This window comes from Hemicordylus capensis, chromosome 1 (assembly GCF_027244095.1).
Source record: "Hemicordylus capensis ecotype Gifberg chromosome 1, rHemCap1.1.pri, whole genome shotgun sequence".
Taxonomy (NCBI): domain Eukaryota; kingdom Metazoa; phylum Chordata; class Lepidosauria; order Squamata; family Cordylidae; genus Hemicordylus; species Hemicordylus capensis.
Genome location: NC_069657.1, coordinates 93,086,627 through 93,158,715, shown reverse-complemented (window position 1 = coordinate 93,158,715; position 72,089 = coordinate 93,086,627). Strand labels below are relative to the sequence as shown.

General features: G+C 44.2%; 1 long non-coding RNA gene across 1 annotated transcript; it reads right to left on the bottom strand.

Annotated features, from left to right (window-relative positions):
• Positions 1 to 50,421: 50,421 nt before the first annotated feature.
• On the bottom strand, positions 50,422 to 71,877 carry LOC128345234 (uncharacterized). Its single transcript, XR_008316324.1, has 3 exons — positions 71,817 to 71,877; positions 58,281 to 58,390; positions 50,422 to 50,469 (listed from the first exon to the last, which is right to left on the bottom strand). It is a non-coding gene; the product is annotated as an uncharacterized LOC128345234 (long non-coding RNA).
• Positions 71,878 to 72,089: the final 212 nt, after the last annotated feature.

Sequence of the window (72,089 nt, the reverse complement as noted above, 5' to 3'; positions counted from 1 at the left end):
GGCCCCTTGTTAATCTCTCGTTTGAAGGTTAGAAACTGCATCTGAAAAGCATTGTATCCATACTTAGCTCAGTGAATACTTGGGAAGGTGTATCACATACAGTCATCTCTCGCCAACCAGGAGGGTTCCTTTCTGCGAAAACCTTGTGATTGGCAAATCCACGGTTGTTGAGGCATTATAGTCAATGGGAAAGGAAGGTTAGGGGAACCGTGACTGAAATCACACACAAAAGAGGGAAAATGCAAATAAAAGCCCCCTAAAATCATCAAAACTCCACAGGAATGAGCAGACTGAACCCCTTGGAAATCCCTGAAACCTCTCCCCCCAATATCTCCAATGCATTATAAAACCACCAGTCAGCAAGGGTCCTCTTGAGTCAGCAAAGGTTGCCAGGAGTCACCAAGTGGAATGAGCAGATTGAGCCCCTTGGAAATCCTTGGGAAACCCACCACCACCACCAAACCTCTCCTATGCACTTTAAAATCACCAGGAGTCAGCAGAACACAAGAAATCTTATTGAAAAATGTTTCATGACAGCCATGCAGATGGTCAGGATGCTAAGGAGGAGGGATGGGGTGGGTGGGGTCTGGAGTTTTTTAAGAGGAAGATTGGGTAGCCGCCGCCGCCTCCTCCTCCCTGTGATGATGACGATGTGCCCTTTGTTGCAGGCTCTTCACAGGTGCTCCCCAAAGTGCCAGGCTGCTCTGAACTACCAGACTCTGCTTTCTTGAAGAAGTTCAGGAGGGTAATCTGTGCCATCTTCTTCTGGGGGTCCTTTTGGACCTCTGTGTAGGGTCGGACCAGGTCATCCAGTCCCTGTCTGAATGCCAGGCTGCTCTGCATGAAGGGGTCCATGGCCACTGCTTCATCTTCCAGCTCTTTGGCAAGCTTCAGGAACCGGTTGATCTTCTCCAGTGTCAACCTGCTGTCTTCTGCCTCTTCAGAACACAAGGAGATGGCTCATGTTCTTGCACTACAGTGCCCGTGGATTCTTGGACCGGTTCACCAGCAGGGGCGTGACCATGAGGCCACCTGAGGCGTTGGCACAGAAGAGAAGGGTCAGCCTTCATGGCCTTAAAACCTGGAGCTCTTCTCTGCTCCTTGGCGAGGAAGGTGTGGTTAGGCATCCTCTTCCAGAAGAGTCCAGACTTGTTTGCATTGAAGACCTGGTCTGGCACCTGGTCTCTCCTCTATCAGCCTCTTCAGCTCAGCAGGAAAAGTGGCTGCAGCCTCATGGTCCGCAGAGGCAATCTCCCCAACAAGCTTCATGTTATGCAGGCTGAGGTGCTTCTTGAAGTTTTCAAACCAGCCCTTGCTGGCTGGAAACTTCTCAGGGTCTCCCTCTCCAGAACTCTCCACCAGGTGCCAGTAGATCCACGGTGCCTTGGTCATGATCATGTGGGTGCTGAGAGGGACCTTCTTCTGTGCTTGGTCCTCCAACCATATGTTCAGGACCTTCTCTATTTTCTTGATGTTGGAGTCCCACAGGATGTAGGAGACTTTCAAGGGGAACATAGGAAGCTGCCATATCCTGAGTCAGACCATTGGTCAATCTAGGTCAGTATTGTCTTCACAGACTGGCAGTGGCTTCTCCAAGGTTGCAGGCAGGAGTCTCTCTCAGCCCTAACTTGGAGAAGCCAGGGAGGGAACTTAGAACCTTCTGCTCTTCCCAGAGTGGCTCCATCACCTGAGGGAAATATCTTACAGTACTCACATCAAGACTCCCATTCATATGCAAGCAGGGCAGACCCTGCTTAGCTAAGGGGACAAGTAATGCTTGCTACCACCAGACCAGCTCTCCTCTCCACAATGTAGGGGGACTGAGTCCCACTGGCAACACTGCCTCTGATTGCATCCTCATTTTTCTTTATGCTGTGGATGGTCAGTTAGGTGACCCTGAACAATCTCCCAACTGTGCTGTTGCTCTGGCCCTCCCTCAGGCAGTCCAAAACCTTGATCTTGTCCTCCAGGGACATCACATTCCTTGCCCGCTTGGCCAAAGCCTCCTCCTTTTATGCTTTGGACACATTTTTCAACACTGCACCTCTCTCTCACCTCCATTTATCTCCCTCTCCCTAAAAAGCAGTGCAAAAGCAGCAGTGAAGATACAGCAGCCATACAGCCCCCCACAGTTTCAGCACTCAGTTTCTACAGCTCTCACCTCCACCACTCCCAATCTTTCTTTGCTTGACGGCAACTCCAATGCCTCAAAAAAGCTGTAAAGACACAACAGCCATCAGCTCCCCCAACAGTTCAAAAGCAGTATTTAGAACACAGAAGCCAGACAGCCCCCCAACCCATGCAGCAAGCAGTTCAAAAGCAGCATTTGGGACACAGAACCCATTCACACCGCCCCAATCCATGTAACAAGTAGTTCAAAAGACACAGAAGCAGTAAGGACACAGTTAGACAAGCGGTTAGCACACAGAAGCTCCCCTTGCCCCCAACATCTACAGCTCCCAATTCCCACAGCAATCACCCCCACCGTTCCCACTCCAAAGCCTCCAAAAACCTAAAAAAAAACCTCCAAATAGCTCTGCAACACTCCTCCACACCTCTCCAATGCTCTCTCAGTCTCTCCACAAACTCTACACATTTTCCTGCCTCTCGCTCCAACGAAGACACACAAGATTCGCAGATTAAGGATGTGCATGAATCAATTTTGTTTTGATTTGTACCCAAATCGAATCACCCCCAATTTGTTTTGGGTCCAAATCTGCCCCCCCCAATTCAATTTGTACCCAAGTTTTCCAAATCAATTTGCAGCAAAAGAGTGGGGTGAGTGGTAGTGCCCAATGGGTGGTAGCTACCACCCAAATTTCAAAGAAAATGAGCAAAGGGGTGAATTTTAAAAGATTTTTTGAAGTTGGCTTGTCTTTGGGGCAGATTTCCCAAAGATTGGGAAAACTGCAGTGTACGAGTAACGGCTGTACTATGTATTTGGATCATATTTGTAAGAAGTGGTGAAAAATCTGGAACTGCCTTATAAAGAGCCAACACACATTTTGAGAGTGGCACTAAGAAAGGATACTTCTGTTGTTTCAGAAGTATTCTGAGTGTGGATTCTATGATAGCTAATGAGATTTTCAATGAAACACCATGAATCCACTCTAATTTGCTATCATAGAATCCACACTCAGAATACTTCTGAAACAACAGAACCCTGTACCCCATGGGTTAGAAACCCATGGGGGTGGTTGGCACCCTATGTGCACTACACTACCACTCACTCTGGGCCACCCCAGCACCCCCCAAGTGCAGTTATGGGGATGCTGAAAGCTCCATGTATACCCTATGAGGAAAAACCTTAAAGACGGGTAAACTTTAACAATTCCCCCCAAATCAGCCCTCTGCCCAAATCCTTTGAAAAAATTCAGGTAGCTTCCTTGACCCTACCTGGCACTACCACCAACCCCACACTGCTCTAGGCCTCCCCTTTGCCCCCCGCGTGAAGCTATACATTTGCTGACACCTCAATGCTTCTCTATGGGGAAAAACCTTAAAGACGCGTAAACTTCAACAATTCCCCAAAAATCAGCCCTCTGCCCAATCACTCTGAAATTGGGGTGGTAGCCTCCACCCATTAGGCACTACCACCCCACCCCACTCTTTTTGCCCAGATCCCACGCTATGCCCCTGATCTGCCCCAAAGATACTAAAACTTCAAAAATTCCCCAAAAATCAGCCCTTTGCCCAATTCCCCTGAAATTTGGGTGGTAGCCTCCAACCATTGGGAACTACCACCCCACCCCACTATTTTGCCCCTGGGACCCAAAATTCGAGCTGACGTCAAATCTCATCTTTTTGCATTGAAATCAATGGAGGCAAAAAGGCGGGAAATTCAAAGAGACATCCCAAATCACCCGAATTTTTCGGGCATGAATCAGGGGTGATTCGGCTTGGGCCCGAATCACCCGAAATTGCTCGTTTCGGGCACAGATCAATCTGTGCCTGAAATTTTTTGCACATCCCTACTTGACTGCACCCACCATGCAGGCAACTATTGCTGCTTGGGAGCAGGAGCAACTGCCTTGCCACTACTCAAGGATATACCAGGCCTATTGCTGCCAGCAGGAGTAGGGACCCCCAGATGATGCTGAGGGAGGAGCTTCAGTATCCCTGATGTCCGAAGACAGTTAAGGTCCTTCCCCCCTTCTGACTTGTGCTCTGCAGTGGGAGCAGACAGCATGGTTTGGGTTACAATGGCAGAACTCAAATTGCTCCCACACCATGCTGCTATCGGAGCCAGTCTGGCACCATTTTGGTGGTGGCAGTACTGGAGCTGCTAGTTCCTTCTGGGAACCACCACCACTGCCCTCGGTCTAGAGCTGAGAAGGTCCAGGGATCAGAACGAGTTTTTCCTGCTCTTCTCAGACTCAGACCAGGGGTGGGGGTCGCACTGCCAAGGGAGACTGGGGAGCGTAGTAAGACTGTGTCACCTGGGCTAGCATCGAACACAGTCTCCTCCACTACCACAGGAAGAGTTACTTCCCTGACAGGGAAAGGGTCAGGACCTCCCCACAAATTCTAGCTCAGCCGCCACTGGTGGCTGTGCTGCAGGATCACCCTCCTACCCAAAGGTGAGCCTGCATGCAGGCACAGCAGTGTGGATAACCAGGGAGTAGGCCACTCTTGCTGTCACCCACCATGACCAACATCATCCCTCCCTCTGACTGCCACTCTGCTCCTAGCTCTGCTTCGCGCCCTTCTTGGGTTTTTAAAAATTATTTAAGAGAGTGAGGCCCTTCACATGACACGTGTGAAGCGCCTGACAAGGTTCTGCGGGCTTAGCCTGCTCTCCCCGCAGACAAGCAGCTGCTTGTAGCTGCACTGCCAGATCGGCTGCCCACAAGGCTGCCGGCTCCATTATGGAGCCGGTGGGGGCTGCAGAGTTCGGGGGCTGCATGGCCCCCAGAAGCTCCAGGATGCCCTGTGTGAGCATGCGGGGCATCCTGGAGAGACCCCTGAACCCGGGAGGCTTGTTTCAGCCTCCTGGCGGGGGTCTCCTCATGTGTTGCCACAGCACGGAGCCGCACTGTGGCAATATACAATCAAATAGCCGGGGTGAGTGGAGTGCGCGGGGCATACTGGAGAGACCCTCAAGCCTGGGAGGCTGCTTGCAGCCTCCAGGTCGGGGGTCTACTCGTGTGTCATCACATGCCACTCTGTTAACCTCATTTCAGGGGAAGGGGATTTATCGAGGCTAGCTGCTGGGAGCTGCACAGCTCCTGTTGCAGCACACAATTGCCCTAAAGCGGGCTGTGCTCCCTTAGCCTGCTTTTGGGTGATCGTGGGAATAGCCTCAATGTTGTCTTTGTCATGACACCACCCAGAGACGAAAGTTTTGGGTGATATAAAAATACGTTAAGTAAGTAAATAAAAATAAATAAATAACTCTGATTGAACTGGGGGTGGCGGGGAGAAGAAGATCCTTTAAGGTGGGTACTTAAAAAGGGCATGTGGAGTCAGGGGTTGTCTATTTATGTTGTGTGTTCCACACATAGTGATTTTTATATCATTGTAGTGCACACACAGAAGCTAGAAAAATGAACCCCCCCCCCAGTAAAGAGGCAGGCTTTATTGTGGGGGGGGGTTAGAGGGGAATGAGCAAAAATGGAGTAAGTCTAGGGAAAGGGGATTACTGGGGCCTTTCCTAAGTTAACCCTCCCCTCCTGTCCTCCAGTCCTATGTACCCTTCCCCTAACTAGACCCTATTTAAAGAACTCTAACATGGCCAATGTTGGGGAGGTGCTTAACTTCACTCTCGTGTTTTCTGCTGGGGTCTGGTGAGGTACTGCTCTCAGAGGCACTCGGGCTGAGCAGATATTGAGACTTAACAGCTGGGGGTTGAGCAATTGGCACTGCCCAACCCTAGGAAATAGACATCTTCTAGATCCACATCAATGATCCAACTCTCTGCCCCACAAATAAATAGGATGGGAAGACAGTCTTGCCCCTGGCCCAGTAGGAGATGTGTTTAATGCCAGATTGGAAGATGGAGTGTAAAATTCAGTCATCTACCTTGTGCAAAGTGGCCAATGGATGTTCAGGATGCTGGATGCCTTTAATAGCCTGCCCTTGCCTTCAAACTGCAATTGTGGCTGAAATTGGTAGCCTTCTATGGAGCCTACAGGGGCCAAGTAGACATGTTCCTCCCATTTCCTATACTGGCTGAGGGAAAGAGGGGTTGCCTGTTATACAAATGGTGGAGCTTTCATTGCAGGGTTCAGATGCTTAACTAAGCTGGCTTTTTAAAATAACTCAGAACTGGCAAGGACAATGAGAATAAGAGGGTATAGGATCAGGAGATTTTGTGAGTCTGGGTGTTAACCCAAATACAAACCAAAAAGGCAACAAAGTTATTCTCATGAGCAAGCAAAATCGGGCTACGGGAGCCCAACCCAGTTTTGGTCGCTCGAGAGAACCCCGGTGGCTCCACAGTGGCAAGCCCGCCTAAATACCCTCCCCCTTAAACGAGGTTAATGGAGTGAGTGCTTTGTTAACCCCCCGTTTTAATGATCTTGTGCGCCACGGCAGGCACACTCAGGGGTGAGGGGGATCCCAGTAATGCACCGCATGCTTGCACAGTGCATTACTTGGGCTCCAGGGGTCGGGGTGCCACATGGCGGCTTTTCCCTTCACCCAACCCCCAGGGCTGCTGGGTGAGCCATGGCCAGGATCAGGAGCGCTGGAGCCATGCCTCTGCTTGTCCGGCCGGGTGTTCTGCCCACCTGAGGAGGGGTGTGTGATCATCGGTGGGGAGAGCGGGTCAATTCTGCTCTCCCTGCTGAACTCATTTCAGCTCTGCACACTGATCGTGTGTAGAGCCTTAAGATATTCATTCACAACATTTTGTATTTGATTGTGCTTCTTATAGCAAAGCTAGGATATTTGGGTTTTTCACTTCTGAAACTTGAGCAAGAATCCTGCTACTTTTTGTACACAGCACTTTCATTCTTTTTCTGCCACAAGGGGAAAATAGGTTTCTCCAACAAAATGAACCAACATCAAGAGGAGAACACCTGGGAATTTGTAAACTGATTGAAAATTTGTGAACTTTGGTGTAATTCAGCATTATTTTTTTGCTTGTGCTATGAATATGTCTCACTGAAAGCTTCAGACCATTTTGCTTTTTTATAGTCCCTTTGGGAAGGAGAGTGCTTGAATGATTGCTGTTGGGAGCTGGGGATAAGAACAGTGCAGATATTGCCATTGGCTCACTCTATTATCCTAGATTACTTCCCTATTGCAGAAATACTTAAGATGTCATTCCGATCTTCCTTCCATCCCAGATCCTGTCTCTTCCCAATAGTTTATAATACTTAACCATCTATGTTCCCTTAAATTGTTCTTCTTTTGCCTAAATTCACTTCTGGGGATGGGGAAATTCAGGAGCTTATATAAATTATATATTAAAAACCTCAGAAAATTATTAGAAAAATGTCTACGTTCAGATTTTTTAAAAAGCTTTTAACTAGTTTATGTTATACATTTAACATCATATAGGCTTACTCCTCTCTTGTATTCCACCACAATCTGTACAATGAGCTGAAACTGATCTCTTCATATCATAATTATCTTGCTGTGTCAGCCACCCATGGTGTTCGTCACTCAGGAACTCTTTTCCTTCAGAGGTTCACCAAAGTGCAAACCAAAACATCTGAATTCCTGTTTTTGTGTGCTGAAGACAAGTTTCAAAGGGGCAAAGGAACGTGAAGATAACTGAAGGATAGATATCATAAGCAAAGGGAACAAGGCTGGAAGTTGGCTCTCATCTAATATGTGATCAATGATCCACTAAATATTCTTTGAACACGAGATTACAAAATGGAAGGAACCCTCAGCACCCTTCCCAGAACTTTATGGGATGGCCTTTCTGAACTGACCCCACTTAGAGATGCCACCTTCCTGATCCCACAGAATAGTGGACTCAGAGAATCCTTCTTCAGATATTGTAGTAAAGGACAGTGTATTCAAGAATGGAAGTTTAAAGCAGCAAAGGCTGTAAGCATGAGTGGCATGGGAAGGGGAGTGAGGGGAAATATCAATGTACCAGGACGGTGGGGGCGGGGAGGGGGACACTTCCATTTCTGCTTTGAACAGTTACGCAGGTACACCATCCTGTACTATAGCATCTGAACAGTAAAGTGACAATGAGGAGCGATAAACTTCCAACACAGTCTAAATCCTTATTTAGTCAGTCTTTGACTATCAATCTTAAACTTTTGACCTCTAGTAATTGTCCAGTACTGAACATTTGGTACCTGACAGTATTTATGTTAAAAAGTGATTTGGTTATGATTAAACACCATTGCTGCTTCAGAGCTGCAGGAAGTATTAAACTTTTGTCAAGAAAAAACACCTAATTAGATCCCCCCCCCCCCACACACACTATTTTTAAATTAATTGTATCTTTTTCTGAAGGAGGTTATCAGTGCAGATTGCACCACAATATAAGCCTGCAGGAGTTATTAATGCAAATTAATTTTAAGTATTCACTTCAACTCTACTGGCTACTAGGAGCAGTGTGCCTGAAAGTGTATACATGCATATGAACATTCCTGGGCACGGAGTTAAGAGAAAGAGAGGCGGGCCTTACAATCAGTGAGACCCTCTTTAAAAGGGTTTGCGGGGAGAGCAGGCTAAGCCCACTCTCCCCACAGATGATCAGCATGCCCTGCCTGGGCAGCCGGATCGGCCATCCACACGACTGCCGGCTCTGTCAAGGAGCTGGTGGGGGGTTGGGAGTTCGGAGGCCGCGCGGCCCCTGGAAGTTCCAGCATGCCCTGTGTGAGAGCACAGAGCATGCTAGAGAAACCCCCGAGCCAGGAGGCTGCTTTTTAGCCTCGCAGTTGGGGACTCCTCATGAGTTGCCGTGGCGTGGAGCCGCGGCACAGCAGCACATGATCCGTTAACTCCGGTTAGCAGAGCGCTCGCTCTGCTAACCTGGGCTAAGGGGAGGGCTTCTCAAGTGGGTTAGCAACTTGTAAATCACCGGGCTCGCCTGCGAGCCCAGTAGTTTACACGAGCAGCAAAAATCAGGCTAGGAGAGCCTAGCCTGATCTTTGCTGGTCGTGAGAATAGCCTCAGAGAATCTCATAAGCACTGCTCCCCAACGTGGTCTCAGTTTTCTTTGGTGTTGATTAGAAACAGAAGTTTTTCAGAGGTGGCTGCTGTGTAACTCTTTCTCTCAGGAGATCCAACATCCCTCCCTGGCAGTTTTTAGGATGGCCATAAAAACAGTCCTGTTCTACAAAGCTTTTAACTGAAACATCTTTCAGTTTTAATTGATATAGTCATATTGTTTGATGTTTTACTGTGGTTTCATTTTTCAACACATTGAGGTGAGTCTCACGATCAGTGACACTCAATGGAATGGGGTTTGCGGGGAGAGCGGGCTTAGCCTGCTCTGCCCACAGATGATCCAAGCTGCAGCCCTGGGTGGCCGGATTGGCTGCCCACACGACTTCTGGCTCCATCACGGAGCCGGTGGGTGCTGTGGGGATCAGGGGCCACATGGCCCCCAGAAGTTCCAGGATGCCCCACATGAGCACACGGGGCATCCTGGAGAGACCCCCGAACCTGCGAGGCTTGTTTCAGCATCCCGGCGGGGGTCTCCTTGTGTGTTGCCACAGCACAGAGCCGCGCCACGGCAATAAACAATCAAATAGTCGGGGTTAGCGGAGCGCTCAGTCCACTAACGTCATCTATGGGGAGGGGGAAATAGGAGGGCTTGCTGCCAGGAGCCATGCGGCTCCTGTGGCAGCAGACGATCGGCCAAAAGCGGGCTAGGCCTCCTTAGCCCGCGTTTGCCTGATCTTAAGAATCTCCTCAATGAGTGGGTTCAGATGTAGCTGAGAATCTCAGTTGAAATTGAGCTCCCTATGACATCCCTCAGTTCCTCACTCTGATCCCCACGTGAACTGTTACTTCCTTTCTGGGTCAGGACAGGACAAAACTGATTGCAAAGCTGAGCCCAGTAATCTTGGCTTATTCTTCAATGCTTTATCCAGACAACCCAAGATCTTTCCTAGTTAGGATAAGATGAGACTAGTGGGTTTGGATGTCACAATCAATTTCAGCTTACTTAGAACGGAAGTAGATACTCATGTGGGGATGGGAGGGGAAATACATGCTCCTGGGCTGAAGGAAGGTCATGTGGTCACTATTTCTTCATCTGCCCATAGTACTTGTATATCCTACTTGTGCTGTAAGTCTCTTGGGAAGCCTTTATGCCAAGAAATAAAAGGTATTAAATCTATTTATCAATAACAATAATAATTTTTGAAATGTGGCCACTGAGGGACAAACACAACCCATTCATTCTAATTCTATTGTTTGAGGAAGCTGTCTAGTTACTTGGGGATCTCTCATCTTTTATACAAAACACATCTTTGGATGGTAACTATGGTGTTTTCACTTCAGTGTTATGATCCACCTGTTTCCCCAAAATTGAAGTACGAACACCTCAGACCAATATTTTTCCATATTAACTATTCAGAGAAAACACCTAATATAAATACTTCAAAATGTATTGATTATGAAAGGAGAATTATAATTAGTTACTAAATTGTGGAGACTGGTTAATAGCCCGTCTTGATCTATTACAATTGTAATCTATAATGCTTCTCATGGCATTATTGAAATGTCTTAGCTCTTATTAATCCAGAATGTAGAGAACTCTGTGCAAGGTTGCCATAGATCAGGATAGTGACATAGTTTAATTGCCCTTCTATCAACTTTTTCTATTTGGAAATATACAACTGAATCTGAATGTTGAACTGACATAATTTTGTATTTTATAGGAATGCATAACTATGCTGTGTGTGCATATCTAATTATGTTGGGTCTGTCAAATCTCAACAGTTCAGTCATATCCTCTATGTAATCACCACCCCCTGCTCCAATTACTCTTACCAGGGCCACAATTATAAAATCAGGATCTCTAAAGGCCATTTCAGACATGACTCGAAGGCAAACCTGGATTTCCCATCAAACACGCATTCAACAGGGAGCTGCAGGTAATTATGGCTCTTTAGCAAGTACATTTATAAGATACATTAGTTTGTTGCATTTTATATATCAGTGTACTGTACATTTAAAACAACTTAGATATTTTCATTAAAATGTTCTGTGTAATACATACTGCATACCTGCCAACGTTTCAGAATAAGAAATAGGAGCAAAATTTCACCTCCCTGCCGGTCAGGCATTCTGTGCATAGCTAATAGATGGCAACAAGCCAAAGCAACTATCTGAACTCAAAAGATCTCAGAAAAGCCAAGTAAGTGCTCTGTCAGACAATCTGACCATTTTATGCAGGGATATATTATATAGACTGAAGAAAATATTCTGAAAAGCAGTGTCTTATCAAATAATCTTACCCTTTTTCTCCCCCCACCCTTAAATTAATCAGATCCTGTTTTGCTGCAGGGAACTCAATGCACTCTGAGAGAGACACCTCATGGCCAGGATCCCTTCAGAGAATCGATGTGTCTATGGGATGGTCTCCTCCCTCAAAGCTACCTTTCAGATGCAGACAACTCTCTGAAAGGAGCGGGGAGTCGGTAGAATTCGGGATTTTCCATTGTGTGCTCATGAGCCGGAAAATGTGGGAATTTGTGGCTGTCCTGGGTAAATTGGGGTAGTTGGCAGGTATGCATATTGTATTGGGGCCTGTAATACAAGCCCCAAAAGTGACCAATGGCACCATTTTAATAGTAAAGTGGATTCCCTAGCCTAAGAAGGGGACGGCGGCGAAAGGGAAATCTTTTAGGGATGTGCGAAATGGTTTGACCTGAGCTGGTTTGACATGGAACTGGCCCAGCTCAAAGGTTCAACAACAAACTGGCCTTGAGCTGGATGGGTCCCAGTTCAGCTCGAGGTTGCTGACACCACCACCCCCAGCTGGCTCGGTGGTTCATATCTATCTATCTATCTATCTATCTATCTATCTATCTATCTATCTATCTATCTATCATATATGGACTCACCACCTCCAGGAGGTGTGGCTATAGTTGCGGGGATCTCTGGTGTTTCCCACCCCCTGGCTGGTCTTCCCCTAGTCCCAAAACAGCTCCATCCAGACCTCAATTTTCAGCCCATTCTGGGCCACTGTAGTATTATTTATTATTTATTTATTTGCAGCCATTTTGGAGGCCACCATGCACGCAGTTGTCCATTGCGCATGCACGGCAGCCTCCCAAATGGCCACCACCACTACACAGAGGCCCAGAATGGGCCGAAAACCACCCTAACTGGTCCATTTTGAGATCGGGGAGGCCAGCGGTGGGAAGGAGAATAGCTGGGGACCCCTCTCAGCAGCCATGGCAGAACCGCCCACAGGCTGTGAGTCCTTTAAAAAAATGTACATTCAAACTCCTGAACTGGCTCAAATTTGAGCTGAGCCAGGAGGGGTTCGGAGTGTGTGCAAAACTGAACATGCCCAGTTCAAGTCTGGTTTGGACTCAAACCAAACCATTTTTGTGCTCGCCCCTAGAATCCTTTACCTTTAGTTTCCTGCCAACAGGGATGGTGGTGTCAGCATCAGAGGCAGTGGCAGTGTTTCCCCAACCCCCCAACAACTTCCCAAATGACAAGCTGGGAAAGCTGCAGCCATTCAGGCTTCTGCACATGCACAGAGGTCACTATTTATTTATTATTTTTATTAAAAACTTTTATACCGCCCTTCCAAAAGGCTCAGGGCAGTTTACATTAAAACACCTAAGGTCCTCCACACATGCACAGATGCCAAAACTGGGCCTTAGCCAGCCTGTCCTGTCATGGGAGACTGGAGGGGAGTTGGAGGAGCCCCACCCACCTCCAATGTTGCCACCGTCCCTACTGGTGGGAAACTAAAGGTAAATGATTCCCCTTTCACCATCCCACCTTCTTAGGCTAAGGAATCCCCTTTACTAGCCAGATTCCCCTTTCCAAGTATACCCCCGAGCCGTCAGGAGGCCAGCGTGTTGCTTGGAGGAGCAACTACTTCTCCTTTCTCTCACTCTCCCCACAGCCTTACTATAGGGAATGCCTCTCTTTCCTTCTAAAGGGAAATTCTCACTGGATTCCGCTTTACAGGTGTATCCCCAAGCTGGTTTGGACCTATTCTTTTAGAACCAGGGCCAGTCCAGTTTGAACTGAGACAAGTTGGACCGGCCCAGTTTGGTTCGAATCACATTTCGAATTGAGCTGGCTCACACACCCCTTCTCATTGCTGCCTCTGCCTCCCACCTACCACTTTCATAGTGAGATGGAAGTGGCGAGGGTGAGTGAACAGATGAGTGTTCCCCATTGCCCAACCACCCTCCTTGCTGTTGCTTCTATCTCCACTCACTCCAAAAGCAGCACGTAGAGGAGGTGAGGAGGGCAGGCTCTTGCTCCCTGGCACCTCCCCTGGCACCCACCTCCTGCCTGCTGAGGCCAGGAGGCAGGGCTGTCCCTCAATGATCAGATCAGATCAATAATCAATAATCAGATCAGTAATTCCGAAACCACATTATGCCCCAAAGAAGCAGATCTTTCTGAGATTCACATTTAACATATATATTCAAATTTAACATAAATGTTTAACATCATTATACATTTAACATATGTAGTCATCATGTTTGGCCTAGTCTTTCAGGGTTTTTAATTAGTTTTAATTGTTTTAATGCTAACCTGGTTTTCAGGGTTTTAATTGTTCTGAGAGTTTAATTGTTTTTTAAGATGTTTTAATTGTTAATTGGTGTTCATATTTATATTTCTGTTTTAATTGTTATTGGTTTTAATGGTTTCTGTTTTAATTGTCAACCGCCTTGAGCCATTTCGGAAGGGCGGTATAAAAATCAAATAAATAAATAAATAAAATGATAAACATTTGAAGTTGTATCCTACAAATTTCAAACTGTTCTTTTACATTTTGTAAACCACATTGATTTTTTAAAAATCTATTCATTGATTAATTGAAGTGCCATCAAGTCAGTGTTGACTCTTAGCGACCACATAGATAGATTTTCTACAGGATGATCTGTCTTCAACTTGGCCTTTAAAGGTCTCTCAGTGGTGCATTCATTGCTGTTGTAATCAAGTCCATCCACCTTACCGCTGGTTGTCCTCTTCTTCTCTTTCTTTCAACTTTCCCCAGCATTATGGACTTCTCAAGGGAGCTGGGTTTTTGCACAATGTGTCCGGAGTATGATAGATTGAACCTGGTCGTTTGTGCCTCAAGTGAAAATTCTGGATTGATTTGTTCTATGATCTATTTGTTTGTCTTCCTGGCTGTCCATGGTATCCTGAAAAGTCTTCTCAAGCACCAGAGTTTAAAAGCGTCAATACATTCTCTTTCTTACTTCTTAGTCCAGCTTCCGCATCCATAGAGTATCACGAGGAAAACCATTGTCCAAACAATTCTAATCTTTGTGGGCACTGCATGGGTGTTGTAAGGTTGGAGTGGGCCCAGAGACAAGATTTTAAAATGGGCCCCTTGCTGATATATACACACAAACACACTTCACAATATATAGTGCACTCACACTCACATCCCCATTATGAATATTGTGAATATCTAGTTCACATTGAATATAGTTCACAGGGGCAGATCCAGCAGGAAATTACAGGGGGTGCAACAAGAATTCCTCCCCTCATAAAAGATCCCCCCATATAAATATTGGGGCTTGGATTTTCTCTCTTTTGCAAATGCACTATGCCAGGGAGTGTCAAACTAAAATGTGGTGGTTGGCCAGATTAGATTCTGATGCACCTCTGGTGAGCCACACATAACCTTGCACCCAGCTCACACCACCTATCTTCCTCTTCCTCTCTGCTCTTTCACTCATTCATTTTCTCCCCCCCCCCGTAAATTAGCTGAATTCACCACTTTTTACACTAAAATACACAGGGAAAGATTGATTCTTTTTATTTTTAGAAGAAATTTGGAACATACCAGCTTTTGCATGGAAAATCCTATCTCTCTTCCTCTCTCCCTTACAAAGGTGTTGCTAGATACAGTGGTCCCTCGACTTACGAAGATAATCTGATCCGAACGCACGTTCGTAGGTCGGAATTTTCGTAAGTCGAAAAGCGCATCCACGGAGGTCCGGAACACTCGTAAGTCGAGGAAACCGCATCTAAAAATTTGTAGGTCGAGGAAGCCACATCTAAACCGGCAACGACTTCCGGTATTTTTTGTCGTTCGTATGTCGAAATCTTCGGATGTCGAGTGCTTCGTAAGTCGAGGGACCACTGTACTTAAAAGCTCCATGGCTTGGGCCAACAGCCTCCCCACATTTTGATAATGAAACCTTTTCATGCTCTCTTCAAGGTATTCAACACTCTCCTTCCCACTAGCTTGCTTCACAGCTAAAAATTAATCTCCTTTTTCTCCTGCATCAGATTTCCCCTGTATCCTATGCAAACAGCTGAGAACCAGTGTGTTGTAGTGATTAGAGTGTCAAGACTAGGATTTGGGGACTTGCGTTCCCTATTCAGTCATGAAACTCACTGTGGGACTTCAGCTGAGACACGCTCTCTCTCTCCTCCATTCCTGCCTCACAGGATTGTTGTGAGGATAAAAGTGGGGAGGAAGAACATGTACACTACCCTGACCTCTTTGGAGGAAGAACAGGATGTGTGTCATTCATATATATATATATATATATATATATGAATGACTTTTAGCCACATGCACTCAAATCCTAAGCATGTACACAGAAGCACTTTCAAATAGTGTTTTTACACCAATCACAGCAGCATGCAATTCAGTTTGTTCTTTTATTTAGTACATTTCATTTAAGCAAAAAAATAATATGCAACTATAGTGTATGTCTATATACTACAGTATATATACAATGTATAGTATGTCTATACACTACAGAAAGAAAAGCCACCATTTTGATTTGTTCTTGGAGGGAGAACAACAAGCCAACAGCCAGCTTCCTTGGCTCTGCAGTTCCATACAAATTCCATGCAGAGGAGGAGCACAAGACGCCAGGGGAACCAACAGGGCTGGGACAAAAGTTAACCCTTTTTTTACTCTCTGCTACTGCCCATCTCCAAGAGACTCAATATTAATTCACAGGGAGTGCAAAATGGGCAATGTGATGTTCCTTTGGGTGGGGGCCCTTGAGGCAGTAGGGCCCCAAGACAAGGGGAGACAGTGTCTTCCCGTGTCTAATGGTAGTGACGCCCCTGCACATCATGGAATCTAAATATCCTTTCCAAGTCCTTCATTGCAACCTTACCAAGTGCTAGTCTGCGTCATATTTCTTGACTGCTGGATCCTTTACTGTTGATTGTTGATCCTAAAAGGCAGAAGCTATCCACCACTTCAGTGTCAATTCTGAGGCTGGTTGCTGTACCCTTTGTCATTAGTTTAGTATTCTTTACATTTAGGCGTAGTCCCATTTCTTCACTGGGCTCCTTGATTTTCATTACTAGAGCTTGCAGATCATCCACATTCTTAGCTATCAGAGTGGTGTCATCAGTGTAATGCAGGTTATTGATGTTTCTTCCTCCAACGTTAAAACCACGCTCATCTTCTTCCAATCCATCTTCTTTCAGTATATTTTCAGAATATCAGTTGACTAAATAAGGAGAAAGTATACAGCTTTGTCTTACTCCTTTGCCGATCTGGAGCCAGTCTGTTTCACCATGTTCTGTCTAGACTGTGGCTTATTGTCCTGTGCATAGGTTTCTCATGAGAACAAAGAGGTTCTGGGATGCCCATTTTCCTAAGGATATTCCACAACTTGATACCATGACATCCCATAGAACTAGCTGAAAGGGACCCAGAAGAATCAATAGTCAATAGTGATACATTTCCCCCTCCCAATCCAGTTTCTAGTGCAGACCATTAGTGAGGGCAGCCATGACGTTTCCCTGTCAAAGCCAGACCTGAAGCCATGTTGAAAAGGAACTAGATAACAGGAGAGCTACCTAATGGCACAGAGAGAAATGACTATCAAGCCAGAGGTTGCCGGTTCTAATCCCCGCTGATGTTTCCCAGACTATGAGAAACACCTACATGTATATCGGGCAGCAGCAATATAGGAAGATGCTGAAAGGAATAATCTCATACTGTGTGGGAGATGACAATGGTAAACCTCTCCTGTATTCTACCAAAGACAACCACAGGGCTCTGTGGGATCTTTCCTAGATTCTGGTAGCAGCTGTGACATAAACTCTACTGAAGTGTCAATTTTCTCATCCACTGCACCCCCCACCATGAATGAGGCATTTTTCAGTGAGTCTTTTGTGTTTCTCCCCCAAGACAACATCCCAATGGAAGGGTCCCATGCCATCCTGGGGTATCACTAATTGTGTATAAGAATGGTTGTGAGCTTAAGAATTCCTGGAAAGTCACCGCTATAAGGAGTGGCAGGAAAGAGTTAGCATATATTTTCCCTGCCAAGGGTGGGTGATTGATGCTGAGAAGACATGATTGCACAAAGCATGCCGCCTCACACATCAGAGCCAGTAGTTGCTGGGTAATTGATACATTGACGCAATTCCCACAGTCCGGGAATGCGAGCAGAATGGAGATTGCTTGGATGAGTCTTTGTGAACTAGGAAGAGGGAGTGGTTATTTTGGCCAGCGGACAGAAGGTAACAAAACTGGAGTTGATAGTTTGTGGCATGATTCTTGTGTTCAGAAATTAGCTATAGGTTTGTTTAACTGAGCCTTGCACTGGCCGCATTCTCACATAATGGGGGACCTGAGTTTCGTGTACCCACATTTTCTTACTGTTGCGTCCGAATGTGTGCAACTCTGGTCCCGTCCATAGCATGACTTGAGGTTGGGCTATGGAGACTCAATCTTGAACTCTTGGTTTGTAGTGAGATTTGCTGTTCCAAACTGAGTGTCCAGGAGAGCCTCCATTCTGTCCAGATACAGCACTGGAGACTGCATTTGGCCAGGTTGGAGTTGAGGGAGGAAGTGCCTCCCTCTCTCTCTCACTGATTGGCTTTGCACGCTGTCCTTCAGTCAAGAAGGAAGTCAAGAAGGAAGCCTGTACAGCCAGCTCCCCCCACCTCTCTGCAGTCTCACTGACTGCAGAGATGATGCTCTCCAGTATGTCTGAATTCAGATGGTAGAGTGGGGAGAGAAGTCCATTAGACCCATGGTTCTTTGCTACATGTGGATGAGGCCACTATGTCTGAATGGAGCCATGATCTCATGTTTCCGACTACATATGTTTTGTGTGTATGGGCATCAGAAGTCCATAGCGTTCATATGACTTAGAAGGCTGGGGAGGGTTGAGGCAGGAGCCTGCCTGCTACCCCCCACATGATTGGAGGTGCTCTTGGGCTCTAAATCACTATGCACCCACACGACTGGTGTGTGAGTGCCCTGGGACCAGTAAGGGTGAGGGGGGAAAGCACTCTGGATCCTCCTGCATCCCACAATGCACTGCACAAAGAGTGCAGTGCATTGGGGGATTTCCCCACTGTTGGGTTCTCCTTCTGGCTCTATGGACACTTTGGCTGCTGGCAGCCTGAGTGTACACACAACTGGATACTCAGTTCGGAGGTGAGTTAGGAGGGCGCATGCACAACCTCCTCCATCATGTTTAGCCCATGTCTCAAACCCAGGCTACCGGCTAAGGAGCACTGGGGTTGAGACCGATCCCGGTGCTTCTCATGACCAGTTCTATACAGGTAGTTTTGCAATAGTCCAGGTAGAGCTGGTTGTGAGAATGATCTCCATATCTATGGCTGTCAATGGCCCACTGCTGATCTCTAAAACTACCTCTGTGGCCATTGCCTTTGTTTGTGGTGGCAGAATGATTCTCTTGTAGTCTATACAGGTAGGAGGGTCCTGTGATAAAGTTGGGAACCAGACCTGTCCATGTATATGTTTTCCCATTCCACAATCCATAAGCTATACTAAATGGAGCTTTTGATTATATTCGGCTTCCTCATCTTCAGGATTTGCCTAGAGTCTCCAGGAACTGCCATCAATCTCCAGATGACTGTTGACAGCAATCCTGGAACCTTTAATGGCTCCATATTGTGAAAAATATGGAGAAAATTATAGTGGGACAAAACAGCAGAAATTACTTCAGTCAGAGGTGGCAGACCATAATAATGTTCAAATATGTAGCAGAATGTTCTGGTTCGTGTTTATCTCCTTGACAATGTACCTTTGGCTGGACTTGCCTGTCCAAGTCATCTCTTTTTTGCCCCAGGCCAATTTTAATTTATTTAATTCATAATATTGGCCAACATACAAGAAGACACTGAAAATAAGACATATAATTATATTATCTTTATATATATTTCTCCAAAGTGTACCCATCGCTAATTCCATGTGTAGCAGCTCTTGTGAGAGGATAGTGATGGGGATAGGGGAGAAAATGGTGCCGGCCCAAGCGGGCAGGTCGGGAAGGCTGACTGGGAGGTGGAGAACAGACGGGAGCTGAAGGGGGATAAAAATGGGGAGGAGAGACAAGGAGAACTAGGGGCACATTTGCTCTGTACCGTATCAGCTAGCTGTTATAGCTATCAGGAAAAGACAAATAAAGCTCAGATGGCATTAAATCTATCTTGTTGCTGTCTGACTTTCTATGCACAGATATTATTGACAGTCTGATAGACTGATTGATAATCTAGGCTGAATCTTCTTGTTTGCAATTTCAGCCTATTGGCCAACATTAACATTAATCAACACTGTGGGCACACAGCAAAAGGATGTATGCCAACAGTGGCTCTGCTCCCACTTCTGAAGCATGAGTGCTCATGTATGGATGGGTGTGATCTTCCCTTTCCCCCAGAAGCACTCTGTGCAATGCACAGTTCTGTCCCTGAGGATCATACAAATATGATGAATATTTCTATACTGCTATTCAACAAAAATTCCCAAAACGGTTTACATAGATATAAATAATATGACTCCCCGTCCCCAAAGGGCTCACAATCTATGATGAACAGTCCATCCCTCCCCCATGGGATAAAGGGAAACACCAGGAAGACACTGGGATTTTTGAAGAGGATTCCATGATGGGCGTGCAGTGTGCCCCCTTCTAGATTGCATCTGCCCGGGACTGTATCGCCTGAATCAGTCCAATAGTGTGCTAGGATTCTGTTGGCAGCAATGCATTCTAGTCCTTCCTTCATTAAAGACTGCCAAATTCATACCAAGAGCTATTACTGGCCATCTATTGTTGGGGGACACCCTGACCCAAACATCAAACCCAGAATTACCAACCCAGAATTGTGTAGAATTCAGGCCTGTGTCTGAATCCTATTTTATTAAGGAATCAATTAATGCCTGAACTGACACCCAGGTCTCATGACTGCCTCTGCTAACTGCTCTGCGAAGGAAGAGGCAATCCAGCATTGTATTCTCAGTGTTTGTGAAATGGGTACTCAAAAGAAACACAAAGGCCAGGCCTGGCCTATCCAAATGCTAAAATTTAACTTACTATCAGATAATGTCTGTGGCGAGGAGCTGAGCTCACATTTCCTCCTGCAAGAAGTCTGTGTTGATCCTTGTAAATGATTGCCCTGCTCTGCCCAGAGGGGATACCCAATTGCTGTCTATAGAAATTCCACTCTAGGTAGATGCACACAAAGAAAACATCTATAGATTTAATTCTTCTTTTATTAACACCTTTTAACACCTTCTGGGACCAGGCGTCAGAAATCTGGGGACAAGAAAAGACGCCCATTTGCAGCTCAGAGATGAAGATTTGCTTTGGGCAAAACAGAACAGTCTCCTCCCCAAAATAGCAGCTAACAGAAGATGGTACTGAGATCTCCCTGGACTGAGCTAATATCAATAATTAAAAGACAATATCCAGAAGGTAACAGCAAATTGTCACCTTCTTGGGATCCAGGAAGGATGAGGATATTTGGAAAATAGACTCTGCGGAGATTAAAGGAAGGAACAACTATAAAGAATGAGGCTTACTGAACAGAGAGCTAGCAATCTTTGCCTAACAAGCAATACTTGCTCAAGAGCCATCCCCGTGTTTGCTGCTAAAGCCGCGGGTCAACAAGCAGGAATTCTTTCCATGGACAGGAACTTTCTGTCTCTTCTGCTGCGCAGTGAGAAGTCAAGACTTCCTCAGCCATGGTGCTCTCACTATCCACCTCACTCTGTACAATCTACCACCAGCCTGCTTGACCGCCTGAAGATTTCATCACTTCCAAGCTCCTGAAATCCAGCAACAGCTTTCTTGCAGCTGAAGCCTGCATAGCTCTCAATGTACAGCAATGAACAAATCCTTTGAAGCCTTCTTCATGAACCTGGTGAGATGCCTATCCAACGCACAGCCCAGCCTGCTTCCCCCTTCCCTCCTCCTTACTAATCACTGCCATTCCCTTCTTGAGCCCTCTCTTCCTCCTTCTCTCTCTGTTTCTCTCTAAATGCTTTATTAGGATTTATTAGACAGCTGCAATTATTGATTGCACACACATATGATAGCTAGGTACACTGAATCAGAGACATGTTTAACTTAGATGACCTGTTTTGAATTTTATCCTGATGAGCAACTTTCTATAATAAAGCCCATTGAATCATTTAGGAGTGGTTTTGATCTTCTTTCTACCTTTGTGCCCAGACTATACATGGTCACTGTATAAAAGAACTGGTCACTTTGTGACTCTGGTGAAGCCAGCCTTATTTCATATGCTACCTTCTGGGCATATCTAGTATACAAATCAGGCATGGTTCACCACACTATGGACTTATGAAATGAATGCACTTCTGCACTGCCCAGATGAGCTACAAATGAAAGTACTAAATGAAGACTTTGAGCAAATATAGGAATGCAAGGCCTAGATCCTCAAAGGTAAGCAAGTGTTATGATATTTGTGTTCCTAAGGGAGGCGTGTATCCAGTGCCCTTTTTGCTCATAGATGATGTGCATATCATTTATTTTACCAGCAAATCTTATATTGACATGCTCTGATATTTTTAAGAGAGAGAGAAATCTCTGTGTGTCATCTGTGATTAGAATCTAAGCTGTCTCACTTCTCAACTAATTCCAGCAATATTAATTGCTTATCTTTCTTAGCTTCATTTATTAAAAACAAAGCACTGGTTATGTGACTTAGAAAAACGGCCTTTGACAGAGTATTGTAGCCTGGAGCTGCAGCTTATATTGCAAAGCATTAGTTAGCCAATATTCCATTAATTTGAAAACAAATAATTTTACATTATGTATGCTGACCTTTGCAGAACATCTTCTGTTTTATTTACCAATGAATTTTACACATTTTTATTATCAACTGTGATTTAATTTCCAAACCTCATATTAAACCCTGCTAGTTTTAATATTAAAAGGATAAACAGTATTGAAATGACTTCTAACTATGTTTAGTAGTCTCAAAATATATCGCACAAGGAAATAAATAAAAAGGCATTCAATTCACATTTTTAACTCATAGAAATGAGTGATTTAAAAGAGGAACAATATGGCTCTTAAGCTAAAATAATGCACTCGTAGATGTGAGGCATATCACAAGCTAAGGAGACATACCTGTCCATAGAAGAACACATGAATAATATAGCTTTATCACAGCTGAGTCTGATTCAAGCCTTTCTGCAATGGTTACAAGATAGCTGTGACCCTATACCTTTCCCAGCACAAGGAAAGGCTTCTTCCCCTATAGCTTTAATGTTTCATGAGGAACGAAGTACAGAACTAGAAGCAATAAAACACAGGCTGTGTGGAGAGAGAAACAGTGATTGAGAGGAAGGTGATGAACCCTTCCTCAATTTTAACCCCATGTTTACTTCCCCTTCCACACGACCCCTCAAAGCAATAGCAATAGCAATAGCAATAGCACTTACATTTATATACCGCTTTATAGCCAGAGCTCTCTAAGCGGTTTACAATGATTTAGCATATTGCCCCCAACATTCTGGGTACTCATTTTACCGACCTCGGAAGGATGGAAGGCTGAGTCAGCCTTGAGCCCCTGGTCAGGATCGAACCTGTAACCTTCTGGTTACAAGGCAGCAGTTTTACCACTGCGCCACCAGGGACTCTTAGGGTTTCACAGTCTCGATATAAGTCTGGCTTGGAAGAAAAGCTGCCTGCAGGGATGGTTGTGGGAAAAGTAAAGCAAGGATTCAGCCCCTCATCCCACCAATGTTTCTCTATTTTACAGTGGTTTGCACGTTTACCCTACCCCTGCTTTGCAGCTGTTCAGGGCTGATCCACACTTGAAACACGGGTCTGCTGCCATCAAGTCTTGATCTGTCTAGAGATGTCATTGAAGTTTATAGATTCCTGGATTGGAAAAATATGAGCCTCAACAACTTTTAATGTGCATATCCAATCTGAAGTGACAATTATAACTCTATAGTTATTCTCCATCTCTAGCCTCCTCTTTTCTCATCCCAGTTCATTCACCTACACCTCTCTTCGCCATCACCTTTGCTGGTTGTGGTGACTGTATTGCAGAGGTAAGTCCTCCAGATTGCAGATTAGAAAACCTAGGAAAACTACAATTGTCATCCATGCCAGTGACCTTGACACACCAAGGAAGGTAAGAAGGAAAGGCCTTCTTGAGGCCACTTCAGCTGTTGCAGTCATGTTAGAGAGGAGAGGATATAAACCTATGAAGTGCACTTTGCAGCTGCCACAGCTCCAATGAGATAAGCCTATTTTCAAGGTTGGTGAAGGTAAGAGAACTCATGGATGGGTCAAGGGAGAGATGGGGACTCATGGAACTGAGAGGGGAACTGGGATGATGTTCACTTGCTCATTACATTTTTATCCTTTCCTCCATCCACGGAGATTAGCTGAATTATTTCTAAGCCAAGAGCTGTTTTAGATCCTCTCCCACTCCCACTGAACAGAGGATCTTTTAAAAAGCCTTTTAATGGTACCCAGCTGTCACAAGTGTGCTGCAGTTCTAGCAGCAGAAGGCCTCCTTCAGGACTCCCCCCCCCCAAAAAAAATAAGATCCTTGCAGGGTGTTCCTATGCCATGGTGAGACCTCCACCTTGCCACATGGATGAGGCAACAGTTGGGTCTCAGCACCAATGCAATGGGACCCAGGGGATACTGGTTTGCGATCCCTCCGTACATTCCTATGTATTCACTCCCAGAACTGGTTGCACACATCTAGTTACTAGATTTAAGGTGGTGATATGAATGTGTGAGTGAGGCAGCACATATCAAACACAGAACTTGCATATTCCTCATGACCGATTTCCTCCCAACTCAACGTTTTCAGCTGGGTCGGTTATCAAACTTGTGAATAATCAAATCTATATGCTCATGCTTGAATGGGCCTTAGTCAGAAGGAAGGTAAAATGAAATCAGTGAAATCTAGGGCTGATTTTTATGGCCACTTCTGGCATGGCTCCTGTTCCACCTCCTCTTAAGCATGCACAGAACTGATTGCGTATGGCCCAACACATGCCAAACTGTTCACTCACTGATTTTTAGCATGCTGCCAAGAACCTGCAGGAACCCTTCTCAGAATGGCCTACACTGTTTATGATACTTCTGGCTAGAGAACAGTGTAGATGCATTGGTTAACATCATAATGAAGCTCTGGTGCAGCTGTGTTGCATTCCAGACTAAAGCTTTACCAGCACATACAAGGGGAGGAAGAAATGATCACCCCTTCCTGCCACAGCTGTCTGCATCACCTGGAATGTGTCCCTGAGTCTCAGGGCCATATTTTTAGGGGTGTGCAATTCAGGATTTCGGGTGATTCGGCTCGGACCCGAACCGAATCACCCCTGTTCTGTTTTGTGCCCGAATCTGGGTCACCCGAATCACCCTTGATTCGGTTCAGATTTGGATTTAATCCGAATCCAAATCCGAAATGATTTGGGGGGGTAAAAAGGGGCCCAGGGGCAAAATTTTGGGGTGGGGTGGTAGTGCCAAATGGGTAGAGTCTACCACCCCAATTTCAGGGGGATTGGGCAAAATCCTGATTTTTGGTGAATTTTTAAAGTTTTAGTGACTTTGGGGCAGTTCGGGGGCATAGCATGGGATATGGGCAAAAGGAGTGGGGTGGGGTGGTAGTGCCTAATGGGTGCAGGCTACCACCCCAATTTCAGGGGGATTGGGCAAAGGGCTGATTTTTGGTAAATTTCTGAAAATTTCATGTCTTTGGGGCAGATTGGGGCAGAAAGTGGGGCCTGGGGCAGAATAGTGGGGTGGGGTGGTAGTGCCTAATGGGTGGAGGCTACCACCCCAATTTCAGGGGGTTTGGACAAAGGGCTGATTTTTTGAGAATTTTTGAAGTTTTAGTGACTTTGGGGCAGTTTGGGGGCAGAAAGTGGATCTGCCCCAAAATAGTGGGGTGGGGTGGTAGTGCCTAATGGGTGGAGGCTACCACCCCCATTTCAGGGGGATTGGGCAGAGGGCTGATTTTTTGAGAATTTTTGAAGTTTGGGTGTCTTTGGGGCAGATTGGGGGCAGAAAGTGGATCTGCCCCAAAGGAGTGGGGTGGGCTGGTAGATAGTGCCTAATGGGTGGAGGCTACCACCCATCCCCAATTTAAGAGTGATTGGGCAGAGGGGTGAATTATGGTGAATTTATTTGTATGAGGTTTGTCTTCATAAGGTGAAGTGTGCTAAATTGATTACTTCCTCATATTATTCATAGTAAAGGAAAGTGTGAAAAAGTGAAAGTGGGGTCATGAGAGTTGTTTAATTGAAAAAAATCTCATTTGCTATGATAGAATGAGAATTCACACCTTTTTCTGAGGTGTGAATACTCATTCTATCATAGCAAATGAGAGGGGTGGGACTCAGCTGGTCATTGGAACAGTGCTTGCCTCCCAGGCTCAGTCTTCAGTGGTGGGCTTTCTGGGAAGGAGCATCTTTTGCAGCTCCATCCCAGGCTGCTGCTTAGGGCTTGGAGGAGCCCCCACCCCCCACTTCTCTGCCAGTTCTCCGCCACCTCCACCACTCCGCTAAAAGTACAGAGGCTGATGGAGGCAAATTTTGTAGCTACCCCCCCCCCATGCCACCTTTACTATTAGGATTAGGGGTGTCATTAGGGTTTGGGATCCTCAAGGATTTCCCTTTACAACTATACCAGAACTGGCCCATGAACTGGCTTGGCCTGGTTCTATGGACGAACTGAACTGGGCCCAGTTCAGTTGAGCCCAAAGCCAAGCCGGCCAGACAGCTGGCTTGCACATCCCTATGGTGGAGTGGACCAGCACAAGCTTGGGCTATGGCATGACCATGACATTCTGTGCTGATCTCAGCAGTGGAGCCCCAGTGTATGCAGGCACGGCAAGGCAGCGACCTTCTCAGCTGGAGAGCATCGCCCTCACGAGAAGCCCAGACGTTTAGGTACTAGGGGAGTAGTTAGAGCCTTCACTGTTTGTCCAATAAATATATTGTGTTGTCCAAAAGCGTTGGGAAGGACAGTTTGGTCTGACACACTCCCTCCCGCGGCCTAGATTAGGCCCGCACTGCATGGGGTTGGAGTTATTCAAAGCCAATTCACAATTATGTTTAGTAAAGTTGTGGCCCTTTCTCCAAACTCTGAGTTCCATGTATTATTTTGCATTATGCCTTCTGGTGTGAGTGCAAGGTACACACATCCCCCTTCCCCGCAGGCATTGGTGAAACCTTTGTCTGGAACATAACATTGCTACATTAACATTTTGTTAATCAGGATGTCCGCCACATATTTCACAGCAAGCAGTACTTACGGTCATGTTCATAAACTTTAGATCAGAATTAAAACACACAACTCTCATTGCTAGCTTGTACAAAAGAAAAGGCATTGATCAATTAGTAGGATCAACAGACTTTGAAAATCCATATGCCCAAGAACGGAAGTGTTCATCCGTTTCCATTACAGAAAATAAAATTACCACAAAATATTTTGCAGCTAAGAAGAATTCTGATACATTTGCCTCGTATCTCTAGTGTAACACATCATCTGCCAGCCATAGTATTCAAGGCACAAAAATGCTAATGGAATGCTTCACATGTTATGGTAAATTTGTGTTTCCTACAGAGTATTACAGAATTTTTAACTGTCTTCTAAATTCTAATAAAACTTTCCCAGCAGCTTTTCTCTTTCAGTTTATAATCTATAATGTCAAAGACAATTTAATATCTGATAAAAGAGTCTGTCAGACTACCATAGATATATTTTTGACTGATGCTTTTAGCTCTGTTAAGTAAACTTCAAAAGTTTCTCAATCCTTTTGATTTCCAGAATGAAAGTGTGTTCTTTCAGAATCATGATAATATCATTTATAATTCTGTTTTGCTTCCTTAGATAATTAAAATATATTAACAGCACCTGTAGTTTTGAAGTCAGATGAGCGTGTGCTTTTCTTTTGTTGTCCATAACAAGAACTGGTTAGTCACAAATGAGCACACATGCAAATCAAGTTTCATTATGTACCTGCTAAATTGTGTGTGTGCATGTGTGTGTGTGCATGCAATAGATACAACAGCTTAGAGTGGTTATATAGCGCAGCTCTGCACTGCAGCAACACATGAGGAGACCCCTCACCAGGAGGCTAAAACAAGCCTCCCGATCTTGGGGATCTCTCCGGAATGTCCAATGGGGCATCCTGGGATTTCAGGGGACTAGGTGGCCCCCGATCCCCGTAGCCCCTGCTGGCTCCATGACAGAGCCAGTAGTCATGTGGGTGGCTCATCTGGCTGCCCAGGGCTTGGAGGCTGCTCATGTGTGGAGAGAGGGGGCTAAGCCCGCTCTCCCTGCACAAACCAGGGAGCCAGCATGGTGTAGTGGTTAGAGTGCTGGACTAGGACCGGGGAGACCCGAGTTCAAATCCCCATTCAGCCATGCAACTAGCTGGGTGACTCTGGGCCAGTCACTTCTCTCTCTGCCTAACTTACTTCACAGGGTTATTGTGAAAGAGAAACTCAGGTATGTAGTACACTGCTCTGGGCTCCTTGGAGGAAGAGCGGGATATAAATGTAATAATAATAATAATAAACCCTCCTGGCACTTCACACAAGTCGTGTGAATTTCCTCATTGCCTTTTAAGGCTTTTCGTAGGATCAAATCCAAAACTCTATGATCACACCTTTTAAAGCTTAAAAGTTTTAATCAAAGACTTAAGGCTATGCATGATAAATGTGTGGCAGAAGATACATTAAAATAGTGCATATGGAATGGGAAATGTGTGGCAAAGTATTCATTAAAATATAAGCATGAGCAAACTATAACATTCTAAGAAGCTTGCAATGTGTGTGGCATGTGAAGCTTCTGTTAAGGGTGATGTGAATAATAAAGTCTACCCCACTGTCCCCTAACCCTTTTCTATACTAAATGAATCTAAAACCCATAAATTATACCCCTAAGAGAAATCATATTTATGCTTTTGGCAGCTTGAGGTGTTTTCAGGCTTCTCCAAAACAAAGAATCAGAACAAACTAAACAAAGAATTAGCTATTCAGTGGATAGGTGGTTATATTAGTGTTTAAGTTGCATAGATGAAGGATTGTAAACTAATAAATAAAGGGTTGTGAAGGGGAGAGAAAACAAATAGTTTCTGAGAGAGAAGGCATCTTGGACAGAAATAAACAAAAGGGGAAAGTAAAATATGAGGGAACAAAGGGAGACAATCCTCCTGTTTTTCCCCAACTTTACATTTTATACCCTTCAAAATCAAACTTCTCCCATTTGTCTTCTCAGACCCTTGATTGGTTTCCACCTGTTGCATCCAGGATTCTTATTGGCTCTTTGGGTTCTCCATTTCCATATTTATTAGAAATCTAATGTTCTGTGTTGACAATGGAAACCTGGATCCCATCAAAAATCCAATCCCCCAATTTTGACAGGACTTGTTAATGTTTACTCTCTGAATTAACTGCTATCATCAAGCCTTATAATTTTTCTTCTTCATCCCTCAATAAGATACCAGAAACCATATATCAACTTGACAAGATGCTGGTAGAATGGGTCTTCTCGTCTCCACTTCATTCATTCCAAAACTTATGACCCCATGATGTATTAGCTGCTTCATCTTCAAGTACTCTTTGGCTGAAAGGCACCAAGCTGTACTTCTTTCTTGCTTGAAGGCTCTTTCATCTTTCAAACAAAGTTAGCCTGAGTATGGCTTATCTGCTAGAGATTTGATAGTACATAGCAAAAGGTTAAATTTTCCCTTTATCTGTCTTCATTTGGTTAAAATTCTGGTCCATTGTTCCATTTCAGTATGAGCTTCCATAGTCCAGCATAGTCCTAAAACAGGCCCGCATCAGCACCACCCTGGGCAAGAATAGGCACTGCTGATTCTCTTATTGGGGGCTGCATAGGAATTTTTTGTTGTTGTTGTTTTGTTTTCCTCAGATTGGTCTGTGTTGAGATTGAGAAGCTTTTTTACTGATTTCATTCTGTTCCTTTTAGATAGGTTATTAGCAGGTCACACCAAGCAGTTTCTGTGTGGGCAGGGAATAAGCGTAGCACTGATTGATCAGTGAATACTATTTGGCATGCTTGAGCAAAGGAGGAGCCTTTGAACTTGGTGGCAAAAGGACTATAATTAGATCTCCACTCCAGGGACTCCACCAACCCCAAAGATTGAGTAGTTTTTAGGGTCGTGAGCCTCTGAAATGGCCCTGGGCCATTTGGCAAAGAGAAGCAGGAATCCCAATTGGCCTAATCTGATGCTCTGAACCAGGGTATGATTGCCCAGAGGAAAATACACTATTGTCTGAGCTTCTTCCTGAGTGTGGGCCAACACTGCTGGGCAGGGGAGCAAAGAATGTAACCTCTAGTTACATTGATGTATAATGTTCTATTATAGAAAGTTGTAGCCCTTTCTCCATATATAGTATAAGAATTTGCCTTGTGTCTTTGACACATGACATGAAGTGTAAGGTCAATGTACAGTACCAATTCATTTCAGCGGGCGTATACAGAACAATTTTTACAGGCCTTATGTAAGAAAAATACATGCCTTCCCTTTCCATCACATCCCACATCCTTGTGCCTGCACCATCCCCTACATTCTCAGATGTCTGCACAGAAGGAAAATGTTTGAATATGGCCTATGTATATAAAATCTAGTATGTATCACCTCTTTATACATGGTTGTTTTCTAGATAATTATCAGGGAATCATCCATATGATCTATGCTGTACTTGCTGGATATAGACCATATTTTTGTTATGTTCCCACATGGATGATGAGATAGACTAGAGGAGAGAGAAGTGTTCTCCCACTCTCTTAAGTACATATGAGCTGGTTCAGCATGAGAAATAATCCAATTTGGTTCCTACATATTATTTAAAACAGTTTTTGTCTCATTTAGTTTCTGTAAAAATACGACTATACAAAAGTTATTCTGAGAGCACTGTTTTTGTTATATTCTTGTTTCATATAGTGAGAACAAAGTAAAGTCATTGTTAGCAATCACTTCTGTTGTGCTGTTTTGCATTTGTGTTTATTTTAAAAAAATACAAAGTTCTTTCGGAAGCAAATGTATCTAGCAATGTATTCACAAAGTCATGAAATGCAGTCACCACTATGCAGTGTTCAACACAGCAGCTGTCCTAACAACACAAAATAGCATTACAACAGGAGGACATGAAAACCGTTGATCAAGTTGACACACAGCAGGGGAATTCAAGTAGGCAGAAGATAATGAACAAACCATGGTTTATACAGAGCCATGGGACCTTTAATGAGCATAAGTAATTGGTGGGAACTGTTGCTCATTTCTCTATCAATGCTCTTGAGAAACAGAAGCACCCTTCTTGCCTCCATGTCCATAGCCGAGGAAACCCTAGTTGTTTATGGCCCCTGCAATGGATCTTGGAAGAAATGTCTTCCCAGAGAAATACCTTCTTTGTTGTGGAGGTTTGGACAAATACTATCCTGGACATAAATGTGAGAGAAAAATAAGCAAACAAGGGATGAATTATACTTATGGCGTTCTTACCACAATGCTATCCAACTGTATGGAAATTTAATATGAATTGAACAATGGGACACTGTTATTCCTAGATACACATTCTATAGAAAGGATAGGGAGGGGCTGACTGGGGAAGAAGTAGAGAAGGGATAGAATCTAACAATCGAGAAAACCTAGAATGCAAAAAATGAGTTTGAGGAGTGTATAGCTAGAAGTGTCAAGGGGAATAACAAAAACGTCTTTAAATATATCAGGTGCAGAAAACCTGCTAGGGAGGTGGCTGGACCCTTAGATGATGAGGGCATGAAAGGCATTATTATGGTGGATCAGGAGATTGCAGAGAAGCTGAATGAATTCTTTGCATCTGTCTTCATGGTGGAGGATGCTGACCATATATCTACACCAGAATGGAGCTTCTCAGTCCAATTTGAGGAGAAGGGATGTTCTAAAGTGTCCTGAAATTAAAAAGAAAAAAAAGAATCATCAGGGCCAGGTGGCATCCATCCAAGAGTTCTGAAGGAACTCAATTGCTGCTATCCTAGCAAAAATATGTAACTTGTCCCTACTGATGGTCAGAAACTTTAAGACCTACAAAAGAAAGTACTTTTTCATGCAGCACATAATTAATCTATGGGATTCTCTACCATGGGATGTGGTGATGGCCACCAGCTTGGATGGCTTTAAATCGGGGTTAGACAAATTCCTGTAAGACAGGTCTATCAATGGCTACTATTCTGCTGGTATAGGCCAGAGGCAAGATGCCTCTAAATACCAGTTGGAAGGGAGCAAGAGCAGGAAAGAGAGCATGCCCTCATCTCTTGCCTGTGGGCTTCTCAGAGGCATCTAGTGGGCCACTGTGCTTAACATGATGCTAGACTAGAGGGGCCTAGGGCCTGATCCAGCAGGGCTTCTCTCTGTCAGGGATTCTCAATGTTGGGTCCCCAGATGTTATTGGATTCCCAGATGTTATTGGACTCCCAAGGGCCACTGCGGCTGGGGATTATGGGAGTTGAAGTACAGTAACACCTGGGGACCCAAAGTTGAGAATCCCTGGTCTATGTGATGACATAGCAACCATTTCTGTGATTGTGTCTACATGTTTTGCAACAGCTGCAGCCTCAGATATGCCTGGCAGCTCATAACATGTACAGCTCAATTTACACTTCAACATTTCTCCATCTAGTCATATACACAGTTTCATGGGCATGTTCAGTAATGTGTAGTCATCCTAAGTTGCAACCTCCCAAGTTGCAAGTCAAGGCCCAAATGGCTCGTTAGAAGAGTCATTGACTTGACTCTTGACTTGGCATGAGGTAATAGAGTTCTAGATTGAGGTTGGAGAAGAATGCTGAGGAATTCTAGACTGTACTGCTTCCAAATGTAGGAGGATGTTTTAATGCTTACCCATATTCAATAGCTCCATCAGAATAATAAACGATCAGGGATTCCTCCCCACCACATAGGAAGTATTCAATAATATGATTTCTTAAGTTCCACTATCTCAGTCTACCACCTCATGTTGTGTAATGCATAAAGCAGCTCAAACTCTGGCCTAGTCAGGTAAGTAAATGAGAAATGTACTAGATGATTGTATTTTAAAAATCATCTTATTTAGAAAAGGTGGGTCACAAAGGTGTGAAGTATGAATACACCCAGCGGCTGCTAGTCAAATTCTCTAGAAGCCTTTGATAAATTTATATTCAATTAATGTGGAAATAACCTTTGGTTTATAGATATTATTATGGTTGAGGCAGCTCCTACTAAGCTCCAAAAAAGGGTATGAGATCTGATGTCCAGTATGAGATATTGTACTGGCCTACAAAATCATAACCATGGAAACACAATTTGTCTAGGTCCTCTATGCTCCAATGCACTACCTGCATAGGCAGGTGTCAACAGCAAGAGCTGGGGATTAGTGTTACAGCAACGTTTAAGAATAATTTGGTAACATATGTCTCTGAAGTGCTCTGTGCTGTCTGGAGACTTTTCAGGCAGCAGGCTTTATCGTGCGGCTTAACGCACGGCTTTACTGCAAGTTTGGGGCATAATGAATACTCCAAAGCAAAAAGGATTTTATTGCCCCAAACATAAATCAGACTAGGTTCCAATATGGAGGGGGAAAGTCCGAACTGTGTGTGAAATACTATCTAAAATATCACACAGTCTTCAAGGAAAATCTGGCCAATATTTGATCGCACACCCACCCAAAGGAAGGCTATGGTAAAGTCACCATCTCAAAAAGCTCCTGAAATGATGTTCCTGAGGACTGTGCAACCCATGGGGCATATTTTCAGATGGCATTTGCACTTCAGAAAGCAGGGAAGACTGGTGAAAATCTTCTCTCCCTATACATGAATTCCACACTGCTTTAATTTGGAACACAGTATGCTGCATGCACATTTTCTTTGCTGCACACACACTTTGTTACTCTGGATGTCAGCCAGCATGCACTTTATCTTCAGAACACAGCGATTGTTATTCGTTAGCATGGTTCTAATCAGTTTTTTAAAAAACCAAACCCTTTCAAATCCGTGTGGCCACCAAATAAAACAACCTTCGAAATGAGGGGAAGTGGGAAGAAAGTGGGAAGTATTCTGTTGATAGATTGTTGATTTCTCAAACTGAAGTGTAGAATTTCATAACTTTGTGCTGCAGAATAATGACAAGAGAAAGCCGTAGGTTTCCTGATATTATGCAAGAATAAATCAAGCCTTCAAATGGAAATTTACAATAGCACTCTGGTAAAAATTATTCCCTACATCTGATTTTGATGCTTAGCAGTGACAGCCACATGAATGTGAATTGATTAGTGATTTGTTCAGCATTCTGTTGCCTTGATAACACTTCTGTTGTTAACAGTGTTTGCAGTGAGTTGATTTCTTCATGGACCACCACTTCTCAAATAAGGATGATTGTATAAAGCTCGTGTGCCATAATAGCTAAGTGGGTGTACTAGGAATGTCCTGATTCAACTTCAAGTATCTCTGAAGTCACAAACGCATTATGTGACCTTTAGCAAGCCATTATTCTGTTAGACACAGCCACAATCTGCAATAATATTGGCCTAACACTATAGAACTGCTATAAGAATAGAAAAGCATTAATATAATGCATACTATATTATACTATATATTTTTACATATTTTATAGTCAACATATGAAGACAGCAAGTAACCCATTGTATGCTGAAGGTGCACAGAGGGGAACAGACCCTATGGCTGGACTGCAGCCACATATAATGTGCATTATATGTATGTCCAACCAGTCTATTTGATGTTGTTGGGGAGGAGTATTGATGCACATGTTTCCCTTCCCACCTGGTGCATCAGCTTCTAATTGCAGGGGGAGGCAATACATCTACACATCTACTGCTCATCTACACATGCTTTAATTCTAGAGATGATTTAGAACTGCCTGTTGCACTCCCCCTGAAAGATCAGGTACATAGTCTGGGAGTGCTCCTAGATCCCAAACTCGCCCTGGTCTCTCAGATTAAGGTAGTGGCCAGGAGTGTTTTTTATCAGCTTCAGTAGATACGCCAGATATGAACATTTCTGGAAATTGACCAGGATTGTCTGAAAATTCTTGTAATCAGCTCTGCTAGACTCAGCGATCCTGATTAACTCGTTAATCATGATCACCATGATTGTGTGAACACAACCAATGTATACTCATGAAAAGGGGGTGCTAGATTTAAATTACATAAGAACAGCCCAGCTGGATGTGACTCAAGGCCAGCCCAGCATCCCTTTCCCCACAATGGCACACAAGATGCCTCTGGGAAGCCTACAGGCAAGAGGTAAGGGCATGCCTTCTCTCTTGCACTTGCTCCCCTGCAACTGGTGTTTAGAGGCATCTTGCCTCGGAGGCTGGGGTTGGCCTATAGTCACCAGACTAGTAGCCATTGATAGACCTGTCCTCCACGAATCTGTTTAAGCCCCTTTTAAAGCCACCCAGGCTGGTGGCTGTCACCACATCTTGTGGCAGAGAATTCCGTAAATTAACTATGTGCTGTGTGAAAAAGTACTTCCTTTTGCTAGTCATAACTTTCCCAAGCTTCAGTTTCATGGGTTTCATTTATTATATTCAGTTGCATTTCTTATATTCACAGGTGCAGGCTACAGTCAAGCTGGATGTTTATTGGTCTGTTGTGAAAGGCAATCAGTATCTGAAATGTCAGAATTTAAACAGATACAGCTTTGGAGAAAAACTTCAAAATTATAAACTTCATTGAAACAGTAAATTACTTTCTTTGGTTGATGTGAGAAAGCTATAGCAGCCCCTTAATTGTCTTTATTGCTATATAAATCACTTATTGTCTTCACTTTTAAGGAATAATCAAGTTGGTAGATCCCTAGCTCCAGAAGTAAGTATCCAGAAATTTTACAGACATTAGCCCTCTTCAGACATTTGGTGGCAGGGTGCGGTACATTTTGAAAGAGGCCTACCCCAGCCTGTCACTCACTGTCTCCTCTGTACTTCCCAGGGATACACCAGCATTCATCTGAAGAGGTGAACGCTGTATTTGTGATGGTGGGTGCTCCTGTAATTGGAAGGCTTAGGCACCCAAGCCTCTTGATCATGGAAGCACCTACCATAATGAATACAGTGTTTGCTTCTTCACATGAATGCTGGCATATCCATGAGTAGTGCAGAGGTGGCAGTGAGTGACGGGCCAGGGCAGGACTTCCAACCCATTTTCAGTGTCTCTGTGTGTGTACCACCCCCTGCCGCCAAACGTCTGAAGAAGGCTATTCTGATAGCTGATCTACACATTACATTTTCCAATGACAGAATCATTCCTTGGAGAGATGCCCATGTCTGAATTCCAATAAAAATGCTAAATATTTACTCAGGTGTGTTTTCCTTACTAGTTGATGTTCAGAGCCCCTCTAGATCAGACTTGGGATTGGTAAAAGCAATTTGTATACATTACTTTTCACTGGGATCAAAGATCACTTGAAGGAACTATTGCAATCTAGAAAATGTAGACTGAGAATTGTTCCTGAAACAAAAAGACAGTCAGAAGGACAAAAAGAAAGAGGTACATATACTACCTGGGAAGTTCTTAGAATGTAGAAGGATTTTGTGTGGCCCAGCACAGGAAATTATGAAGAGTACAGAGTTTAACAGCCACTTGATACATACTGAGGCTGTTCACACACTCAGCAAAGAGTAGCCTGGGCTGGCGGTGGTGCGGTTTGGGCCTCTGCTCATGTGCGGGAGCCATTTTAGTGACCTCCGTGGATGAGAGCAGTGGAAATCATTCTTCCCTCACCCTCCATGTATATTTCCCTGCTTGGCAACACTCTGGGTGGATTTGTAATACAGTCTTTCACCAACACAGTTCCTTCCTGTTACACAGTTCTAACACTGTGCTGAATGTCAGTCAATGCCCTTTGCATATGTTTGTGTATGTGTGTGCATGCGTGTGTACACACACACACAGGCACTCTCACTAAAAAAAAGGCTGACATTCTTAATGTAATCCTAATTAATGCTGCCCACATGCCCACGAAGTATGCATGCCCACTGTGGCTCTGCTCCCTTTTCAGGGAGCCATCACTCCTTCCCCCAGAAATGCTCTGTGTAACTCAAAAATATATCCCTGAGGGTCACACAGCCCTCAGGGAAGAAGGAAGGGGTGAAAGTCCCCTGAAGCAGGAGTGCAGCTACTGTGTGTGTGTGTGCATTCTTTGGCATGGAATATCAGCTGTTTTTGTTTTTAAGAGCTCTAATTATAGTGACTGGCATCCAGACTAATGCTGCACTAGTGCAATGATCAATGATGCACACGTGCAAGAAGGCCACATGGCTGAGTGGATGCTCAAAGATACACAGTCTCTTACAGCCGCAGTCTACATGTGCAACAAGTATAGCATAGCAGACAGCTTTGCTTCATTCCCTGCACCATATATGGCTATGAAGAGGTTTTACAGCAGGGAATATGCCACTGGTTGCACAGGAATATCCTTTTGCACTGATGACACACATGTCTATTGCACTTGGTGGCACACAAGCTCCCAACATAGTGGAACAAGCTAGCTCAACATACACTAGTTTAACCTTTTTCCACTAGTGCAACATCTGTCTGAATGTCAGCCTGAAACTAGAAAGCCCTAGTTTCCACATGAGATATCCAGCCCAACACATGCAACTCTAAGAGCACTGATATTGGCAAAGCCTCTAATATTTTGAAATTGGAAAATAAAAGGATCTTCTGAAGTAGAGCAGTGGATAACAGATTTGCTGATCTGGGCAGCATTTTATTTTTTTAAAAAAATCATTTATTTTAACAAGGGCCTCCAGTTTAAACATGGCTCTTTAACATTCTTTTAGGTGAAGCTGTAGTTTGTAGGGATGTGTTCGAGCAGGTTCGTGCACTCCTGGAAGGGGGGGGGCTTTAAGGGGTGGAGAAAGTGCACTTACCTTCCCTGCCACTCCCCCACCCGCCGGCGCTGTGCCAAAATCCGCTGGTGAGAGGCTGCAGTGTACCTCCCTGTAGCTCCATTCAGCATCATACTGGAAGTGGCTGGTGTGCATGTGCACGTTGCTGACTGGTATGATGCTGACCAGGACTGCAGAGAGGTATGCTGCAGCCCTGCACCAGCAGTTTTGGGCACAGCGCCAGTGGGGTGGGATGCGGCAGGGAAGGTAATGGCACCCTTCCTGCTCCTTAAAGCCCCCCCACACACAAACCGGCTTGAATGCCAGACTGCTGAACCAGTTTGGCGTTCCATAAAAGGAGCACTGAATCGGTTCATGCACATGCCTAGTAGTTTGGCCCTCTCTGGGTGCCTTAAATAAGTTGCTGTCTCATCCCCCTGGCCCTCCCCTGACCTGTAATAAGAGCACATTATGGTCTGTATTACATGTTTGTTGTAAGGATTGCTGAAATAATATATACAGAATGCTTAGAACAAGTATGAACACTAGAATATTTGCAAAACTATTAGGCATTTGAATTGCCATTGCAAAATTAGAAGCATATTCCTAGTTGCCAGGCATATTTCTTTAAGTATTCACTCACAATTAAAGAACTATGCCTGCAGCTAGGAAACTGCTCACTCATACTTTCTTTTTCATAAGCCTGATTAATAGCTTGAGGTAATAGTTTGAGACATTACAGGTCACAACTGTTATATATAAGCTTTAATCTATATGGTCTCTTCACGAAGACAAGAGAACACATAGCACAGGCCATGACACTGCATAAAGACCTTCTTATGGGAATACAAAAAGATATAACAATGAATATATCTCTCAGTCAGGACCTTCTTCCAGAGCCATTAAGATAGCCTACAGGCTACTGATATTGTCTGAATGCCACTGGTTGCTCTGCAGCATCCATCACTAGAAATGGCAATGGAAAAATTCAAGAGAACTTCTAAGGATCAAGCCAGGAAGCCAATCAAAGACCCAGATGCTACTGTTGGATACACTGACTGGAGAGCTTTCCATCTGTGGTGCTCTATGTGCCAATTTTGTCACATAAGTGGTCACAGCAGTTAGGTTCTCTGCTCCAGATGAGAGAGAAAGGCACCAAAGAGATCCATTTTCCACCCTGCAATCAGCAGGAAGAGGCTGTGCCAACTGAAATCGTAATTATATCTGCAGCAATGTACTAATGAGCTTTGAAAAGGTTTAACTAAACAGAATAGGAGGAATCAAATATATGCATTAAAAATGAAGTACTGATATTAATAAAATCATTTCCATCCACTATTAACTATTCATAACACATATCTGCAAACTGTTTCTTGCTGTTATCTAGACTATCCTTTATAGATTCTAGATAAAGAATTTGTTATTTGATAGTTTGTTTAAGTATATCTAATAATTAACTACAGTTATAACATTTGTGTAGCTTTGTTTAACTGGAATTGAGGATAAGCTATTTTGAGATGTCACAGCAATTCTGAATATTTGGGAGGGCTCCTCTAAAAACTCAGCAGATGCTTGTCCTGGACAAGGACTTGAAATTTGCTTTGAATTTCACTTTACGGAAAACCTGCTAATAACTTAGGGATAGGTAAGCCACCACCCCCCTTCCTGAGAATTTTCACTGGTCTTATTGAAATGCCAGGGGCGTAACTACCATTAGGCAAGGGGAGGCGGCTGCCTGGGGGCCCCCACGCCTTGAGGGGCCCCCCAGAGGCACGTCACATGAGGCAAGTCACATGACTATATATTGTGAAGTGTGTGTGTGTGTGTATCAGCGAGGTGCCCATTTTAAAATTTTGTCTCTGGGCCCACTCCAGCCTTGTTACACCCCTGTGAAACTCTTGACAGGTCTGGAAATTCTTCAGATGTTTGACCTTGGAATAAATTGAAAAATGGTTTCACAGTTATCAGTTGGACAGATGTTTTCTTTCTTTCTTTCTTTGAAACTCATCAAGACGTTTTCTAACAATAAGCCATTGTTGTGCCATCCCTCTTATTCACATTTTGCTTTAGGCAACATCTTTGTGATAACTCCATATGAAGTGGGATTGCAGAGGAAATTGGTTGTGTTTGTGTGTGGGGGGGGTGTCAATGAAGGGCTAAGGGGCAATAGTTTTTACTGGCCCATATACTGCACAGTGAGCTGCAATCCAAGAGAGAGCACAGTCACTGTTTCTGAGCCACTCTGCTGTCTGCAAGTGCTGCTTCTGATGGTGTGGCTGCAAAGGAGTGTGTATTGGTGATGCGCCCTACTCGCAGAGTTACGTTCCGGTACCCCAGTGGAAATGTAAGAAGACTCCAACACACAGGCAAGGATTTAAACTGAAGAATATATTGTAGAAAAAGCACTCACATGATATTGCAGCTCAGTAAGTCCATTTACACGTAGATATAGATATAGATATAGATATAGATATAGATATAGATATAGATATATATATATATATATATACACACACACACACACACACACACACACACACATCAGGCACATGGATACAGAGTGTACATAGTTCAGTCGGGTGGACCACAGTGTAGCAGCATCTGCCACTGTGGACACTTTGCTCTTCTCTGGGCCTCCTTCTTATTCTGGCCTTGGCCAATCACTGCAGATCATTACTCAGCATCTTGTAATTGGCCTCCCATGTTGCTAGTCACTAATCACAGTAATTACAGTGACTTGCTATTTTCACCTGAAGGCATATTACCACAACACCTTACAGAGATATATCCTGACAGTGTGTCATCACACTTATGTGAAAAAGAGCCAGCGTGGTGTAGTGGTTAGGGTGCTCGACTAGGACTGGGGAGACCTGAGTTCAAATCCCCATTCAGCCATGAAACTAGCTGGGTGACTCTGGGCCAGTCACTTCTCTCTCAGCCTAACCTACTTCACAGGGTTGTTGTGAAAGAGAAACTCAAGTATGTAGTACAGCGCTCTGGGCTCCTTGGAGGAAGAGCGGGATATAAATGTGATGATGATGATGATGATGATGATGATGATGATGATGCTACTGCCATAATTCCCAATGGCAGTAGCATCAGAAGTGCGATGATACACTCCTTAGTTGCCACAGAGCAGTCTCACCATCAGAAGCAGCACCAGTGGGCTCCAGAGTGGCTTGAAAGTGAGTTCCAGAGTGGCTCGAAACCCACAACCTTGGATTGGTGGCTCACTGAATGCTATGGGAGCGCTGACTGTTGGAGCCCATTCTAATTTTACCTCTTGGCTGTTATAATGTTTGTCTTGCCAGCCTCCTCGTCTGTTGTATCTTCTCTTGATTCCACTAGATGCCACTATTAAACTCATTTTTAAAATACCAGCACTATCTCATCTGGCATCCCCTTCAACAGAGACCCCACTCTCTATACCTGCCTACAGGTGAAACTCGGAAAATTAGAATATCATGCAAAAGTCAATTAATTTCAGTAATGCAAATTAAAAGGTGAAACTGATATATGAGACAGACGCATTACATGCAAAGTGAGATAAGTCAAGCCTTAATTTGTTATAATTGTGATGATCATGGCGTACAGCTCATGAAAACCCCAAATCCACAATCCCAGAAAATTAGAATATTACATGGAACCAAGAAGACAAGGATTGTAGAATAGAACAATATCGGACCTCTGAAAAGTATAAGCATGCATATGTATTCAGTACTTGGTTTGGGCCCCTTTTGCAGCAATTACTGCCTCAATGCGGCATGGCATGGATGCTATCAGCCTGTGGCACTGATGAGGTATTATGGAAGACCAGGATGCTTCATTAGCGGCCTTCAGCTCTTCTGCATTGTTTGGTCTCATGTCTCTCATCCTTCTCTTGGCAATGCCCCATAGATTCTCTATGGGGTCAGGTCAGGCGAGTTTGCTGGCCAGTCAAGCACAGTACACTGTATACTTTTCAGAGGTCCGATTTGTCTCTGCTGCTTTTCTGTACAAGATGGTATTAAAAATCTGTAACAAGTAGAGGTGACACTGGTGAAACAAAATAAAAATTAAGTCAAACAAAATTAAGACATATTTCTTTTAAACTATAAATATTGTCATTATATATGAACACCCACAGCCTTTGTTTAAACAGACAGAGGGTACAATTATTAACTTAATTTAATTTGAAGTTAGAAATGAACTGCAAGGCATGGACTGTGAAGCAATTCAGTAAACAATGTGTATCCAGTCAATTACTCTTCAGCATTCCCAAATGTCAAATGGCAAACTGGGATGTACACAATCTTCCTGAGGAATTCTGGTTAGTTCATATTCCTCTAGCTACACCTGAGGAATTTTGTTATTAGTTCTTCCCCCCTTCTCAGCTGCTGAAACATTCCATAGAAATTTTGCCCTGATATCAAAATTCTTCATGGTTCTTTCCTTTGAAATATCTGGACCATCCACTCTAAAGTGTCAATTACTGTCCAAGAATGTTTTGCTTCTAGCCATATGCACCATTAGCCCTTACTTATAATATCAGATTTTCCAAGGCTCCTGCATAGAGATGTGCATGATTGTTGTTGTTGTTGTTGTTGTTGTTGTTATTATTATTATTTGCTATTTGATTTGACCTTGAATCACATTGCAAAACCTTGAATTGGTCTGTCAAAACAGCCAGCCATTGCCGGCTAGTTTGATGAATCAAATTGAAAAAGGGGGGGGGAGAGGGATTGCATGATTCTCCCATAGGTAACAATGGGGGACTCAAATCACCTCATATTTTTGTCTATTATGTTTGTTATGATTACTATTGTTAAAACCAATAAAAATTGAATAAAACCAATAAAAATTGAATTTGCAAAAAAAAAGAGAGAGAGAAAGAGAGAGAGAGAAAGAAATGGGCAAATGGGAGGTTTTTAATTGTTTTTAAACTTGTTCCCTAACACCTTTATGATCCTATGGGGGTTTAGATTTAATTAAATTGCCCACGTGTCCATTTCTTTTGTGGATTGGGTGGTAGGTAGTACTCATCATGCTGTACCATTCAACCCATTTTGGTGTTGCTAGGACCTATCCATGGGAAACAATGGGGTGATTTGAGTTGCCCATTGTTACCTATGGGTGAAACGGACAGAGTGCACACATTTTGCATCTCTGCCTTGAAAAACAATACTGCAGAAGAGAAGCACAAATAGTCCCTCCCAACAAAGAACAACACAATTTGCCAAAAACACAGTCCAAAGATGGTGAAAAAGGACCACTGACCCAGAATCCACTACCAGCAATGGCAAATGCACTGCAGTAACATCATTGGTAAAGTTGTTCTCTCATACATACACATCTTGCAGGTTGCTGCCTGCTGCAGATTTTGCAAAAACACTTTCACTGACCTAATTGCTGACCTCAGATCAGTCATTAAACAATTAAGGTTATCAGTGCACAGTGTGTTCCCTTGCAGGGAAAGTAACAGTCTGTCTGGTCTTGTTTTATTGGATGTTTTTCAGACTGTGTTGCCTGAGGAAGTGGACTGGCTGCTTGGAAGGCTGAGGCCTACCATGTGCATGCGCGGCCCTTGCCCTTCACATTTGGTGAAGGCTGCTTGGAAGGCAGGGGTGTATCTAGAGTGAGGCAGGCATGGCACGTGCCCCGGGCGCCACTTGAAGGGGGTGCCATTTTGTAAAATTATTTTTTTTTTAAAAAAAAGACTGCCGGAAACAAAATGGCCACCGTGCATGCTCAAATGGCCTCTGTGAGGCCCTAGGTCATGCCAGGCTTTGCAGAGGCCATTTGAGCATGTGCGGTGGCCATTTTGTTTTCAGTGGCCTTTAAAAAAAAAAGACTCTTTTTTAAAATGCATGCTCAAATGGTCTCTGTGAGGCCCTAGAGGCCAGTGCGGAGAGGGGGAAGCTTTGCAGACCCCCCACAGCCTTTAGGAAGCACCCCAAAGGGGCTCAGGTAAAAATAATAATATAAGACACTGTACACATATTCAGATTGGCACTATGTACAGAGAATCAGGGCTTTTGAATACTGAACTGAAGCTTATGAGCTAGGATTGTGTTCATTTGCTCTTGCTTTGCTTCTTGTGATAAGTGAGTTAAATGTGATGTCTTAATAATATGACTATTAATGGTGAGTTTGTCTTTGAATCAGTGTGAAATCCTTAGTATTAAGGCCCACTAGGAGTTTCTTGCTCTCTTTCTCTCATTTTAACTGTCTTTCTGAAAGACTAGAATATATTCCAAGCAGTGACACAGTTTACTCTGCATATCCTTTCATTATTTCCATAGTATCTGGGAAAAGTCAAATTCTCCATTTATTTTTAAAACTTATGTAATGGTGATGCTACAATGCATAGTAGAGAATTAGACAGGCACTTCTGTTTAGTTTTCCAAGTACACCTTCACATAGTATTATTTATTTATTTATTTATTTATTTTTGCATTTATATACCGCCTTTCATTAAAAGACAACCCCAAGGTGGTTTACAAAAGTTAAAACATACAATAAAAAAGGCAATAAAACATCAAGCTAAAAAATATAAAAACATATAAAAACAGGCATAACAATACAACAGATTAAAAAACACAGAAGCAGCAGTAAAAACGATTATGTACAAGCCTGGGTAAAAAGCCAAGTCTTTACAAGCTTTCTAAAAGCTGTGACGGAGTCCAAGGAACGAATGGCCACTGGGAGAGCATTCCAGAGTCTGGGAGTAGCAACAGAGAAGGCCCTGTCCCGAGTGCACGACAGCTGGGCCTCTCTCATTGTCGGCACCCGAAGCAGAGTCCCCCTCAGATGTCCTCGTCAAGCAGGAAGCAACCCTTGGGAGCAGGCGGTCCCTCAAATACCCTGGGCCCAAACCGTTAAGGGCTTTAAAGGTCAAAACCAGCACCTTGAATTGGACCCAGAAACGAACCGGCAGCCAGTACAACTCTTTCAAAATGGGGGTGATGTGTTCCAAACGGGCAGCTCCGGATAAAACCCTCACTGCCGCATTTTGCACTAGCTGCATTTTCCGGATATTCTTCAAGGGCAGCCCCACATAGAGGGTGTTCCAGTAATCAAGCCGCGACATGACTAAGGCATGGGTAACCGTGGCCAGATCTGCCTTCTCGAGAAAGGGACGCAGCTGGCGCACCAGCCGAAGCTGTGCAAAGGCACCCCTGGCCACCGCCTCCACCTGAGCTTCCAAAAGCAGAGCCGGGTCCAGTAGTACCCCCAAGCTGCGTACTTGCTCCTTCAAGGGGAGAGCAACTCCATCCAGAACCAGTAAAATCTCCTCATCCCGATTGGCTCTCCTACTGACCAACAGTACCTCCGTCTTATCCGGATTCAATTTCAGTTTGTTAGCCCACATCCAACCCATCACGGCCTCCAGCCCCAGATTTAGGACATCCACCACCTCCCTAAGATCAGATGACAAGGAGAGATAGAGCTGAGTGTCATCTGCATATTGCTGACAACTCAGTCCAAATCCCCGGATGACCTCTCCCAGCGGCTTCATGTAGATGTTAAACAGCATGGGGGACAAGACCGATCCCTGCGGGACCCCACAGGCCAACGGCCACGGGGCCGAGCAGTAGTCCCCCAGCACCACCTTCTGGACCCTCCCCCCAAGAAAGGACCGGAACCACTGCAACGCAGTGCCTCCGATTCCCATACTCGAGAGGTGGCCCAGAAGGATACCATGGTCGATGGTATTGAACGCTGCTGAGAGGTCCAGCAGAACCAACAGGGATGCACTCCCCCTGTCTAGTTCCTGGCATAGGTGATGCACTAGAGCGACCAAGACAGTCTCAGTCCCATACCCGGGGCGGAAGCCAGATTGAAACGGGTCCAGATAATCCGTATCTTCCAAGACCCTCTGCAGCTGGGACACCACCACACGCTCCATCACCTTGCCCAAAAAGGGAAGGTTAGACACAGGTCTATAGTTATCCAGGTTGGAGGGATCAAGGGAGGGCTTTTTTAATAGTGGTCTTACCACCACCTCCTTGAGGCACAGTGGCATCCTGCCCTCCCTTAATGAAGCATTAACGATCACCTCCAGCCATCTGCCTGTCCCCTCCCTGGCAGCTTTTATTAGCCATGAAGGGCAAGGGTCAAGAGCGCACGAAGTCACCTGCACACTGCCCAGGATCTTGTCCACATCCTCAGGCCGCACCAACGGAAAAGAATCCAACACAACGGGACCAGATAGTACCAAAGGCACGTCTGCTGGAACTGCCAAAACTCTGGAGTCCAGGTCAGCACGGATGTGAGCGACTTTATCTGCAAAGTGACAGGCAAACTGATCACAAAGAGCTGTAGATGACTCCTCCCCCATTGTCTGGGGGGATGTGTGGAGCAAGGTTTTTACCACACGAAAAAGCTCTGTTCGTCTGCACAGAGCAGACGCAATGGAGGTGGAGAAAAAGCATTTCTTTGCCGCCCCCACCGACACAGAGTAAAGGTAGTCCCTAAAATGGGCTCTAGCCCGTGTTCGGTCAGATTTGTGACGACTCTTCCTCCAGCATCGTTCCAGCCGTTGCCCAAGTTGCTTCATCGCCCTAAGATCCGAGGAAAACCAAGGAGCAGATCGGGCTCCACTGAGCCGGAGAGGGCGTTTAGGAGCAACCGTGTCAACAGCCGGGGCATCTCTCCATTCCAGAGATCAACCAGGGCCTCGACAGGTTCACCAGCTCTGGACACTGGAAACTGTCCCCGAGAGCCATCTGGAATCCAAGCAGATCCATAAGCCTCTGGGGGCGGACCATCCTAATCAGCCCACCACCCCCTGCAGAGGGCAGACGGAGCAGTCAAACTAAACCCCACCAGGTGATGATCTGTCCATGACAAGGGAGTGGTCTCAAATTCCCCCACCTCCAGATCATTTATTTCCCGGTCAGCAAAAACCAGATCCAGAGTGTGTCCCGCCACATGGGTAGGGCCCGATACCAATTGAAACAGGCCCATGGTTGCCATGGAGGCCATGAAATCCTGAGCCGCGCCCACTGGGGGGGCCTCATCGTGGACATTGAAATCCCCCAAAACAATAAGCCTGGGGGAACCCAAGGCCACCTCCGAGACCACCCCCGCCAGCTCAGGTAGGGAGACTGAAGTGCAGCGGGGTGGTCGGTACACCAGCAGAATCCCCAGCCTATCTCGGAGGCCCACGTTCAAGGAGAAACACTCAAAATTCTGAGATTGCATGACCGGGCACCTGGAAACGGGGAGTGTCTCTTGAAAGATGACTGCAACGCCTCCTCCCCGACCCTCGAGATGGGGCTGTTGCATGATCTGGAAACCTGGAGGGCAGAGCTGAGAGAGACCAACCCCGCCCAGCGCATCCAACCAGGTCTCCATCACACATACGAGGTCAGCACCCTCATTCACAATCAAATCGTGGATGAGAGATGTTTTTGCATTAACTGGCCTGGCATTTAGCAGCAGCACCCTAATCCTCGAGGGAGTGTTTTCAGAGCTCCCTGGGGTCAGAGGGTTGGGAGAAGGGCCGGAAAAAGGAACAGGCCTCAGTTGCCTGGACCGTTTCCCCCTGTAACGGCCTGCCCAACTCCCACCGCCATACTTCCCTCTGCCCGCTACCCGTGATATTGCTGCCCGCACTCCATACCCACTTTTTCGCTCTCCCAGACACATCTCCTCAGACTAACCCACCACAGCTTCTTGGCATAATAAAAACCAGGACCAGACTTGTGTAATCTCTTGCTGGCTTCTTGATTGCAGGAAGAAGGATCTTCAGGGCAGAAGGAGAAAGATTTTCTGGGCCCCAGGAAGCTCGCCCCACAGCTGAGAGCCACAACGATGAGAGCCTCTTGGCGCGAGCCAAAGGACGAGAGCCCTTGTGCTCTCGCCCTTCAGCTCGCGCCCTTGGGCCAGCCTGCCCTATATAGCAGCAGAAAAGACCCAGCCACAGCAGCAGCCCAAGGAGATCCCACACACTTGAGGAAAGGTGGGGCAGAGGCAAAGACAGCACAGTCAGTCAATGCCCCACCCAAGCTGTTCCTTCTGTCTTCTTCCCCCAGGCCCTTGGGCCAGCCTGCCCTATATAGCAGCAGAAAAGCCCCAGCCACAGCAGCAGCCCAAGGAGATCCCACACACCTGAGGAATGGTGGGGCAGAGGCAAAGACAGCACAGTCAGTCAGTGCCCCACCCAAGCTGTTCCTTCTGTCTTCTTCCCCCAGGCCCTTGGGCCAGCCTGCCCTATATAGCAGCAGAAAAGCCCCAGCCACAGCAGCAGCCCAAGAAGATCTTACACACCTGAGGAAAGGAGGGGCAGAGGCAAAGACAGCACAGACAGTCAGTGCCCCACCCAAGCTGTTCCTTCTGTCTTCTTCCCCCCAATATATTTGGGTATTTCATGAGCCCCAGCATACTGAAATTTGTAGTTTTCCAGCATTTTTTGGTCTGGCTAAGTCCACTGCTAAATAGTTTTTGAATTATGAAAAGATTAACGAGCCTGACTTGTATTTTTCAGCTGATATTATGGTAAAGTTATCTGAAAGATAGGTGTTGGATGCTTGGACAGGGGGTGCAATTTCAATGTTTGCCCTAGGCACTGTTGGAAGGGACTGGGTCCATAGATGGCAGTGTGGTAAATGCCTCTCTGAAGCAGGGGGTGGTGCCCCCTCAGATGAAGAAGGCAGTCATTAAGCCTCTCCTTTGAAAGCCCTCATTGCACCCAGATGATTTAAATAACTTTCACACAATTTCTAAACTCCTCTTCTTGGACAAGGTGTTGGAGAGCAAGGTGGCATCTCAGCTCCAGGCAGCCTTTGATTAATCTGATTACTTAGATCCTTTCCAATCTGGCTTCCAACCTGGATACGGGATGCAAACCGCCTTGGTCACCCTGGTGCATGACCTATGCCAGGAGAAAGAGGGAGTGTGCCTCTGTTTATTCTCCTGGACCTCTCCATGGCTTTTGATACCGTTGACCATTGTATCCTTCTGGGTCATCTTTCTGGCTTGGGACTTAGGGACATGGTTATATGGGGCTGTATTCCTACTTGGAGGGTCATACTCAGAAGGTGGTGCTGTGGGATCCCTGTTCCATCCCTTGGCCTTTGGCCTATGGTGTGCCACAGGAATCTATTCTGTGTCCTATGCAGCTCAACATCTACAGGAAGCCTCTGGGAAGTCATTCATGGGCTCCGATGCCATCAGTATCCAGATGACACCCAGCTCTAGTTATCTTTTAAATCAGCAGAAGACACCAGGGAGACAGCAAATGTTTTGAACTAGAGCTTAGAGGCTTTTCTGGACTGGATGGGGGCACACAAGCTGAAACTTAATCCATATAAGACAAAGGTTCTCTGGGTTGGTAAAACTGACCATCTGAATAGTGAGATAAATCTGGTCTTGGACAGTGTCATAATCCCTCTGAAAGACAGGAGCTTGACAGTGTCACACTCCCTCTGAAAGACAGGAACTTGGGGGTGCTTCTGGACCTAATACTGTCCTTGGAGCCACAGGAGATGGCAGTGTGCAGAGGTGCTTTTTACCAACTATGGCTGGTACGCCATCTGCGACAATATGTGTAGAACTCAGGTCTGACCTCAGTCACTTATGCTTTGGTAATTGGTAACACCCAGATTGGACTACTGCAATGAACTCTAGATGGGGCTGCGTTTGAAGATGGTTTGGATGCTTCAGCTGGTCCAGAATGCTGCTGCAAGGATGATCATGGGTACAAGTTGCTTAATGATTGTCACGCCCATCCTGTGGCAGCTTCATTGGTTACCTGTCCATTTCCAGGTTAGATTCATTTGCCTACATGAACCTGCCAGGGCCTTCTGCTCAGCATCTCAAGCCCTGCCCATGGCCCCACCAATAAAAGAGAACTGGTTGGTGGGGACTAGAGACACGGCCTTTTTGGTGGTGGTTCCTCGGCTTTGGAATGCCCTTCCCAAAGAGCTTCACCATGCTCCCTCTCATAATCCCTGAAAAGCTTCACCATGCTCCCTCCCACAATTTAAAAAAGCAAACAATTAAAAACTCATATTTTAAAATAGGCTTTTAAATGTTTTATCTGCTGTGGTAGGTTCTTTAAATTTAATAGTTCTTAGTTTGCAGCTTCTTATTAATAATTTCTAATATGAAACTTTAAAAAAAATCATAATTTTGAATGTGGTTTTAGCCTGGTGTAAGTTGTTTAACTTTATTAGTCTTTTATTTTACATAGTTGTGTAATTATTATTAATGTTATTAATGCTCTAAGCTGCCTTGAGCAGTAGTGTACTGGAAGGGCAGGGTATAAGTATTTTAAATAAATCCATAAATAAAATAATTGTGTGTGAGACAGCAACTTGTGCCAATGATGTTACTACAGCACAGGCACTGTGGCTGGCAGTGGATTCTGGAACAGTGATTCCTTTATGGCCATTTTTGGACTGTCCTTGAAATGTGTGTTCTGTGTTGAGAGGGACAGATTCCCTTTTAAAATATGTTAGCTTCTTTTCTCTAGTGTTTTTCAAGGCAGGTTTGCAAAATCTGTGCACGCTTCTTGTTTCGACCATAGGAAACAATGGGAAACTCGAAACACACCATTGTTCCCCATGGCTAGCTCCTAGAGACACCAAAGTGGGTTGTGTGGTAGGTCATGATAGGAGCTACCTACCACCACCCAAAAAAGGGCAAATGGATGATTTTAAACATGTTTTAGACCCTTCCCCCATAGGATCCAATGAGGGTGGGGGGGGAAGGTAATTTTTTTTTAAAGTGTCACGCCTATTTTTTTTAGTGGGTTGGGTGATAGGTCGCACCTTTCATGCAATACCACATAACCCACCTTGACATCCCTTGAAGCTACCCATGGGAAACAATAGGGTGTTTTGAGTTCTCCATTGTTTCCTAGGACCCAAACACTCCAACCATTACGAGTTTGTTTCATCGAAATAGCCAACTTGGTTGCTGTTTTGACAAAATTTTCTGAGCATTTTGTCTTTCATTTTGAACTGAAGCAAAACACAAAATCCATTTTGTGCACGCCCCCAGTAACAGCAACCTCCTTCGGACATCAAAATCCATGTTGCTTCTTTCATTACTACTTAAGTGATATGCTAAGGCTGCAGCTATTATTTCTTTCTTTCTTACAATTAGTTATTGTAAGAAGAAACTGCATTCAAGGCAGCAGATCTTATTAAATATGTGCAGCTGCCACCAAAAATGCAGCCATAAACTTAGTTCCCCGCTCTCCCCTAATATCTAAAACAACTTACCCATGCCCTGTTGATGTGTATCTTCCTGTCTGATGATCCACATTATTGGCTGCTATAGCAAAGAGATGAGAAGATGCACAGTGCTTTTACATCAGGTGCAGATATGTTGTAGCAGATGTTAGCAATGGGTAAGATGGAAACTAGACACAGGGCTGATGATTTTTAGACCTGGCATAGATTCCTGAGCGACCCAGCTGAAGAATTTCATCACAAGGTATTGCTTGTGTGGACCATTCATTACTCAATAACATTCAGTGCTCAATAATCATAGTGTTTACTAGACAGTAAATGTCTGCAGCTGTCTCCCGAGTTCACCTAAGGCCAATGTTTGGTTGTATGTCAAGCTTAACGTCAGCAGAAACATACAGCTAACATTTCATTATCCCCATTTCTTTATCAAAGCAGATGTAAGATACAATTCCCCATAGAGTCACATATCTCTTTCAACATTGTTTATCTGAGCTATGTGGCATTTCAATATATTAGAAAAGTTAATTTGGCATTGATGGTGACTAAAGGCTCAGCTGAGACTTACAAGCACATCACTGCCTTGGGGACTATGCCAGTTTCATTTCATTTTACTTTTTCTGCAAAGGGCAGAGCTTTTATTATTTCTTCAAAACTGCTTGTTATGAAAGATGAGAATGGTATTCAAGTACATTATTCCTTCATCTCATAGAAATTAGAGCATTGCTATGATATTCCACTGAGGAAGGAGAAAGTCAAACGCTTTTATTATTTGAGCTTGGTAACTAATTCCCAAAGAAAAGAATATTCCTTAAGAACATAAGAATAGCCTTAGTGGATTAAAATCATGGTCCATTTTGTTTTGTCTTCAGCACCAGACATGACTGCATAATACAAATGAAGAGGATATGAGTGCAAAACAATCACAGGGTCTTCATTTTTCACTTATGAGTGTCAAATTGTCAAAATTCTGGATAGGAGGATGCATGTTACAGCATCCTCTCCTAGTTTGAGAGCTACTACATTCCAAAGTTTCTGGACCAAAGGCCTCTGAGACGGCAGGGATTAAAGCTTCCCTGTCTCCTAAATTTTACACAAAACTCTACCCATATATCTCCATTGTGCACTTTGATCTAGCGGTGTGCCTTCATGCAATGTGGAAGCCAAATCACAGCACAATCCCTTTAAAATAGAGGGCTTTCCCAGCCCCTTTAACAGGGAGGAGAGCAGGTCCATCCCTGCTCCTCCACCACTCACTGCCATAGCCGTACTAGCGGCGCTTCTCCCCAGCTGTCCCCCAGCTGCCCCCACATGGCACTGACATGCAGATGGCCTCCACACATGCGTGGAGGCTATTTGCATGCCAGTGCCATGTGGCAGAGAGCTGGAGAAGAGTGCCACCGTTGCACGCTGGGGTTAGCGTCACCAGTCCGGCAATGGTGGTGTGTGCAGGAACAAGGATGAGCCTGCTCTCCTCTGTGTTAAAAGGGCTGCTAAAGCCCTCAGTTTTTAAAGGAATTGTGCTGCAATTTGGCTTCCAAATCGTGTTTCAAGCACATCCCTACTTTGATCTGCCCCTGACATTGATATCAATGGAGAAGCCCCCAGTCATGCATTACAGAACTGCAGGATCAGTATATTGTTGTTGCAATATAGAGAAAATTACACACACCAAATGATTGATTGATTGATTATTTATGCTCTAGTTTTCCATTGATTTTGGTAGGATTTTACCATTGCCATCATTATTCAAATATTTGGGAGAAACTTGTAAGCCTAATCAAGGAAGGTCTTATTACTCAATTGGGGATAACTAATATCACTAGTTTGTCAGACTGGCAAACTTGTGATATTATGCTATTCTGCAAAATTTGGAGGGAGGGGGATATAACAATGTGAGTATTCAGAACAATCAATTCATGTTCCTAAATGAGGACTGACATTGTAAAACAAGAATCAAACCTGCATAAGCAAATTCTGCTTTCAAAAATCTCACTTGGAATCTTTTAAAACAAATTTGCAAAATCACTGACCTTTGGGAAACAATGCCTTCAATAATCAAACTATATCATCTGCAAAGTGTATTTGATGGGACTACTGTAATCACCACTGTGGGTTATTTTGGTGATCTGGAAACTGAAGTACCTATAGGGGATCATATTTTCAAATGCACTTTCCTTATTATAATAACAAAATGAAGAAGATTAATTATTAAGGTAACATGAATAATTTGTTTATCATAGAATACACATACTGCTAGGAACAGGTACTAAAGTCAAGTTTTCATTGAACTCAAGTGCTTAAAGGAATTCAGTGAGTGAAGACAATCAACTGACATAAAATTCGCAGGTTCACACTATGGGCAAATTCACACATAACATAAAACCAGAGGTTGTTGAACCTGCGTTTTCAATTCAAAACTGTAAATCACATTGCGGAAGTTCATCCAACTGCAGTTCGGCCATCTCCTATTTCAGGGCAGAGTTGCCCCTCTCTGCACTATTTCCCTGTTAATGAGGAAAGGGAAGGGAACACGATGACTTCATAGGAAGGGATATGTATATGAGGGAGGCAGTGTTCTCTCTAAGAGGGATTGCCAGATGCTGTGGACTAAAACTCCCATAATCCTCAAGCAAAGGCTATTGCAGTTGGGGATGCTGGGAGTTGTAGTCCACAACATCTGGGAGCCCCTATTAGAGAAAACACTGGAGGGAGGGCAAAGGATTCAGTGGGGGGGGGGGGTCCTGTCCCACCATGACCTAGGATGCTCGTACAATGGATCTTTACTCCCTTTCAAGATTCCTGGGTGTGTGCTAGCATTGTGACATATATAGATCTGCCACTGTGGGGAATCACAGGAGAGGGAAGGCCCTATTTCCAGTGACCCCAGGAAAGCGGGGTCACCATTTCAGGGCACAAGCTAGGGTGCATATGTCCACATGGGCGGATGGGCTGGCTGGGGGGACACTGGTGGCAGTTGCCCAGACAGGAAGAGCAGTTTCTGGGGTACCCTTCCCCATGGCTTGCCTGCATAGAGCAACCAGACTCAATATGGAGCCCCCATAGCCTGACACTCTTATGAGGGAGCTATACATGGGAGAAGGGATTGTTTTGTCATCACACATTGAGATTCTGCCCAACACCCCGGTTCTTCTCATGATTCGTGAGACAGTTCTTCTCATGAGTTGTGAGGGGGTCTCTCCATGGTCTTACATTCCCATGAGTGGGTGATCTTTTTGGGATCAGTATCCATCATCTTCTCACATGTCAAATCACTCCTCTCACTGAGGCAATGCTGATCCTACTGCCTGGCCCTCCTCATGAGGGCTCAGGTCCCTCAAGGGGATGGGCCTGGGGCCCCTTGCCCAACGTATTTGTGGTGGTGGTGGGGTGGCTGTTAAAGAATCCCTGCTTGGGGTGCCTTTTATACCTGACCCTGGGAACCACCAATTGCCCACCAAAGGTTCCCGACCCTGCTTAGGTTGCCACCTGGAATGCTTGTTTTTGTGAACATACATCATTCTCACTTTGTTCTTGGGGAGTGAAGCACTTAATGCCCATCCTGTCATCCAGTCCCCTGTCCCTGCTGCTTGTCAAGAGGGGGTGGGGAGCAAGGGACAGAGTGGGGAGAGGGAATGCCGCTGTGAGACTTTGCTGCTTGATAGGCTTACAAGCTTGGGATGGGTCGTGGTGGCATCCCAATTGTCAGGCAACTGCATTGCTGCATCGGACACAGGAAGGGTAAGACTGGTGCTTACAGAGGCAGCCAGTAAGAAGCACCGCAGGCTTGGAGCAGGTGTGGTCCAAGGTGTAGGGATGTGTAAGCCAGATATTAGACTGGATTCAAGCCACCTCGGGAGGCTCAGGCTAGGGTTCAATTGAGCCCAGCCAGTTCCAGTCCAGCTCGCGAGCTGGCCCAACTGGCTTGTGGGCTGGCTCGGGGGTGGGGTATACTTGTAAAGGTGAATCTGGCTAGATTCCCCTTTATGAGTGCAGGGGATCACCTAGCCTAAAAAGGCTTTCAATTATCCTTGTATAGACTGGGCAAATTCACGTGGGTATTGACAGAGAGGCCAAATTTATAGACATGTTATACAACTGTGCCTTAGAACAGTTGGTAACAGAACCAACCTGAGAGAAGGCAACCTTTGACTTAATAATGAATGGTGCCCAGGACCTGCTGTGAGATGTCAGAGTTATAGAACCATTGAGGAATAGTTACCAGAGTGTGATACAGTTCAGCCTATTAGCAAGTGGAGCCTTGCCAAGGAAGTCCAACACGAATTCACTGGATGACATAAGAGGAGACTTCTAAAAAATGTGGGGACTGGTAAAAAGAAAGCTGAAAGGGGAAATCAGGAGGGTCAAATCACTCCAGCAAGCATTAAACTTATTCAAACCCACAATAATAGAAGCTCAGTTGGAATGTATAGCAAGAAGGAGGAAAGGTACCATCAAGTTCAGGATGATGCCAGCATGGCAAACAAGTAGAGCCAGGGAGGCTATAAAAGCAAATATGACTTCCTTCAGAAAATGGAAGTCCTGCCCATCATGTGCACAATCACATTTGTACTCTACCATCGGAATCTGCACCCCATGCTGCCTGCATGCAACTCATTGCTCGCCTTGTGCTTCAGGCAAATAGAGAGGAGGACCCTAGCTAGAACAGGTAGCTATGGAAAATGGTTTTCCTCTTTCTCTTTCTTTCAAGCCACTTCCCCCTTCCTAGCATTAAAGCTTACCACCCTCTTCATGTTCTCTTTGTCTAGTACCTTTCAGTAAAGTAGCTCTTCTTTTCAAGAACACATGTCTACTCTCTTTTGCCCTTTCCAAGGCATCCCTGCTGCAGCTAACTTTCCCGGAGTACTTTAAAGTCAATATAGTTGTTGGCTGTTCTGCACCCATTTAAAGCGAATTTCCCTCAGTTTAAGCAAAGCAAAGTCACAGAGGGTGGAAACTACCATGCTTCCATGCAGACCCATTAACACATATTGATGCTACTCTGTCATGGCTTATTGCAAGTACAACAAAGTTTTATCTGATCTGATTAGTACTCATAAGCTCTGTTAACAAGAGCTCTGCTGTTGTCTGCATGGACAATAGACATGCACATTATGTGGGTGAGAGGCTCCTTTCCCCACCTACACATGTTCAAATGCATGTCTGTAACTTGCTGATGCATATAATGCACCATATACATACATATAATTATTGATTGATTAAGTGCCTTCAAGTCGGTGTTGACTCTTATCAACCACATAGGTAGATTCTCTCCAGGATGATCTATCTTCAACTTGGCCTTTAAGGTCTCTCAGTAGTGCATTAATTGCTGTTGTAATTGAGTCCATTCACCTTGCTGCTGGTCATCCTCTTCTTCTCTTTCCTTCAACTTTTCCCAGCATTATCGACTTCTCAAGGGGGCTGGGTTTTTGCATAATGTGTCTGAAGTATGATAGTTTTAGCCTGGTCATTTGTGCTTCGAGTGAAAATTCTGGATTGATCTGTTCTATGATTTGTTTGTTTCCTGGCTGTCTATGGTATCCTCAAAGTCTTCTACGGTACCAAAGTTCAAACGCGTCAATACTTTTTCTATCTTGCTTCTTCCAAGTCCAGCTTTCGCATCCATAGAGTGTCACGGGAAATAACATTGCCCAAACGATTCTAATCTTGTCCGAAAGATTGAACAAGAATCTTGTTCAAATGATTTATTGTCCAAACAATTCTAGTCTAATTCTAATCTAATTCATATAATAGTACTACATAATGGTGTCTGGTTTGAGATAACATCATATAGGTAGTATTCCACTTAATATGAATTCTTTTTCAGGGCTCTCAACTGAATGGAGCACTGCTTTGGAGTCTCATATTATTTTATAAGTAATAAGTAATATGTTTGTCATTACTAATAACAAAGAAGCAGTTTTCCTAAAAGCAGCAGGTATATTAGTTCTTCTTCTTCCCTTAGCTGTTCATGGCTTTAAAATGTTCATACAGATGGTCTCCAGCTACCTTTTGCTATTTTGGTTAATTTTCATTTCTTTGCTACAGCACTCTTTGCAATGATAAACTACCAAATTTATTCTATTTGATCTCAATTTAATTCATGAGAATCTAGATTTCTATCCTTCTACCATATGCATATTTTTATATTAAAAGCCTATGGCCTCCTGACTTGCACAGTTTTCAGAGTGACTCAAAGCCGGTACAAGCTGAAAAGAAAATACTTCTAAGAAGTTGAAATCTGGAGTTTGCTCCAAGTAAATAACGCTCTACAATCTTTTCTTATCAAAGTTCACTTTGAGCAGGAGGAACTGTTTGCTATCTAGATATTAATCTAGTGCTTCCAGGTGGAAATTACTGTTTCAGATAACTGAGACAGATCCTGTTAAAAAAAAACTTTGAACTTAGAAGTCTGCTATTAATAAAATGAATCAGCCCTAGCCATTAGTTTGAAAAGACATCCCTCAGCTTCCAGAGCTGTACTTTCATTTCTAGATGTACTTTAAAGTACATCTTTGCTTATATAATAATGTGGTGATATGTAAAGTTAATATGTAAAGATGCCCTGGTCAATACTGTTGGTATGGAATAACATTATTTAGGAATCCTAGGGCTGGATTGGATGATACTGTTATTCAGTTTTGTTCCCTTACACCACCAGCCATTCATAATGGGCAGCAACATTTTTCAAGGCTTGTGAATGCAAACTCTAGTGCTCATAGCACATACTGTTCAGCTAATTCCTGGATTTTATGTGCAATATCAACCTGACAACCTGGGTCTATGTATAATTTGATCTTATACACATATGACTTTAAGCATGTTATAAGCACTTGTGGGTGTCCAGAAGTGTTGAAGGCAGGACAGCCACACTGAGGAGCAGGGAGGTAAGGCATGATTGTGTTGTCTATCACACTGGGACAAGCAGATTCTGGTAAAATTATCATCCAATCCTGTTCTTAATAAATTTGTAAAGCATTCCTCTCATACTTTCTTGTTACATGCTTGTTCATGTATATAATGTTAAGATATTATTTATGAAATCTTATGTTGATTATTTAAACAATATCAAAAAGCTAGAGAAACCAAAGCCAAATGTACCATCAATTTCTGGTCGTATCAAAAGATAAAAAGGTTATCCCAATAGAACTGTGGTTCTCTAATTTGCAGTTTGCACTTGTAACCTGGAGTCTCTCTGTCTCTCTAGTTCTGGGTACAGACCCCTCAAATACACAGTACAGATAGGCAGTGTACTGTTTTACCCACTATGAAGCTTTTAGACTAGCCTACCTCACAAGGTGGTGTGAAGATAAAATCGGGGGAGAATCTTCTATGCACAAAGCGTAAGAAACAAACTATGATTGATCTGAACATTCTTAGAAGGTGACTTGGTAAAATTCTAGGATGCTAAATAGATTTGAGGAGAGACAAATGAAACAAGGAGTGTATCATGCACTCGACCTTGCTGGGGAGGGTGGGCATGTCCTTCCCTGGCAGATGAGTGCCGTCCTGTACTGGCAGCTCAGTGAATGGGCATGCTGAGAGTGGGAGGACTCCCCACCCACCCACATCCTAGGGTGCCCAGGGGCATGAGTGCAGCATCTGTACTCATTAGTGCAGCTCGGCATGGCTGCTTCTCCCTGCCAGCTTGCTGCCAGAAATGTTGGTGGGCCGGAGGAAAGCAGCTTAGCCTGGCGGCAATCACACAGATGATCGCTTTGGCTAAACGCCAGCCAGGTTTCAAAGTAGGACTTGGCACAGGTAGAGCACCAGGACTGACCTTGCTCTGGCACTTCACACACGCAGCCTAACCCTGGGTTAGGCTGTGCATGTGAATACCTTTAGGTTATACTGGAGGGTGGGTGAACAATTCAATAAAGTTTTGAGGAGGGGTACCTTATTCGTGTTTGGTGGCAGCAGACATAGTGGTAGTTGCCCTTCCTTCCTTCCTTCCTTCCTTCCTTCCTTCCTTCCTTCCTTCGTTCCTTCTAGTTCACACTTTGTCTCTGTAGGTAGTGGAACAGAAGAAGAGCTGGAAATGCTAGACCACTTATAGGTGGTCATCTCTATCTGAGTAACATTTCCCCACATTATGTTATGGTGTAATTCCTGTGACACTCCAGAAAATTGTTGAAACTGATCCAACCTCCACCCACCCACATTCAACAAATATGGATAACATTGAAAATCCATTACAGATCAGCTCTATATGTAAATAAAATAATCTTGTACAGTAGATTGTGAGGAAACATCCAGACTAATTAAGTGAATGTGCAGTGATGTTGCACATACACTAAGGGGTACAGGTGATTTTTGTTGATCTCCCCTTCCCTTTGACATCCACTGTGACTCCCATAAATATAATCCAGGGGTCCTCCAGTTCATCCAGGGTCCTCCAGACTTTTTCAAGCCTGGAATCTCCCCAGACTCACCCCCTTGGGGGCGGGGCAAGCCCAGCTTCTCATTCCGATCTCCATCTTGCTGATGAGAGATAGTTAGACCAAATGGGTGCAAAAGACCCCAGCAGCCAGTTTGTCAGGTGCTTCCCAGTGGAACGCCATCTTGCCTCTTCAATCTCATATTTCCAATGTGGCGAGCTGAGCTTCAGAGACCAGTAGTGGGTTGATTTGCCTAAAGCTATTTAGTGCATTCTTAGAATGTATTTGAACTATCTGATCTGAAAATGCTTGCATGAGCAATTTCATCAAATGTTGGTCATGGAGTGAACTGGGGCAACTTGAAGGTGGCATAGATTTCTTGTGGGGGGCCCTGCTAACTGAGCAAAGAGGCACCTTTTTCAAGTGGTGATTCTCTTTACTTAGCAGCAGGGGAGCAAGTGGGCCTATCCATGCCCAGCACAGCATCTCTCCAGTGCCTGTTGCTGGTGTCTATGTGGTCACCAGGAGTCGACACTGACTCGACGGCACACTTTACTTTACTTTAAACTGCTTTTGGAACTTTTGTTGAAAAGCTGTATATAAATATTCATCATATTATTATTTGTATTAGTTGTATATAACTTTTGGTGGTGGCAGCAGTTTACACCATGTCTTTGTGAGCAGAGTTAGCAAATGCAATGCTGAGAATGGGGATGTGGAGATGACACATTTGATAAAATTCTTCCATGGAACAAATTCTAAAATTCTTTCTGAATGTAACTTTGGAGAAATTTCAGCTCCAAAATGTGGAGAAAAACTGACGGCCATTAGGGAATTTTTTCCCCACTGGAATGTCCTAGCAATCACACTATGTTAGGATATCTTTCTGAGGGGTGTTCTGGGGAAAATATGACAAACAAATACAACAAGCCACCAGGAGGACTTGCAGTGCTCTCCGTGTTGCTGACACCTCACAGAAAGGCACAGTGTAAACACCCAAAGGCACAGAGCTGTGCAGCTCTCACTGAGATATTTCTGGCAGTGAACAGCATTTTCGCTGGAAGGGGAGAAAGCAGAAAATGCTTCCTTATTCCCTCCCCAGGCACTGCCCTGTCCATTAAGCCTACAATACAACTATTCTGAAGGCTCCATGTCTTACCACAGCTCTGATTCCATTGACAGACCCCATGTAAGCTACTGAGATCAATTAAACTTAGACCACATTTGAACATACCTCTCCTAATGGAGTTTTTTCTTCCTCTGTAGATACTGGTCTGGTTATGTATTATGAGTTTCATTTATACTGGTCAGTTTCCCCACATGTTTACAACCAATAACACAAGTGATGGACTTGAATGGTTTCTAAACAAACCAGGAAGTTGAATCACATGTTCAAGATGTCTATGCATGTATGCAAGCTGTTATGGGAATAATTGTGGAGACAGCAGCACCATACAAAAGGACCATGTTTCATGGTAGTAGATGGTATGTAACAGATGGACGAGCCTCTGACATTCCCATCAGATTGCCTTATAAAATAAGCCAAAGTGGTGTTTTTTTGTTTTTTTTTAAATAGCTCTTCTTATCCAAACCATCCCCTGACACAGCTCCCCAGCCCAATGACTCAGATCCTTGCCTTTCAACAAAACCTATCCAGGGCAGCAGCAGAAGTAGCAGCAATGGTACTCCAGATGGACACAATGGCCGCATTTGCACATAATATGGAACCAGAGGTGACACAAATGGCCTCCGGGCATGCAAATGGCCTCTGGAACCAGGTCCCCATCAGCCCTCATTACTGGGTGGAGCACTGGGTGGAGGCTGGAACAAGGTCCCCATCAGCCCTCACTACTGGGTGGAGCACTTAGAAGAGATGCTGCTGCCTTGCTGTGGATAAGGTGAGCTCTTTCCCACCCATGCTGCCAACCCTTTCAACCCCCTTTTTAGTGTTAGGGATCCCCTTTGCTTGTAAAGGGGAATCCTTATTGGATTCCCCTTTACAAGCATCCCAAACCTGGTCAAACCAGCCCTAACTGGTTCGATCCAGTTTGATTGCATGAAACAAAGCCCTGACTGATTCTAATGAACTGGTTTGTGGACTGGCAGTTCAGTTTGAATTCAGTTCGGATCTTAACCAAACTGCCAGGAATGGTTCTGTACACACCCCAATTCACCAACCTTCGGTTTTCCATTGTAGTGCACACTCATGAGAAAACAAAAGGTGGGGCACTTGTGTGGGGTCTTTGTTCACTCTGGTTAATTATAGGACTTTTGCACTGCAACCCCGTCCTCTCCAGGGAAGTCTTTCATGCACCCAAAGGTTATTTTGATGCTCCATGTGTCCAGGCATAGCTGGGTGAGCAGACTGGGGAAACATTGAGACTGGGGACAGATCTTTACGTGCATTCAAATTTCTTCAGTTCAGACCCAAGTTGCACTGTATGCAGATCAGCTGCCATAAGGAATTGTGGGAGAGGGGAACCCTGATTGTCTGCAACCCCAGTAGAGTGGCGCTGGCAGCTCCTTTGACAGTTTCTTCATGGCAATCACCAAGACAGAGAAATGGTGTCAAGGTGCCTATCCCCACAGCTTGCTTGTATAGAGCAACATGGCTGGGCAGCACCAGTCCTTATGGCCTGACACTCTTGTAAGAGAGCAGTCTGTGGGAGAAGGAATGTCATCGCACATTATTGATTCATCCCAACACCCCTGTCCCCAAAGATGATTCTTCTCGTGAAAGGCTATCCCTATGGCCTTACATTCTCATGAGCAAGCAGTCCACTCAGGAACAGCAACCATCATTATCACAGATGTGGAATTGCTCCTTTCACTGGAGGCAATGCTGATGCTGCTGTCTGGACCTTCTCATGAGTAAGCCTAGGGAATGCACACATTCCCCCAAGGGGAAGGAGCTGCCCCCCCCCTTCCTCAAAATTACTGTGCAAAAAATAGAGCAGCGCCATTCAAGGATTCCCGGTTAAAGCTGCCCTTTAAACCTGACCCAGAGTATTGCCACCCTGATATATATTGCCATCCCAATGCTCTAATGGTGTCACCCTGCTTATGCTGCCACCTTGACTGCATGTGCTTGTGAACATACAGCTTTATTTCTTCTTTAAATATATATATATATCAAAGCACATAATGCCTGTCTTGCCTTCCCTTTCTCTCCTAATTGCCATGAGGGGGGACAGGAACAAGGGACAGAGTGGGAAGAGGGCACTTTCCTGTTTGACAGGCTGACAAGCTTGGGATGGGATGTGGTGGTGTCCCTGCTGCCATGCAACTGCTTTGTTGGGTCAGAATCAGGGGGTAGGGCAAGTATTCAGAGAGGCAGCCAGCAAAAAGCACTGCAGGCCTAGAGTGGGCACAGTCCTGGGTGGGTCTGTGCTGCCCTCTCTATGATTACAGTTCTGGAAACTGCACAAAACCATGGTTATGGTGGTGTCCAAGTTCAGACATAACGCTGCCACTGGAAAACCTCAGGTAGAGGCAAATTTCACTACAAACCAAAGTTCAAACTGGAGTTTGGTGAGGCAAACCACAGGTCATTTTTGCTGCGAAATTGCAGTTGCACGCGTTTCGAGATTCACAATTTCAAAACTCTGCTCCATTTAACTGTGGTTTTGCATTATGTGTGAATGCAGCCAGTAAGAGGGATGAAATTTGGTTTATCTGTGCCTGCTTTCCTCTCTCCCCTTTCCAGCACACTCATTATAATCACTAGGAAGAAAATTTCCCATTGCATCTTGGGAAATGACCCCCCCCCCAACTGTCACCCAAGGGTTACTGCAACAGCATTGAAAAGTCAACCATCTCTTTCTAGTCCTCTGATATTGCAAGTAGCTCTGAGTGTTGCTGGCTCGCTTCTGTGGTTGCTGCCCATCAATATGGATTCTGTCACAGCTCATCTCTGCTCCTCTCTATCTGGTAGCTCATAACAGAATCATTTAGAGTACTTGGAGGTGTGGATCTGTGGGACTGAGTATTTTTCTCACAGTTTCAGTTGCTCCAGCTGTTGTGCTGATCCTGCAGCTCTTTGGGATTGTGTGATGAATCTGCTCCCTGGGGTATTCTGATACTCTGGCTGCTCTTGCTGCTCAAGAAGAAGAAGAAAATTGATGTCCTTTGACAACCTTCTACAGTCACCAATGCCTCTCTGGCAGCAACCTTTGTTGCAAGGGAAGGTTGGGGGCTGAGAGGGTAAGCCAATAACCCTTTTCCACCTCAAGTTCCAATCCTAGTCATATAAGAATTGGGTGTTTGCAGTGCTCACTACTTCTTTGAGATGAAAATTAGGAGTACCCAAAGCCTGAGGCCTGAACCCAAAGAATTCAAAGCATCTCTAGAACCTTGTAAAACCAAACACTCATCATCATCATTGTCGTCTTTGTCGTCTTCGTTGTCATAATCTTGATAGAAAATAGTTAATCTTGAGCTTAATCCCACATTCAAATTAATAACATTAAACAGTGCTAAACTATGACTGGAAGGCAACCAGCCACTTAGGAAGGTGTCCTTGATCAGCTTTAAAATCTCTCTCTTCTCAGGTCAACTGATTTGTAGGTAGTTATGTTTGCTCTTCAGCATTAGTAACCAATGCACTACACTTAAAATTGTATTCCAATATTTTACCCAGTATGTTTTGCCAAAGTTTCCCCACTATTTATTATAGCTAAGGAAGCAAGTCAGTGGACATCAAATCACAGGAGTTCTCTTCAGACAACACAACTAGATTTTAAACACTGTAGGAATTCAGCCATTAAATAGCAGTGGAAGGAAGCGGGGGGCGGGGGAAGATGCAATTCTAAAAACTCACTCCATACATAGGTAGTTTAATTGTCTAAACACACATCAGAATATTTGCTCCAGAGAGAAATGAAGTGTCATCTGTTAAAAGAAAGGAAGGAAGAAAAAAGAGCGGTGCTCCCATTTTGCAAGAGCAAGCTTCTCCTGAGTTGCCCATTTAATTAGACAGAAGTAGTGCACTCGCAGTCACAGCATGAGTGCTTTTTGATTGGCACTCCGTGAGTGGGATTTGGTGAGAATATAGAACGGCTGCCGTCATGCATAAAGTAATGATGTGATTCCAGACTGAATTAAATGAGTTATAAGAAAAGACTCCTGGGGGAATGTTTGTGTCCAATTGCCTGTTGTATATGTTAAGGATTCTAAGAAGAACTGTTCCCCCAAAGAGAGAGCGACAAAAACCACTCAGCTAATATTGTTTGCCTTGTGTAATATGCACTTGGTTATGGGACAGCCCACTCTTATAGCAAACCTGTTTTCCATAGGTATTTGGCCCATGCCGAGGCTGTTATATTCCAAAATGAAATCTAAACCTAGAAGTTGTGTCCTGATATTAGGGTCACCGATATTAGTGGCTTGAGCAGAGAAGTAGAAGCACTAGAAACCTGCAGCTTACATTGCAGCAAGCAGTAAGTAGGTACTAATTTGTTGACATGACAAAGGCAGAAGGTCAATCCAGTGTCTTCATACTGCATGCCAATCATGGTGTCTTATATTAAATTGCCTATTACATTCTGCTCCTGAAGAGGGCTGTGAGGCCTGAGCACACATAATCCATGATCACTGATTAGCAGGTCTTTATAAAGCTTTGATGGCCTTTTAGGATTCAGTCTTAACAGACCAACCCAAATAGAACCACCATGTGCTTTGGCCATTGCAGCAATTCCGCCGGGGGGGGGGACGGGCGGAGATGACTATTCCCAGAAGCACCTGCACAATTCCCTGGACTTCAGAGGAGGAAGCTGAGAGAGTGTCTTTTTAACAGTGAAACCACCTTTGAGTCACTACTCTCTGATATCTGGGAGTCTTAGTTTGTTTCTTGCCCCCTGCTGATTCCAATAACCACCTTAGGGGAGCAGGGGAATGATGAGGAAGAAAAACAAGCTGAACCTTCAGCCTAAATTGAAGCAACCACTTTGAATAAGGTCCAAGTGAAGTGGGAGCCCCTGAAGCACTGCACTGAAATGAGGGTCCCTCTGAAGCACAGAATCAGTCCCTGAAGTGAAACAATGCTGTTTGCACAGCCCCACTGACTAGGCTAAGACTCAGACCTTGATCAGATCACTGGGTTCTTGGTTCAAGCCTTGGTTCCTGGTTAGCCTTGGCTGGCTAATCAATATGCCAAAAGAAAATTCCTGCATCCTTCGACCATCCAAAAATACAGAGGTGGCACTTCCTAACAGATGCTTTGTGCATGATATGGAAATATTATCAAAAATGTAATTTCTAAATTAGGCAAAAGAGGATTTCCCCATTCCTCTACTTAAAAGATTCACTCTGCCTTACAGTCTACTCCACTAAATGAATCTCATTATCAGTGAATTCCAGTACATTAGGAAAATCTGCAAAACTAATTCCAGAATTGGAGTATGTGCTGTTTCCCACAGCTCTCAGCTCCTTAATTTTGTTATCAGTTTTCCCTATACAACCAATGAGCACATCTGCACTGCTAAAACACTACAAAAAGTAACCTCAGAGTTGTCCTAGTTTGGTGGTGTGTTCACAATGTGCTCCTGCACATTGGCAAAACACCTTGCCAAAACAAACAAACAAACAAACAAACACCCTGGAACAACTTGTGCACAATCAGTACTTTTGTTGTTGTTGTTAGTGCTTTCACACTACATTGTTAGAGCATTCACACTACATAAAATTCTGTAGAACTGTGTACAGAAATAATTTTGACGTGATCATGCATACCATCACATCACGATTTTTTTTTTAGTGCTTTACCAAGGCATACACACATTGATAATGCAGAAAAATACATGAATGAATTGAAGAATTCAAAGCTGGTGTACATGCATAAAGCTCTGTATAAAAATCTAATATAAAAACAGAACATTGGTGAATTCCTAATGTATCATTTCTATACTGAAAATAAGACTAGTTAATTCAGAACTCCAAAATCTGGAAAGAGAGGCTCAGATACTGTGCTGCGTCCTGCTGGTGGAATAGCGGGGCATATGCACTCCTTCCATCCAAGACTTGTGGATGGTGCTTGCTTGCAACCACACAGAGCCTTGGTGGCTCATAAGAATTGCATCGTAGGATGCTTCTCCCATAGAAAATAATGGGAGAAAGATCCCACTGTGATGACACTACCTTTCAGAGCCACAAAGGCTCTGTGCAGCTGAAAGCAGCATTCATGGGGCTTGGAAAAGGAAGGAAGGAGTGCATGTGCTCTGCTCTTCCATCAGCAAGGTGCAGTGTGGGATGTGAGTCAGAAACTAATTTTGATGGACTGAGTGAGCAGAGGCCAATCATTTAAAGGGGAGATTGTTTACAATCTTGCCAGCTTCATCACATGCATCAAAGTACTTATATGTACAGACTTCCTGGACGATCCAGAGAACTCATCTGGAAAGAGAGGTCTGTAGCTTGATGTAAGTATTCAGAGGCAAGGCATTGTCTGCCTTATGACACCTGGAAATGTGTGAAACCTAATGATAATAGTACAATCCTGTCCACCTTTTTCTTTTCAAGAAACAAAAAAGGTGCATATTATTGACTGTTTACCGACTGCAAAATTAAGCTGTGATATGCATTTCAGGCCAGATTTCTCATATTCTATTCTACCACACTTTTTCATTTTTCTTTTTCTCTTTCTAACTCCTGTGTATATTGTCAAGCATCCATCCTTCATGAAATACTAGCATTTTTATTAGTAGCATTAAAAATGTTCCACAGTAACCAGACTATTTCTCTCGATTAGCCAACAGCTGTTCGATGTTTTTTAAATAATTTTCATAGGGTCTGCTAAAATGCTGGAGCTAATTACTTATAATTTCACATCAATTTACTAATATCAAACCCAACAGGATGTCCCCTGCCATAAATGTGCCAAGATTGGCTTTTAATGGCCTCTACCCAGCTGGCTGCAATTGGGCCCAATCATGCCTAATCCAGTTTCAAATGTTTAGTTGTGTTGGTTCCCCAGATGAATCGCATGCCTCTGATAGTCAGGATATTTTTGAGAATGATGTTATCAGGTAAAGGTTGTCATATATCTTCCCTTCTTTTTGGAGAAATGTTTTTGGAGAAATGGTCCTCTCCAGAACATTGGAGAGGAGAGCTGGTCTTGTGGTAGCAAGCATGACTTTTCCCTTTAGCTAAGCAGGGTCTGCCCTGGTTGTATTTGAATGGGAGACCACATGGGAGCACTGTAAGATATTCCCCTCAGGGTATGGTGCCACCCTGGGAAGAGCAGAAGATTTCAAGTTCCCTCCCTGGCATCTCTAAGAGAGGACTGAGAGAGATTCCTGCCTGCACTGTTATGAACAGTCCACATATCAGAACCAGAGGTACCAACTCAGAAATATAGGCCTGTGTCTGACCTCATTTTATATCAAGAAATGAAATGATACCTGAACTCTGGCACCCAGGTCAACTGCTCTGGGAGCAGGAGGAATCCAGCATTGTGTTGTTAATGGATATGCAAGGAAACACAATGAAGCCAGGTCTGAATGCTGAATGCTATAATCCATATGCTAAATTGCAACTGACTACCAAGGTGTCTGTGAGAGAGGCCAGGGAATGAACTTCTTTCCTGCTGCAGAGATCCATGCTAATCCTTGCCAAACGATTAGCACAATTGCTGTCTATAGAAATTCAATATAGCCAAGTGGATACTGAGAAAATACTTGTGGGCTTTAAGTCTTTTCTCACTGATGATTCTGTCCTAGCCAAAATGTATTGAATGTCCCACACATGTAAATATTCTCTTGTTTTCAATTACAAGAAAAACACTGGATAAAAGTACATAAGAAATAATGTAATTGCTGTCTCACACAGAATATCCTGAATCCCCTTACTAATTCTTGACTTCTTAACACCTTTTTGACTGGCAAGGATGCAAATATGCAGATTTGCTGTGGGCAATGCTCCCCACCCCTCCCTTCCTGAGCGCACAGAGTTTACAGAAGATGAGATTCAGAGATCTTTCTGGACTAGCCGATATCCTGAATAATTAAGATTTTGTTCAGAAGGTAGCAGCGAATTATCACCTCTTGGACACACAGGAAAAGAGGAGATCTTTGAATAGATTCTATTCAAGGGTCAAAGAGAAAATCACTATAAGAATGAGGCTTTTGAGACAGAGAGTTCAGCAATCTTTGCCTACAGCAAAGCTGCTCACAAGATCCCAGAGTTTGCTGCTAAAGCCACGGGGCAAAGCAGGAACTCTGTTCATGAACAGAAACTACAGCAATGCCGAGTTCTGCTGCCCAAGCTGCCTGATCTGAAGCAACTGCACAGCTCCTGTCTCCGCCAGTGCCTTACTCCTTCAACTGAAGTGATTCTTCTCTCTCCAGCCTCAGATCCTGGGTAAATATGCTGCTCCTTTATAGGCCTTGGATTCCCCTCCATCTTTTCCCTGCTCCCTTCTCCCCCCCTCCCCTTTCTTTCCTATACTAACTACAAACCATGCCAGCCCTCAGCCTCTTTCAAACCCACCGCCCTCTTTTCTGCCTGTATTTGAAATGTATTAGAATCTAGGAAGATTTAATTACACACACATAAGCTAGTTAGGCACACGGTGAATATTGGTACTGGTTAGGACGTTCTGTTTAATTACTGTTGCTAAAATTGATAGAGGGTTCTGCTTTTGCCTTGCTAGATTGGGTCTTTTAAACTCAATAAAGCCCATTGAATCTTGAGGACTGGTTTGGTCTCCTTTCTTCTTTGCATCCAGATCATACGTGGTCACTAATGCAAAAGAACTTGAAGCCAGACCCAATTTTGTATACTAGCTAATGAGCATATTTGGTATACCAATCGGGCCTGGTCTGTAACAGCACCCTTGGAGAAGCCACTGCCAGTCTGTGAAGACAATACTGAGCTGAATGGACCAAGGATCTGACTCAGTATATGGCGGCTTCCTACGTCCCTATGTAATATTCCTCAAGCTTAAACTGAAGCCAATGGAAGGGAGTGATAGTGAGACTTGATAGTCCTGCACTATACTTCTCTGTAGAATCATATTTCAATGTTCTGAACAATGGAGGGCTAAAATATAGGTAGCAAACTTCTAGGAGGACAGATTTGCCTATTAAATTTGCTAACTAAATACTCAGATAACCAGCAGTTCAAATGTGTCAGAAGTTATTGGCTCAATGGTTGTCACCTAGACATACCCATCTATTCAAGAAAATTTGCTTTTTCACTTTCTTGTGACTGCCTTGGAGTCTGATGTGTGTCTACAACCTCTGCAGTTCCAAAACAATTAGAAGCAGATAGAGCTATCATTTAGTACCACCTATATATACTGTATTCAGGAGCAGTGTGACACAAGACAGGCCCCTCCCAACACTACTCTGATCTGGTTGATATAGTCATATCTGGAGTGCGTGCAAGACTGCTAGCATGGCAACCCAGCAGGAATTGCATGGAAGTGTGATGGTATTAACTGCTGCCTCCATGTGGAACCTAAACACACATGGATGTCATGATGTCCAAAATCACAGAGGTTTTGAAAAGGGAACAATGGAAAAGGATTCCGCAAAACAATCAGGATCTCATACCAAGTTGATATAGTGGAGGAACAAAGATAGTGCCTGTCCAATCTTGTATATTTGAAAAATAATGATCCTACTCAGCACCAATAGGGACTTTGTAGAGACCCAGCCTGAAAGCTAATAGGTTGAATTCCCCCAAGATCACCCTTTAAATTCCATTTCTACATTTACAGATGGGATTAGTAAAGTGTGATGTCAAGTTGGTGTCGACTCCTGGTGACCACAGAGCCCTGCGGTTGTCTTTGATAGACTACAGGTGGGGTTTGCCATTGCCATCTCCCACACAGTATGATATGACGCCTTTCAGCATCTTCGTATATCACTGCTGCCCAATAAAGGTGTTTCCCATAATCTGGGAAACATACCAGCGGGGATTCAAACAAGCAACCTCTGGCTTGCTAGTCAAGTCATTTCCCTGCTGAGCCATTAGGTGGCTAAACTACAGAGGGGATTAATATAGATTTATTGTTCCCTGATAGACAGATAATTGTTGCAATGTGTGAAGGTTTACTCTTTAATAAACTTGATGTGGTTTCACTCTCTGTCTGACTGGACTGTCAGTTACTATAGATGGGAGTGGGAAAGGTTTATTTTATTTTACAAATTAGATACTAATCCAAGAATTTAAACTCAAATACCTCATATTTTAGGTGTCAGTAATAAGCAGATAGACATGATACATTCTGTTGAATTCTAGTATGCAGCCATGTGCATATCCTGATTGGGTCATTGTTGCTCAGTTGCGTATTTTTTGAGGTTAGTTTTATAGATGAATGGGGAAGTGGTATTTTTGCAGTACACTGTTGTGTGCTGCATTCTTTGAACTGGAAACCTTGTGGACTGGGCTCTAGCTTCCTGTGCCACCAAGACTGCTAGTCAGAGCAATATATAGAAACAATTAAAAGAATAAAACACAATACAGCATACAGCCCATACAACTATTGTACAGAAAGATGCTAAAACACTTCTATTGAACTAACAGTAGCATCTGGGCAGACTTCAGAGACATTCCCAGATATGATGCATAATCTAAATGATATATTACCAGACATTTTCCTAACCCAGGGAAGGGCACCAGAAGTCACTCCATTGCCATGGTCTGAAAGCTCCCACATCTGCTGCCTTCTATCATTCTGGGCTACTTGTGCTGAGGAAGTTCACCCAGTTCTCATTAAGCCCTGCTAGACTACTTCTAGGGGTGTGAGTGGAACCAATTTTCACAGTTTGGTCCTAATTCTAATCAAATCTGCAAACCATTTTGGTTGAACTGACCTACCAGTCTGGTCTGTCCAAATGAACCTGCTCAAACCAGTTTGCTGGTTTGAGTGGCTTAAAGGAATCCAGTGAAGATTCTGTGTGAGGATCTGGTGAGGAAACATGCTGACAATGCAAATGGCCTCCGTGCATGTGAAGAGGCCAGATATTGATGCCGCTGCTGCAAAGATGGGGCGGGGGAGTGCCACAGGCTTGCCAGCAAGCACCTTCTATTTGACTTTTATAGGCACTTCTCACTTGCTGCTCCCCTACCACCCTTTACAAAAACTATTTTTTACTTCAGAAGCAAAGGGGAACCCCCACCAGGACAAACTTTCTTTGCAATTGGAATCTTTCTGTATTTGCCTTGCGATACATCAGAGGGTAGGGCAGGACAACGGGTGAGGGTAAAGACCATTCTGTGGTTTGGGATTTCCAACTGTGACAGGTACACGGCAGGGGAGGAGGAGTATCTCTGTCTTTCCAAGGACAGGAAGGTTGGAGCCCTGCCTAGCTTGGCCTGGTACTCAAAAAAATATACACCTGTTTCCTCTCTCAGTTCAAATATTGACAGAATGCATGGAGGAAGGATCGAGTTTAAGACCCTGTTGCCTTGGAGGAGGGATAGAGTTGAATTGTGCATTCTAGTCCAGCCATGATCACCCCCGTTTTTAGAATGAGATGCAAATGGAGTTCTTTGTGCTGTGCATATAACGGAATGTGTGCAAGTTCTTGCACCTACAGATTTTGCATGCATCATGCCACTTAAATTAGCTGAATGAACTACTTTTTACAATAGAATATAAGAATACGATGAATATTCATATCCCGCTTTTCAACAAAAATAATGTGCTGGGGTTGGACAGGGCCAGTAGCCCTCCGCTTGCTAAATGAAGAGAATTGCCACTTGAAAAAGGCGCCTCTTTGCTCAGTTAGCATGGGAATATGCTTGGGGAAATTGTAAATATTTTCTTTTTGTATTTTTAGAAGAAATTCTGAATATAATCATCAGATTTTAACTGTTATTGTTCTCAACAGATTATTAACACTTAATAATAAGATCAATAATTCCAAAATTACATCATGCCCAAGAGAAGTATAAGATCTTTCTGACATTCAAATTCACTATTATTAAAATTTTCCATATTTGTTTATTATTCAATAAAATGAATCATGTTGAAGTTGATATCCAACACATTTCAAACTGTTCTTTTACTTCCCTCTTGCAAGCACATCAATTAAAAAAAAAACCTTACATGAATTTGATTTCTTGAACTCTCCTATCAGTGTAATCTATGCAAAATGACTTTGCCTGGTCAGGCCACACCTCCTAGAGAGAGAAAGAGAGAGAATGTGTGTGTGTATGAAAAAGGCTGCAAATGATTCTTTATGGATGTATAACAACTCCAAGCAAGTAAACAGAGATTTTACATCCCTCTACAAAATGACTTCCATATCTGAATCTTAAATGTGCACATTCCAAAGGCAATATGCTGTCAAATAATTCAATTAACTAGCCTAGCATCTAT